Source organism: Spinacia oleracea, chromosome 5 (assembly GCF_020520425.1).
Source record: "Spinacia oleracea cultivar Varoflay chromosome 5, BTI_SOV_V1, whole genome shotgun sequence".
Classification (NCBI taxonomy): Eukaryota; Viridiplantae; Streptophyta; class Magnoliopsida; order Caryophyllales; family Amaranthaceae; genus Spinacia; species Spinacia oleracea.
The window spans coordinates 57,611,387-57,683,475 of NC_079491.1; the positions used below are offsets into that span (position 1 = coordinate 57,611,387).

General features: G+C 37.1%; 2 protein-coding genes across 2 annotated transcripts; one reads left to right on the forward strand and one right to left on the reverse strand.

Moving 5' to 3' along the window:
* Positions 1 to 21,927: 21,927 nt before the first annotated feature.
* LOC110778438 (urease accessory protein G) lies at positions 21,928 to 27,939 on the forward strand. Its single transcript, XM_021982993.2, has 7 exons — positions 21,928 to 22,094; positions 22,201 to 22,368; positions 24,480 to 24,540; positions 26,019 to 26,220; positions 27,143 to 27,264; positions 27,344 to 27,448; positions 27,577 to 27,939. Exons 1-7 carry the CDS (start codon positions 22,009 to 22,011, stop codon positions 27,658 to 27,660), a joined length of 828 nt encoding a protein of 275 aa, XP_021838685.1. The 5' UTR covers positions 21,928 to 22,008; the 3' UTR covers positions 27,661 to 27,939.
* A 14,054-nt stretch (positions 27,940 to 41,993) lies between these two features.
* LOC110778437 (malate dehydrogenase, chloroplastic) lies at positions 41,994 to 46,014 on the reverse strand. The gene is made up of 2 exons (XM_021982992.2): positions 45,860 to 46,014; positions 41,994 to 43,585 (listed from the first exon to the last, which is right to left on the reverse strand). The coding sequence occupies exon 2, from the start codon at positions 43,547 to 43,549 to the stop codon at positions 42,305 to 42,307; it is 1,245 nt and encodes a 414-aa protein (XP_021838684.1). The 5' UTR covers positions 43,550 to 43,585; positions 45,860 to 46,014; the 3' UTR covers positions 41,994 to 42,304.
* Positions 46,015 to 72,089: the final 26,075 nt, after the last annotated feature.

The window sequence follows — 72,089 nt, forward strand, 5'->3', positions numbered from 1 at the left end:
AGAGGCCGCTTCAGTTCAAGTGGAATTAATGATATTAATCCATAGCTTACTCTTGACTGAACCCGTAGGGTCACACAAATAGTACGTAAACGGATCAAGTATTTAATGGCATTAAATGCTCTATCTATGGATATTCGGAATCGACGGATCTTGGTTTTAGTGGGAGCTGAGATCGTCACAAGCAAGAAATGAATACTCCGGAAACGATGATATTGCCGGAAACGGAAATATGGATCGTATCGGAAATATAAATATTATCCAAGTCGTAGATGTTACCGGAAACGGAAACATGGTACGTATCGGAAAATATTATCGGAAATGGAAATATTGCCGGAATCCGAAATATTGCCGGAAACGGAAATATTGTCAGAATCGGAAATATTTTCGGAATCGGAAAATAATTCCGGAAACGGAAATATTAAATATTTGTTCGAAACGGAAATTAATTCCGGAATCGGAAATATTAAATATTGTTCGTATCGGAAATGAATTCCGAAAACCGTGAATTTTATCGGAAGCGTATCGTATGAATAAGCATCGGACGAGGCCTGCCGGACGAAGGCCCAACACGAAGCCAGGCCATCGCCCAGCAAGCAATGGCGCGCCACAACACAGCCCAAGGCTGCGGCAGGCCTACCGCAAGGCAGGCCCAGCGCGCAGCTTAGGCCATGGCAGCCTCGTGGGCTGCGGTAGCTCGCATGGGCTTCGTGGGCGTGTGGGCTGTGCGCGGGCATGGCCTGCATGCTTGCGGGTCATGCTCGTGTGTGTGTTTGTGTCCATGCATAATTCCTAAAACTATTAGGATTTGATGTATGATTAATTCCTATTCCTATTAGGATTATTTAATTAAATAGAGTCCTTGTAGGATTCTAAGTTTAATTAAATCGTATCCTACTAGGATTCCAATTCCCTTTCCAAACCTCTATAAATAAGGGCCTAGGGTCATAATTTATACGCACGATTGAAGTATTCAAAGGGTAAGTTTTTGAAAGAAAATTCAGCCACACTCTTGCACAATAATAACCAAAATTCCTAAGCACCTTAAGGGCGATTCTAGTTGGTCAATCTTGAGGCGGATCCGGACGTACTGTGGACTATCTACGGAGGGACGACACTTGGAGTCCTAAAGACATGTTCTTGTTCGGTTCGGGCGCAGCTAGGGAAGGCATGCTACAAAGTGTATGCATCTATACCATGCTAAATGATTATGTGTAAATAATATGCTTTCCTGGCTTTATGGTTTTTCCGCATGATTTATGTATTGTCATATGTATCATAACCTAACAGTGGTATCACGAGCCTCTTATTATTTTCATAATCTAAATTGCATAAACATGGTTAAATATTACAAATTTGCAAGAATTAAAAGGGGTGATTAATTTTCGTAATTGTTAATTAATTGCAAATTGCGTTTATTTAATTATACGTACGCAGTTTTTCGGCAGTTTCTTCGTTACTCATCCAAATCGAGTAATTTTTGTGTCAATTCCGCATGTAAAAGGCATTCTAAAATTTTGACAAAAAGAGTATTTTTCGGCCGAACCCAGAATTCTCAAATTCGAAGCCTAACTATGACTTTTCGGAGGTTTTAGTTTTTCGAACGCAAAATTTCGTAAATTTAAGATGTTAAATTAAATATTTGCGATTCTTGTTGATAAATCTTGAATTTTTGATCGACCTACTGTATATGTTTAACAAGTTTGAATGCCTAGCCTTGTTAATTATGCAATCTAATTTGTAATTATGATTAGTTTGTTGAAAATTGGAATAATTTAGAATTAATTTGATTTTCATAATTAGTTAATAATTTAATTAGATACCTATGATTAAAAACCACCATAAAAATTGTAAATTTGTGTTAAATTTTAAATTTTTATGACCTAGACTTGAATCCATGTTAATCGGAAATCAATTAATTAATAAATTTTCGATTTTTCGCCCTAAAATTATGAAATTAATATGATTTATTAATTTGTCATTAATTTTGAAAATAAAATTTTTAATTTTTATTCAATCGTTCATAAAACTTGCACACACAAAGCAATGGACGCTACGTGTTACCCTAAAGGGGTGTTGTATAGTGCGGGCGTGCGACGACGAGCAAGGGAGCTCGTCGCCCACGCGGTACGAATGTAGCGAGCAAGGCGATGGCGCACGAGCACAAGGCAGCAGCCCTACCTTGTGTCGAGCGTTGTGCGCGATGGGCGATGGGCGAAGCAATGGCAAGATGTGTGCGCGCGAGCGAGCGTGAGCTGGTCGCCCAGCGATCGCTGCTCTGCGCACCACAACGCGTGGCCTCGATCAAGCGAGCGATGCGAGGAACATCGTAGCTGCTACGATGCTTGGGCAGGCAGGCTGCGCGCAAGCGTGGCTTGCTTGTAACACCCCGACAATTCTCTCTTTTCTAAAATAACCTTTTAATATAAACGTAGAGAATTATCAAGGCATTATCGCCCGTGTGAAAACGTATCGGCTTATTCAGAATTTTGCAGCGGAAAACATAAAACTAACTTTAGGTTTATAAATAATCGATTACAGGTTTAGTCCCAAAAATCAACCAACGAAAATAAGGAAATATAAATAGTATGACAAGTTTAAAGTCCAATTAAACAAACCCAAGTCAACTTAGCAAATCAAAACTAAATACAAGCTCTCTATTCCCGATCCCAATGATGCAACATCTTCAAACCTGCAGATGGACAATGCTTATTGATCCTTAGAGACTGCTCACCAAAGATTGGGTCATCACAGGATCAATAAGGCATAGCCATGATCGACATGCACAAGCAAAAGCACGTAATCAGCAAAGCTGAGTACTACATACTAAATCAATAATAATCCTAACATGATTCTATTAAATGAACAACCCTAACATGATACTAATGAACACAAACAAGGGCAGACAAAACATGATAGTTTGACGACCATACTTGACCAGACTAGACTAGGCTAGACTTTTAGCAATAATATTATTTTAGTTGAAATAGACAATGGACCGAGTTGTCCATCCAGAAGTCTTCACTAAGGAAGACGAGGTACGGGCGCGACTCCGTAACCTCAGTGACCTGCGATATCGAGGAACGTTTTAATAAAAATAGAACACGGTGATCAATCCGGTTCCAGAAAAGGCCATGGGCTACCACCATGAACCCCAACTCCTGTTTGTCCGTCACTTTAGACGTGCACAGTCTAAAGCTATTGCTACTCAGTTTCACTTTACATGATTTACAAATTGAGACTCTTATGACTCAACAATCACATAAGGCATACAATCCACATTCGTTCACAACTGTTTTTATCTTGGAATTAAGTAAGTGATCATAAAGGCATTAATCAAGACTCATTCCAATTTACCCAACCTTTCCTTTAACCATGATTAACCCTGTATATGGGTATAAAGTTTCAACTTACTAAACAAGGTCCACCGCCCTCATAAAGTAGTGAAAAGCTAAAAAAAAGGGAACAATAATCAATCGATCCAAACCAACATATAGAATAATCTAGTGTTCCCAACCAACATGTTTGTATCAATCATCCATACTAACATGTTACAATTCTCATAATGCAATATACGTTCAATATGTCCGTCCAACAGTATTAAACATGCAATTTCAACATAACCAAGTTCGTCAATAATAGCGACATCACCAAGTTCAACAATAATATCAACATAACCAAGTTCATCAACAATTTCAACATGGTTTCAACAAATAGCACGCATTCCAAGCACACAGGTATGTACGTACCTTGTGTAAACAAACTGATAGGCCACTTTAACACTTTCAAAAGTCGCCTAAAGGGAATTCTCCGCCTAAACAACCAACAAGTAATCTCAATCAATTTCTAATCATTGGCAACCATAATAAAGCATTCTAAATGCATCCTAAACATATTTAGAACTTTCCCCAATATCAAAACTTAAACATTTGCTTTCCTAGCATCATAATTATTGAACTAGTGATTGAAATTCGTTGAAAACTTTTTGCAAACATCGTACTTTAAATTTTCAGCAATATAAATTCATTTAAAAGCTTCACCAAGGTCAATCTACGTTCCTAGTATCTCAAAATAACCAATTCAATAATTCATACTCAACCTATCATGATTAATAATCATAAAAACCTTGAATTTCATACTTTAAACAATCAAAAACCAATATTTCAATGTAATTAGATAATCTGAAAATTAATAACTTTATTATGAAATTCATATAATCTTAAATTTATAATTTAAATCACAAAACCCATAACTTTAATTCAAGAAAACATCATTCAAATTAATAAATCATGATTAAGCCCTAACTTAATTCTAATTAATCAAAACTGAAAATTAATTCGTTTTTAATCTCAACCCAAATCTGAAAAACATATTCAACAACAAAAATTATAAATTTAATTCAAGAACATTTTTAAATTAACAAACTATAATTAAAATAATTAGTTACTTAGGGTTTAAGAAATAACCGAGTAAAGAGGGAGGTAAGTGCTGGCCGACGGACAAGGGTGGCGGCAGCAGACAAGGAGGCACGGCCACGGAGACTGGGCACCGAAGGTGGTGGCACAGGTGGGTCGCAGCGGCGCTGGTTGCTTGCGAAAGACCCAACAGCAAGCAATAGGCGAAGAGAGGGGAGACGAACGAGAGGAGAAGGAAGGGCGAGGCTCGCCGGCGGTGGTGCGGCGACTTTGGTGGCTGCGAGTGACAGCACGGTGGCTGTGAGAAAGGAGGACACGAAATAAGGAGACAAAAAGAAAGAAAGAAAGAAAGAAAGAACAAGAGAAGGAGAAGGAGAGTACCGGACGTCGAAGGACGACGGTGGCGCGGCAGCAGTCACGGCGGTTGGTGCGGCGGCTGGAGAAGGAGGGATGAGAGGGTTTGTGAGTTTGTGTGTTTTGTGAGTTTCACGTGAAAGGAGAGAGCAAAAGTACGTGAGACTTCATGAGGGTTTGAGAGGAGAGAGAAAACAATAGTGAGTAAACTTTTGGGGTTAGTTGGGGCTTAGATATTTTATGGGCTAGGAATCTAATTGGGCTAGGATTAGTATTTAGTTTTAGAATTTGAATCCAAAATCGATTAGGATCGTTTTCTAAGTTCAATCGATTTTCGTAATTCGATTTCTTTTCAACGTAAAATTCTAAAATTATTCTTGATTGCACAATCGCTAAAATATTTAGAATATATTTAAATAAAATTAAATATACATTAAATATATAAATATAATAAAGTTCAAAATCGTTAAATATTTAGAACGTACTTAAAATAAAATAAATATACGTTAATTATATATTTATTACTTAAAATTTATAAATTCTATTTAAATATAAATAATATACGTTAAAATATATTAATAAAATTTATAAATTTACGGGGGATTACAATCTACCCCTCTTAAAAGAAGTTTCGTCCCGAAACTTGACACGGAAATTCACATATCTTTCCAAACTTTTCAACTTATTCTTATTGGGGAAGTACTTGTGCCACTCTTGTGCACTCTTTTGCCAACTCAAAACTGTTTGTGTTACTCATGAACACCTTTTCTTATGCGGAGAATCTATTTGCTTTGCATCAACTTGTAAAATTTGCTAAAATAAGCAATAAAATGCATAAAAATTCCATAAAATAGGTAAAAAGCGCGAATTTCTATCGAATTCTACCCCCCTTAAAGAAAACGAGTTACGCCCTCGTAACTCACCTCAGGGAATAGCTAACCAAAATTCTATTTCGACGAATTCTATCCTCAAAATTCCTATTTCACTAAAACTACTCACTTTAGACTTTTCACAACAGATGACGAAACAAAAGAACAAGTTACCACGAATTAAATAATGCTTAACTTGCGCGGAGTTAATAGAAAAAGTACCAGAATCTATATCGGCAGATCGTTCATCCTCATTCTGATTCATCATGTACAACTTTCCTGGAGCCTTATTCGGGTTGTTGTTATCATTTGCAGGCTTATTATAGTTCTCTTGATTGTTTTGTGCCCCTCCAGGCTTTGAATTTTGACCTCCAGACTGGTTAAACCTCACTTGGTTTCCACCTTTATTACTATTTTGTTCCTTTCTGTGCTTAGTGAAGCACTCATACTCCCTATGTCCCCTTTTCTGACAATAGTTGCAGGTCACTAATTCTCCGTTGCAGTTCTTACCAGGGTGATTGCTACTGCACATCTTGCAATGATGCACTCTCTTAGATTGGTTCGAGTTGTTGTGGTGCCCCTGATTGCTTCTTCCTTGAAAATTTCCATTTCCACTCTCATTCCTATTCACGTTTCTATTCTTCTTGAAATTTTCTCGGTTTTTCCCAGCATCAAACTCTTTTCTTTTCTCCCCAACAACATTTTTCTTGTCCCTTCTAGACTGTAAACCATGAATATGGGCGGTTCTCTCATACACATACTCTAAAGGTGTAAAGGTTTCTCCACCTAATCCCAACTGGATCTCATCGGTCAATCTTTGCTCAAACATCTGTGCCTTTATCTCCTCTGTGGCTACAACCTCAGGTGCAAACTTCGAGAGCGCTATAAATTTGCTATAATATTCAGCGATGGTCATACTCCCCATCCCAATGTTTATGAATTCCTGCGCTTTTCGTTTTGTTATAAAAGGAGGATAAAACTTTTCCCTCAATGCAACAACAAATGAGTCCCAATTAAATCCCTCGGCAGTACTTAGCCTAGTTTCATTCTCTCTCCACCACAGATCGGCTTCATCTTTTAGGTAAAGGACTGCTTGACCTACTCTCATACTCATAGGGCAACTCACAACCTCAAACTGTTTCTCAAACTCCCTAATCCAATTTTCTAAGAAGGTAAGGTATGATTGTCCCTTGAAGTATGGTGGTTTAACCCTAGCAAGTCTTTCAAACATTTCCCCTGCAGAATTGGGGCGCTCAGTTCTTTCCTGAGTCATCTTTTCCGCCAAGAGGCGAATAGCAACGGCTAGATCATTGTTGTTGGCCATTCTAGAACACGACCTGCAATTAGTATTCTCTACTTTAGGTTTGAAACATCACCTATACGTTATCCCATACAATTTAATACTTGAATTGACCATAAAGAACGCCTCAACCAACAATGTTCACATTAATACACATCATTTACGAAGGCACGAAGGTGCAACAATCGTCTACAAGATGCAATAATCATTGAAAAATAATCATCCTCAATAATTCACGAAAGACATTCACACACTGCACATAAGGCATAACTTTTTGAATCATATTGGTCATGAGGGTCTAGATTGGCCCTCACTTCCTTTATGTACTCAAATCATTTAATATTATTGTGGCAATTAAATTGATCCACAATTCACACTGAGTATGCAACCAATAGAGAAATTAATCCATTACGTGTTACCTAAAGGTTGGGGTATTATGGAATCCTCAGAATAGAATAAAGAACAATTCCTTGAAAACTTTAACTTTTATTGCTAACTCCATAAAAGTTTATTACATCCTTCAAAATAATAAAGAACATTTCAAACTTTAATAAATTTTAACCTTAAACTGTTGTAGCTTTGCTACTTATTCTTTAAAACATAAAAGAGCTAATTAACTATTTATGACTTCAAAATATTTGTGGCGTCTTGCCTATCCATTGCTCCTGAAAGCTTTCGGAGTGAACTTTAGATCTCAAGATCATCGAACTCTTCTTCAGGGTCTTCATCGGGGTCTTCCTCAGGGTTTGCATCTTCTCCCATGTCTTCATCTTGATTAGGCTCACTTGCCATCTCATGTTCACTTTCGAGCTCTTCATCTGAATCACTAGAAATCTCAATTGTTGGCTCATGGGCCGCTGGGTTAGGATTCTCTGCCTCAACATCTACATTCTCATTCTCCACAGCTACATCATTTTCCTCTAGGTCATTATTTATATTTACTCCCATAGGTTCTTCTGTAACTGCATCTCCAACATGACTCCCTACGATTTTACCGTCTCTAAACCCACTTTCTGCCGCCTCAATAATGGTGGTCAGAACTTCTGAATCATATTTTCATCTACCATCCCAAGTCCCATACTTAGCCAAGTTTGGAGTTCCATTATCAGAATGCATGTCTTTAAATTTTTCCTTGAGTTCTAGGTATGGAAATTTGTTAGGTAAACAATTAATGATAGTGGCTGCTATGATATCCTTTCTCATTAAGATAGGTTGCCCTTGAACTTTAGCATAATATTCACATCCAAACACAATTTTCTTCACGTAAATGTCAGGGGTTTCTATATCAAGTTTCTCGAAGGGTCCTATGTTGGTATACTTGGAAAGAAACATTTCATTCCTGAAATAAACAATTTCATGTCTCACTAACGATTTTCCAACCAAATCATAAACAAAGTTCAATAATGCAATAAGTTTGGTGGAATCAAACAATTCTTTATGCACATTTAAATGTAACATTAAACAATTAGCACACGCACGTACATAACAATCAATTTCTTATGCTAGCATTGATTAGCTACTAATGCACATATAATTCTATCTTATATGCCCTTCTTATACTACCCATCTCTCATAAACTAAAGCATTGAAATAATTTAAATGACAAAGTAAAAGAACGATAATATAAGAAAATTATAACATAAAATAGTAACATAAATATAAATATAAAATAAATTAAGTATAATAAATTAAGGAAATGTGAGCGAATAAATTCAAAAATAAAGTTTTTAATTCGAAAAAGATTTATATTTCCTAAATAACGAATTCTAACTCTTGAAACAACTTTAAAAAAAATTGAACTTCTAAAAATTGTACTCATTTTTTTTTTTGAATAATAAATAATAAGAAAAAGAATAAAAATTTTGAAAGTCACTTTAATTCGAATAAATAATTTGATTTCGAACTTAAATAAGAAATATTATATACTTTCAAACAAGATAAAAGGAAATCGGCCCCCAAAAAAAAAAGTACCAATTTTTGAACACTATAATACGTAGAAGCTCGATTTTTAATAAAGTTTATTTTAAATAACTAGATAGTTAGGCGCCTAAAATTTTATTAAAGTAAAACCTTAGCTCTGATACCACTTTGTAACACCCCGACAATTCTCTCTTTTCTAAAATAACCTTTTAATATAAACGTAGAGAATTATCAAGGCATTATCGCCCGTGTGAAAACGTATCGGCTTATTCAGAATTTTGCAGCGGAAAACATAAAACTAACTTTAGGTTTATAAATAATCGATTACAGGTTTAGTCCCAAAAATCAACCAACGAAAATAAGGAAATATAAATAGTATGACAAGTTTAAAGTCCAATTAAACAAACCCAAGTCAACTTAGCAAATCAAAACTAAATACAAGCTCTCTATTCCCGATCCCAATGATGCAACATCTTCAAACCTGCAGATGGACAATGCTTATTGATCCTTAGAGACTGCTCACCAAAGATTGGGTCATCACAGGATCAATAAGGCATAGCCATGATCGACATGCACAAGCAAAAGCACGTAATCAGCAAAGCTGAGTACTACATACTAAATCAATAATAATCCTAACATGATTCTATTAAATGAACAACCCTAACATGATACTAATGAACACAAACAAGGGCAGACAAAACATGATAGTTTGACGACCATACTTGACCAGACTAGACTAGGCTAGACTTTTAGCAATAATATTATTTTAGTTGAAATAGACAATGGACCGAGTTGTCCATCCAGAAGTCTTCACTAAGGAAGACGAGGTACGGGCGCGACTCCGTAACCTCAGTGACCTGCGATATCGAGGAACGTTTTAATAAAAATAGAACACGGTGATCAATCCGGTTCCAGAAAAGGCCATGGGCTACCACCATGAACCCCAACTCCTGTTTGTCCGTCACTTTAGACGTGCACAGTCTAAAGCTATTGCTACTCAGTTTCACTTTACATGATTTACAAATTGAGACTCTTATGACTCAACAATCACATAAGGCATACAATCCACATTCGTTCACAACTGTTTTTATCTTGGAATTAAGTAAGTGATCATAAAGGCATTAATCAAGACTCATTCCAATTTACCCAACCTTTCCTTTAACCATGATTAACCCTGTATATGGGTATAAAGTTTCAACTTACTAAACAAGGTCCACCGCCCTCATAAAGTAGTGAAAAGCTAAAAAAAAGGGAACAATAATCAATCGATCCAAACCAACATATAGAATAATCTAGTGTTCCCAACCAACATGTTTGTATCAATCATCCATACTAACATGTTACAATTCTCATAATGCAATATACGTTCAATATGTCCGTCCAACAGTATTAAACATGCAATTTCAACATAACCAAGTTCGTCAATAATAGCGACATCACCAAGTTCAACAATAATATCAACATAACCAAGTTCATCAACAATTTCAACATGGTTTCAACAAATAGCACGCATTCCAAGCACACAGGTATGTACGTACCTTGTGTAAACAAACTGATAGGCCACTTTAACACTTTCAAAAGTCGCCTAAAGGGAATTCTCCGCCTAAACAACCAACAAGTAATCTCAATCAATTTCTAATCATTGGCAACCATAATAGAGCATTCTAAATGCATCCTAAACATATTTAGAACTTTCCCCAATATCAAAACTTAAACATTTGCTTTCCTAGCATCATAATTATTGAACTAGTGATTGAAATTCGTTGAAAACTTTTTGCAAACATCGTACTTTAAATTTTGAGCAATATAAATTCATTTAAAAGCTTCACCAAGGTCAATCTACGTTCCTAGTATCTCAAAACAACCAATTCAATAATTCATACTCAACCTATCATGATTAATAATCATAAAAACCTTGAATTTCATACTTTAAACAATCAAAAACCAATATTTCAATGTAATTAGATAATCTGAAAATTAATAACTTTATTATGAAATTCATATAATCTTAAATTTATAATTTAAATCACAAAACCCATAACTTTAATTCAAGAAAACATCATTCAAATTAATAAATCATGATTAAGCCCTAACTTAATTCTAATTAATCAAAACTGAAAATTAATTCGTTTTTAATCTCAACCCAAATCTGAAAATCATATTCAACAACAAAAATTATAAATTTAATTCAAGAACATTTTTAAATTAACAAACTATAATTAAAATAATTAGTTACTTAGGGTTTAAGAAATAACCGAGTAAAGAGGGAGGTAAGTGCTGGCCGACGGACAAGGGTGGCGGCAGCAGACAAGGAGGCACGGCCACGGAGACTGGGCACCGAAGGTGGTGGCACAGGTGGGTCGCAGCGGCGCTGGTTGCTTGCGAAAGACCCAACAGCAAGCAATAGGCGAAGAGAGGGGAGACGAACGAGAGGATAAGGAAGGGCGAGGCTCGCCGGCGGTGGTGCGGCGACTTTGGTGGCTGCGAGTGACAGCACGGTGGCTGTGAGAAAGGAGGACACGAAATAAGGAGACAAAAGAAAGAAAGAAAGAAAGAAAGAAAGAAAGAAAGAAAGAAAGAAAGAAAGAACAAGAGAAGGAGAAGGAGAGTACCGGACGTCGAAGGACGACGGTGGCGCGGCAGCAGTCACGGCGGTTGGTGCGGCGGCTGGAGAAGGAGGGATGAGAGGGTTTGTGAGTTTGTGTGTTTTGTGAGTTTCACGTGAAAGGAGAGAGCAAAAGTACGTGAGACTTCATGAGGGTTTGAGAGGAGAGAGAAAACAATAGTGAGTAAACTTTTGGGGTTAGTTGGGGCTTAGATATTTTATGGGCTAGGAATCTAATTGGGCTAGGATTAGTATTTAGTTTTAGAATTTGAATCCAAAATCGATTAGGATCGTTTTCTAAGTTCAATCGATTTTCGTAATTCGATTTCTTTTCAACGTAAAATTCTAAAATTATTCTTGATTGCACAATCGCTAAAATATTTAGAATATATTTAAAAAAAATTAAATATACATTAAATATATAAATATAATAAATTTCAAAATCGTTAAATATTTAGAACGTACTTAAAATAAAATAAATATACGTTAATTATATATTTATTACTTAAAATTTATAAATTCTATTTAAATATAAATAATATACGTTAAAATATATTAATAAAATTTATAAATTTACGGGGGATTACATTGCCTTGCTGCCTTGCGCGTGGCTGCTGCGACGTTGTGCCATGGACATCGATGGGTCGTGCACTCGACGGGGCTTGGGCGCAAGCCCAAGTGCTCGTCATGTCACGATTGTCGAGTTTTAAAATTTTAATTTGAAATTTTCAGTTTACGTAATTTTAATTAATTTTAAAATTAATAATTTAAATTGTTTTCTTGGATTTTAATTTCGAATATTATAATTATAATAAATTTCATTTATTCTAATTATTTTACTAAAATTGAAATCATGAATTAATTTAAATACGACTGAAAAATAAATTAAATAAGCGGATTCAATTATAAATTTATATGAGCTTTAAATTTTAATTAAATTTGTATGTTTCCGGTTAGACTAGAAATACATTTTTATGTTTAAAATTAGTAAAGCATATGAATTTATTGGCTTAAGTGGGAGCCCTTTTAGTCATAAACTCTTGATTAGGTCTACAAATCCTTAGGGTTAAAACAACTTGATTAGAATTAATAAGGACTGAATAATTTGTAGATTATTGGTGCCCTTGATTAATTGCTGCTAATGTTTATGTGATGCATAATGTGTTTTACTAACCAGCTATGTGGGCCATTCATGATAATGAGTGGGTGAATGGTATATATTGTATATGTACTGTTTTGCAGGTTATGAAGTGACTAGTATGGCCCAAATAGGATAGAAAATATGGTCTGCGTACCATTAATTTGAATGTAATTGGTCTAAAGTACCAATATTGTTTTTCAATTCAAATATGGTCTGCGTACCATCAAATAGTTGTAATTAGTTTAATTATAGCTTATCCTATTTGAAGAAAATGGTGCCTCCCCACGGAGATTTTCAAGACGGACTTTGAAGTTGAAGCTTCAAGATGAAGTCGGGCCATACTAGATCACATTTATCTTATGCATGCTTTAAGTTATTTATTGCTTTAAATATATCTTAATTATGCATGAGATTGCGGCTTGATTATATTGCATGATTAAGGATTTTAGTTCACTTAAAATCTAACCAACATAGTAAGAGCCTTAAGTTCCAAACTTAAAAATTGAGTTAAAAGGTGCCATGCCAAAATATACACTTGCTTGGATATCCTTTACATCAATCTAGTAATAGTTTTCGCTCAGCGAGGTGTTACTTATTGGTCCTAAAGGGGCAAGGTACACAAATAATTGTGAGTACATGTTAGTTTTGGTGAAACTCAACGATATAAGTAAGGAGTCCTTTTATGTCGTGGCAAAATCGATAGGTTTACCTAATAAGTTCTTAGACGTGCCTATCAACCAAGAATAGTTTCTAGACTATTAGCAAAAGGTTTTTGCTTACCTAAGATGTTTTAGGATTAAGTCGACAAACTGTGCTCAATTCTTCAATGATTTTAGGATCTTGGAATCATTTTATTCACACCTGCCGGAACACATAACTTGAATAAAATGCTTAATAAACATTGAATTATGCATGTATGCTAGAATTTAAGTTTATTAATAGAAACTGTGAATGGTTATTTATTCGTTTATTTTTTTCAATTGTAGTTTTAATTATGGCAAACAACAATTCATTCAACATTCGATCAGTTCTCGAAAAGGAGAAGTTGAGCGGGAAAAACTTCCTTGACTGGCAAAGGAACTTGCAAATAGTTCTTATGCAGGAAGAAAAGGAGTATGTCCTGGAAGAGGCGATGCCCGAAGCCGTAGGCGACGGGGTCACTCAGGCAGCCCTCAATCGTTGGATTGATGCCAACAAGGATGTGAAATGTCTAATGCTCGCCACCATGAGTGCAGATCTGCAGAAAACGTTCATCAACTCAGATGCTTTCACGGTCATCAGTGAGTTAAAGAACATGTTCCAAGATCTGGCTCGAGTCGAAAGATTCAAGACTCATAGGCAAATTCTTGAGACCAAGCTTAAGAAAGGCGAGCCTGTAAGTCCACATGTTCTCAAAATGATTGGACTCATTGAGAATATGAGTCGGCTGGATCAGCAATTCTCTCAGGAAATGGTTGTAGACACCATCCTCCATTCTCTTCATAACGGGTATGATCAGTTTAAACTGAACTACAGTATGAATAGTCTGGACAAAACGCTCACTGAGCTTCACGGTATGCTGAAAACCGCTGAAAAGACGCTCAAAAGTGATAAGCAAGATGTGCTTATGGTGCGTGGGGGCAAGTTCAAGAAATCTGGAAAGAAGAGGAATGCTAAGAAAGGTGGCAACAAGGCCAGCCCAACTAAGCAAACTGGCGCCAAGTCTGAAAAGAGGAAGGTCAGTCAACCCACTTCTGAATCCGAATGCTTCTACTGCAAGAAGAAGGGGAATTGGAAGAGAGATTGCTTGAAGCTAAAGGAAGATCAGAAGAACGGAACAGTCGTTCCATCTTCAGGTATTTTCGTTATAGACTGTATACTTGCTAATTCAACTTCTTGGGTATTAGATACAGGTGGTGGCTCACACTTATGTTCCAATCCACAGGGACTAAGAAGAAGTAGAAAGTTAAGCAAGGGTGAAGTCGACCTACGAGTGGGAAATGGAGCACGGATTGCTGCATTAGCTGTAGGAACTTATTACTTGTCGTTGCCCTCCGGGCTAGTTTTGGAACTGGAAGAATGTTTCCATGTTCCAAGTCTTACTAAAAACATCATTTCAGTTTCTTGCTTAGATGCTAAGGGATTTTCCTTTTTAATAAAAGACAATAGTTGTTCGTTTTATTTTAAAGAGATATTTTATGGATCTGCTTGATTAGTCAATGGACTTTATTTATTAGATCACGACAAACAAGTTTATAACATAAATACCAAAAAGGCCAAAAAGGATGATTCGGATCTCACCTATCTGTGGCATTGTCGATTAGGCCATATAAACTTGAAACGCTTAGAAAGACTTCAAAAGGAAGGAATTCTAGAACCATTTGACTTAGAGGATTATGGTAAATGCGAATCATGTTTACTTGGCAAAATGACAAAGCAACCTTTCTCTAAAGTTGGAGAAAGAGCAACTTAACTATTGGATTTAATCCATACAGATGTATGTGGACCAATGAGTACAAATGCAAGAGGTGGTTTCAGCTACTTTATCACTTTCACTGATGACTTCAGTAGATATGGTTATGTCTACCTAATGAAGCATAAGTCTGAATCCTTTGACAAATTCAAGGAATTTCAGAGTGAAGTAGAGAATCAATTAGGCAAGAAGATTAAGGCACTGCGGTCTGATAGAGGCGGTGAATATCTGAGCTATGAATTTGATGACCATCTGAAAGAATGTGGAATTCTGTCAGAATTGACTCCTCCTGGAACACCACAATGGAATGGTGTGTCGGAACGGAGGAACAGAACCTTGCTAGACATGGTCAGGTCAATGATGGGTCAGGCCGAACTTCCAATAGAATTTTGGGGACATGCACTAAATACAGCTGCACTCACTATAAATAGAGCTCCGTCTAAAGCTGTCGGAAAGACTCCATATGAGTTATGGTTTGGAAAGCCTCCAAATGTGTCTTTTCTTAAGATTTGGGGATGTGAAGTATACGTCAAACGATTAATTTCATACAAACTTCATCCGAAATCTGACAAATGTATCCTTGTGGGCTATCCAAAAACAAAGGGGTATTACTTCTACAATACATCTGAGAACAAGGTGTTTGTTGCTCGAGATGGTGTCTTTTTGGAGAAGAATCACATTTCCAAAATGACAAGTGGGAGAAAAATAGACCTCGAAGAAATTCGAGTCGAACAACAAACTCTAGAGAATGCTCAAGATGACATTCAGGATGAAACTCAGAAATCTTTAGAAGAATCTGGTGAGAATCATGGTCAATCTAGAAATGTTACCCCGCGTAGATCGCAAAGATATAGATCTCAGCCGGAAAGGTACTTAGGTATTTTGACGAACGAAAGCTATGACGTTCTATTACTTGAAAGTGATGAACCTGCGACTTACAAACAAGCTATGACGAGCCCTAGCTCCAAGCAATGGCAAGAAGCCATGCAATCTGAATTAGACTCCATGTCAGAAAACCAAGTATGGGATTTGGTCGATTTGTCAGATGGCTACCAAGCCATTGGAAGCAAATGGGTTTTCAAACTGAAAAAGGACAAGGATGGGAAACTTGAAGTTTTCAAAGCTAGATTGGTTGCAAAAGGTTACAGGCAAGTCCACGGTGTGGATTACGATGAAACCTTTTCACCAGTTGCAATGCTAAAGTCTACTCGGATAATGTTAGCAATCGCTGCATATTACGATTACGAAATATGGCAGATGGATGTCAAAACCGCTTTCTTAAACGGCGTTTTAACAGAAACTGTGTTTATGACACAACCTGAAGGTTTTGAGGATCCAAAGAATGCTAAAAAGGTATGCAAGCTAAAGAAATCAATCTACGGATTGAAGTAGGCATCCAGGAGCTGGAATATACGTTTTGATGAAGCAGTCAGTGACTTTGGTTTCATCAAGAACGCAGACGAATCTTGTGTATACAAGAAGGTCAGTGGGAGCAAAATTGCTTTTCTAGTATTATATGTCGACGAAATATTACTTATCGGAAATGACATTCCTATGTTGAACTCTGTCAAGATTTGCCTTGGGAAATGTTTTTCGATGAAAGGATCTAGGAGAAGCACAGTACATATTGGGCATCAAGATTTACAGAGATAGATCTAAAAAGATGATTGGACTTAGTCAGAGAACTTATATCAATAAGGAGCTTGATAGGTTCAAGATGGCAGACTCCAAGCGAGGCTACCTACCCATGTCTCATGGAATGACTCTAAGCAAGACTCAGTGCCCAAAAACATTTGATGAGCGTAGACGAATGAATGGGATTCCATATGCATCATTGATTGGTTCAATAATGTATGCTATGATATGTACACGCCCGGATTTTGCGTACGCACTCAGTGCTACGAGCAGATACCAGTCAGACCCAGGAGAGGCGCATTTGACTGCTGCCAAGAATATTTTGAAGTACCTGAAAAGGCACAAAGATGACTTCCTGGTCTATGGTGGAGATGATGAATTAATTGTTAAAGGCTATACGGACGCAAGTTTCCAAACCGACAAAGATGATTTCAGATCACAGTCTGGGTTTGTCTTCTGCCTCAACGGAGGTGCAGTAAGCTGGTAAAGTGCTAAGGAAAGCACCATTGCAGATTCTACAACTGAAGCGGAGTACATTGCTGCACATGAAGCAGCAAAGGAAGCTATATGGCTAAGGAAGTTCATAGGTGAACTAGGTGTAGTCCCCTCCATTAAAGGACCAATAGCCCTGTATTGTGATAATAACGGAGCTATTGCACAGGCAAAGGAGCCTAGACACCACCAGAGAGTCAAGCATGTACTTCGTAGATTTCACCTTCTACGAGAGTTCGTTGAAAGAAGAGAAGTCGAGATAAGCAAGATTGGAACTGATGACAACATATCAGATCCATTGACTAAACCTCTGCCGCAGGCGAAGCACAACTCGCACACTGCAGCTATGGGAATCAAGCATATTGGAGAATGGCTTTGATATCCTTGTTTAATGTTTTAAAGTTTTAGAGTTTAAATCTTTGTAAAACATTATTGGTTAATCATTCACAATAAATGAATAGAATTCATTTTTCCATTTAATTTGTGGTTTATTAAATGATGAGTCCCTTCAATTTGACGATATATTCAAGATAGACTGTCAGGACCAGTCCTGTGACTAAGAAATGTCTATCAAGTGAACTTGAATGTCAAAAGTTGAAAATGGTCCCTGGTCGGAGTTTTCTATAAAATTGGACGCATAGAAAACGTTATACGACTAGAATGCAAGATGACTAGTAGTTCTGTTTCTTGAACTATGTGGACATGGCAATGTCATAATAATTTGCATAGATACTTACTTTGGGAAGACTAGTATCGGACAGACCTATGAAACTTTACTGTAAGAGATGAAAATCTGTCATAAGTAAATTTCATAAAATTATTAGACACTAAATCCTCAATACCTGAGTGATTTGAGATTACTTGTTTGAGAACTGGTTGCTTTGACATTGACCAACCGTCGCACCGTAAAAGGAGGCTATAAAGGCAACGCTCAGGTAATCACCTATCAAACGAAGTCTAATCTCAAGATCGCAAGATTGGGATTGTCCTCCCATAAATCGGGATGAGATGCTTAAAAGTTGTACAAAGGCCACTCGGAGAGCTAGAAACTGTGAAATGCATGGCCGTGCTCGGATGAATCATAGGCTATGATTATCTGTTTATTTGATCAGTTGAACTCTGAAACCGAGAAACACCTCTGGACATAATAAGGATGACAACTTTTACCTTATGTTCAAGAGCAAGCATCGAGCGACGAAGGAATTAGGAAATGCACACTTGTCCCTAGGGACAAGTGGGAGACTGAAGGAAATAATGCCCTTGGTCCAAGTATGCATTCAATGTTAAGTCTAATAAATGCGGTTCAGTATTAATTAAAAAGTTAATAATTCAGTGAGACCAAGTGAGCTGAATGCCTAGCTAGAGGCCGCTTCAGTTCAAGTGGAATTAATGATATTAATCCACAACTTACTCTTGACTGAACCCGTAGGGTCACAAAAATAGTACGTAAACGGATCAAGTATTTAATGGCATTAAATGCTCTATCTATGGATATTCGGAATCGACGGATCTTGGTTTCAGTGGGAGCTGAGATCGTCACAAGCAAGAAATGAATACTCCGGAAACGATGATATTGCCGGAAACGGAAATATGGATCGTATCGGAAATATAAATATTATCCAAGTCGTAGATGTTACCGGAAACGGAAACATGGTACGTATCGGAAAATATTATTGGAAATGGAAATATTGTCTGAATCGGAAATATTGCCGGAAACGGAAATATTGTCAGAATCGGAAATATTATCGGAATCGGAAAATAATTCCGGAAACGGAAATATTAAATATTTGTTCGAAACGGAAATTAATTCTGGAATCGGAAATATTAAATATTGTTCGTATCGGAAATGAATTCCGAAAACCGGGAATTTTATCGGAAGCGTACCGTACGAATAAGCATCGGACGAGGCCTGCCGGACGAAGGCCCAGCACGAAGCCAGGCCATCGCCCAGCAAGCAATGGCGCGCCACAACACAGCCCAAGGCTGCGGCAGGCCTACCGCAAGGCAGGCCCAGCGCGCAGCTTAGGCCATGGCAGCCTCGTGGGCTGCGGTAGCTCGCATGGGCTTCTTGGGCGTGTGGGCTGTGCGCGGGCATGGCCTGCATGCTTGCGGGTCATGCTCGTGTGTGTGTTTGTGTCCATGCATAATTCCTAAAACTATTAGGATTTGATGTATGATTAAATTCCTATTCCTATTAGGATTATTTAATTAAATAGAGTCCTTGTAGGATTCTAAGTTTAATTAAATCGTATCCTACTAGGATTCCAATTCCCTTTCCAAACCTCTATAAATAAGGGTCTAGGGTCATAATTTATACGCACGATTGAAGTATTCAAAGGGTAAGTTTTTGAAAGAAAATTCAGCCACACTCTTGCACAATAATAACCGAAATTCCTAAGCACCTTAAGGGCGATTCTAGTTGGTCAATCTTGAGGCGGATCCGGACGTACTGTGGACTATCTACGGAGGGACGACACTTGGAGTCCTAAAGACTTGTTCTTGTTCGGTTCGGGCGCAGCTAGGGAAGGCACGCTACAAAGTGTATGCATCTATACTATGCTAAATGATTATGTGTAAATAATATGCTTTCCTGGCTTTATGGTTTTTCCGCATGATTTATGTATTGTCATATGTATCGTAACCTAACCGAATTGACACAAAAATCACTCAATTTGGATGAGTAACGAAGAAACTGCCGAAAAACTGCGCATAATTTAGGTGCATACACTTTGTAGCGTGCCCTCCCTAGCTGCGCCCGAACCGAACAAGAACAAGTCTTTAGGACTCCAAGTGTCGTCCATCCGTAGATAGTCCACAGCACGTCCGGATCCGCCTTAAGCTTGACCAACTAGAATCGCCCTTAAGGTTCTAAGAATTTCGGCTAAATAGGTTGCAAGTGTTTGGCTTATTTTTGCTTCAAAATCTTACCTATGAATACTTCAATTTGTGTATGTAAATATGTGACCCTAGGCACCTATTTATAGAGTTATGGAAAAGGAATTATAATCCTATTAGAATACAAATTTATTTAATTATAATCCTACTAGGACTCTAATTAAATAAACTTTATCTATTAGGATTAGATTTAATCATATGACGAATCCCGGTAGCCTTAGGACTTCGAGTAACACACACGAGAGGCGCACAAGTACCGCACGCAGGCCTTACGGCCCAGGCACAGCGCAAGGCCCACTCGTCGCAGCCCCTTGCTCCGTATGCACACCCAAAGCTTCGGCTGGGCCTGACTTTTGCGCTGGGCCTGGTCGAGGCTTGGCGTGTGTTTGTTGCGCTTTGGCTTGCTGCGCGATGGCCCGGCTTCGTGCTGGGCCTTCGTCTGGCAGGCCTCGTCCGATGCTAATTCGTACGATACGCTTTCGATTAAATTCTCGATTCCGAAATTTATTTCAGATACGAACAATATTTAATATTTCCGATTCCGGAATTAATTTTCGTTTCGAACAAATATTTAATATTTTCGTTTCCGAAATTATTTTCCGATTTCGATAATATTTCCGATTCTGACAATATTTCCGTTTCCGGCAATATTTCCGATTCCGGCAATATTTCCATTTCCAATAATATTTTCCGATACGTACCATGTTTCCGTTTCCGGCAACATCTACGACTTGGATAATATTTATATTTCCGATACGATCCATATTTCCGTTTCCGGCAATATCATCGTTTCCGGAGCATTCACTTGCTTGCCTTTGACGATCTCAGCTCCCACTGAAACCAAGATCCGTCGATTCCGAAAATCCATAGATGGAGTATTTAACGCCATTAAATACTTGATCCGTTTACGTACTATTTGTGTGACCCTACGGGTTCAGTCAAGAGTAAGCTGTGGATTAATATCATTAATTCCACTTGAACTGAAGCGGCCTATAGCTAGGCATTCAGCTCACTTGATCTCACTGAATTTATTAACTTGTCAATTAATACTGAACCGCATTTATTAGACTTATCATTAAATGCATACTTGGACCAAGGACATTATTTTCTTCAACTTGAGCTTTTTTCCTCTAGTGAATACTCGCACCATTTTTCTTTTCGGGTCGTCCCTTAATACTTGCACCGCTTCTATAAATGAAAATCTTTACTAATATTATATTATTTCTCACACTTACCTACTAACCCACCTACACCCCTACTCACTACGAAAAATCATTTAAAAATTCACACCCCTCACTCACCACTCTCCACCCCTTACACATTTCCCACTAACTATATTAAACAAATACCCCACTATCAACTAACACCCATTAGAGCAAGATCAAGGGGGTCTTGTCTTTAGATTTTCTTCATTTGCCAATTTCAGCATTTCATTAATATTAAATAATTAAATAATTGTTAAGACTCCTTAAGATTCAATCAAATTTAGTTCTTCACCCATTAAATCATTTAAGACTTGTAAATTTATGTAAAATATCATTTTATTATTTAATTTAACTCGCAATCCAAGTCTTAAGTTGAGTCTTAATTTTTCAAGACTCACTTTAAGACTTTGATAACACTTGTCTACTTCAGTGCTACAATTTTTATTGTCTGATTTTAAGACTGATGAATTATATGTCATGTCAGCACAGCTCATATCGTAAGACTTGGGCTGATCATGCTCTTAAATTAATAAGTCAATTTAAATGTTTTAAACTCCGCACCGGTCAAACCGGTGCGAGTATTAAGTGACGGAGGGAGTACATAGTCAAGTAAAGTAAAGACGATATTAGTCCAAGGCCGAAGAAAAGACCAAGTTACAGTCTCATTTGTCCTACAATACCCGTGTTGCTCTGCAAAATATCCATCGCAGTCTCTCTCGTCATTCACAATGGATTCCCAAAATCTGCCTCCTCACACCGATGACCACCACCACCACCGCCACCACGATCACCACCATCACCACCATCAGCATGAGTAATTTGTGAATCTCATTTATTTAAAGTGTTTGCATCTTTTCAATTTTAATTAACACAAAATGATTGGGTTTATTTGTAATATAAATACTTCGTATATAATACAGGGGCAAAGAAGATGGAAAAGTGTATCATAGCCATGATGGATTAGCACCACATACCCATGAACCCATTTATTCACCTGGCTATTTCAGCAGAAGGGCTCTTCCTTTAACCACCAGAGATTTTAACGAAAGAGCTTTTACTGTTGGTATTGGAGGTCCTGTTGGTACTGGGTATCTTCTCTTTCTTTTTCAATCTTTTCTATTCCATTTAACACTTGATTTATCATACTCCCTACATAGTATTAGTATATACTATTGCTGTGGCATGTTATTAACATTGTCCCTCCACCCACAGCACGATATGGTAGTGCGCAGTGGTGGTATGGTGCCGTGGTGGGGTTGGTGTTGGGACTCTTCTGACTTCTGAGGTTTATTTATTGCTATGTTGCTTATGCATGCTCTCCTTTCGGAACTGATTGTCATGTTGTTCTAAATTTTTGTGATTAAGGATTCAATTGCAATTAAATACCTCGTATTATAGTTGACTCCTTCTCATTCTCAACCCTCCACTACTTCGTTTACTAGGGGTATTTGGAAACCTTGCCATAGTCCATTTTTAGTCTAGGAAATGTCACAATGCTTTCTGCACAATCCAAATACTACGACTGAGGTTAATAGGTTAACTTTTAGCTACATAACATTGGGAAAAAGTTATAACCGAATTCCAGGTTGATATGGGACAACTTTAAAGTTTAAACTTTTAGAGCCTTGTACTATGTATTAGTATAAGTTTTTTAAAGTTTTTCTTTCAAAATGCTCTAAATGAACAATTCTTGTTCATTGCCTTTCCATGCTTCAGTGTACTGTTGCACTTGGATTCTTTCCTTTGTGTGAATTTACCTAAGACAAATACTATCAAATCAGGTCGACCCATAGTCCGAAGGCTATGCTTTAGTGCACTATTATACTTGGATTCTTTCTTGTTTTTCTCTGCGTACTTTCCTTTTTCTAAATTTACCTAGGACAAACACTATCAACCAGGGCGACCCATAGTCCGAGGGCTAGGCTCATGTGGTCATGCCAATCCTCACTAAACGCGACCCAGGCTGTGGGGGGCTTTTTTCAAAATTGTCCGATCCAATGATACTAAGTGCATGTTTGGTATGAATCTAGGAAAGGAAATGGATTGGAAACATTTAAGAAGGAGAAATGGTATTATTTGTTGTTTGGTATACCTAAGGAAATCAATCCCTTGTATCAAATTAGGGATGAGGAGGGTAACACTTTGTTACCACAAGGTTAGGAGAGGTAACAAATTGGTGGTAATGGTTACCCTTTGGAAATGGAGTGTGTTACCTATCTCTCATACCAAACAATAGGTAATGGAATTAGTTAACAGATTCCATTTCCAACACTTGAAAAGTGTTATATCAAACATGACTTTTACCCTTATAATTTTTATTCCTACAAATCTCATAGAGACTTTTACCTTATAAGTTATAATCTTTATTCCTACAAATCGCATAGAGATGCCATTTCCATTAGACACTTGATGGGAAGGTAATGGTCTTTTTTTCACAGACTACTAAGACATTTGATATAAGCAGAATAAGCCATGGAAGCTCACTCATTCTCTCCCCTCCCCTCTTTTTCCCTCTCCTCCCTTTCCCTCCACAAATGGTAACTGCAACACCCCAACCCTTAATTAGAGTGGAGCCAATGTCAAGAAATGAGCATCTTTGACCAACAGCTGGCCCCAGACCACCACAACTTCTTCCGGCGCATTTTGTCCTCACTCATGCACACCCTGGAAAACTTCCTAGGAGGTCACCCGTCCTAAGACTACTCCCAGTCAAGCACGCTTAACTGTGGAGATTCTTAGCATATGGACTCCCTAAAAGAAAAGTGCACCTTGGTGGTATAACCGTATAAGTAGTACATTAAATGATTTTTAAAGCAAAGCAGTGGATTACACTAACCAAACTAAGTGTAAAGGAGGTTTTCTGTTTTCCTCCTAGAAAAAATCATTTTGATTTAACTGCACTGTACGCCAACCTCTAATAGACAGTCATATGTGGATTGAAGCAAGAACCTTGAGAAAGAAGGGATTTTATTTTATTATAAAATTCAAAAAAGGAAGAAAGTTGTCTTTTGTCGAACAGCGAAAAAGTGCTTGTTTCTGGATACACGAGTGTGGATTATTCTCCGCTTTTGAACTGAAATGACCAACAGTTTGAGTCTAAATAAGATTATTGTCTGAACTATTGCAAGAACTTGGGAGGTGAGAAGAATGTAATTTTGATACTAAGCTGCTGATGGTGATCTTGGTTTATGGTATGCAGGAAAACGGCTCTGATGCTGGCTTTGTGCAAATTATTGAGGGATAAATATAGTCTTGCTGCTGTAAGCACAACTGCAACCCTTTATGTTCTAATAAAAAAAGGCATGAACGTTTTGCTTATAGTTTAGGGCTGGATATGTATTTTTGAAATATTATCATTTAATGAGAGTCTTGATCATTGTTCTTTTGGTTTTTCAGTAGCTCTTTGTCAATATAATCATCTAGCATTTAGAATTTCATGTCACAGGGAAAGTCAAGGTGATTATTCCTTGTGTACTTTAAAGGTCAAATATACATTTTACTGGATGCGGCTATAATGTTATAGTCGAAAAAGCAAGCTTCACTTTAGAAAGGTTGAGAGCGTGATTATAGCCTTTTGATCTCTGGCCTACTGTTAACTACTTAACTGACAAATTAAATGTTCAGAGATTCAGAATTGTGGGTGCTATAAATACAGAAGCAACCAAGGGTCAGCTTAATGCTTCTAGCTGTATAGGATATTACAGAGCGTACTTGTTCCTTTCCTGTTTATTGTGATTGAAGTATATGAATTTTAGTTGTAATTGAAGTAGCTAGCTTTTGTCTCTGTGTGTGTGTCTGTCTGTCCTTCTAAGGTTATGTTTAGCCTTTGCCTTTTTATGCTCTTGTTCGGCTCAAGTGCTACTCTATTTTAGGAGCAATTTGCTAATGGCAGCTGTCTCATGAACACTGTTATTTTTCAGAAAACTGATCATTGCAACTGGCTGTCGTTGGCCTTTCAGTTTTAAGAGCCCCTGGCAGTGTTCAGCATGCAGTTGGTGAAAAGGAAACTTCAAGTTCCTATTTGTTTGTACTTACATAAACAGTTTTCCCATATAAATTTGATAAATTACAGTCTTTGACTTAAAATGATATTTAGTTCCAAATTTCTAGTTAGAAAACACGAGGGAAAAAAAAAATGGAAGTGGAATTTTTTTATCCCAATAAACTGTTTTTAAGGCAGAAACTATTATAATGTGCACAACCGATTGTTACTTTTAGTTTCTATATTATAAAATTTTCTTATTGGTTAAAAATAACAAAATCATTCCTTAAAAATAAATTTAGAAACACCAAAAACTTAAGGTAGCTGTAATACTACATAAATAAATAATTTTACAATTAGTAGGTTTCCTGTTCATCTGAGATTTTCTTCTTACAAGTGAACAGCTGCCCAATGGAACTAACTCGGTAGATTTTTTTTTCACTTTGCGGGAGCCTCTTTGAGGCAATGGGGTAATGATAATGATGACAGCTATAGGAACATCTCTCCACAAGCAAGGCTGTGATTTGAGTCTTGTCACCAATATGCCCAACCGGTTTAAGACTTTAAGAAATATATTATATATGTTAGGGCTAGAAGGGATCAGACAACATTGCTTAATTTGGGTTGAGAACTTGGTTGAGATGACCGTTGCACTCGTGCTTGTGCTTAAGATTTTTTGTTTTCTTTTTTGACAAATGCATATTGATTAAGTTTTCTATATAGCGTGTTGAAGGAATAACATTTGTGTTAATGTAGGTGACTAATGACATCTTTACAAAGGAAGATGGAGAATTCTTAATAAAGCACGGTGCACTTCCAGAGGAAAGGATACGTGCTGTGGAAACAGGAGGCTGTCCACATGCTGCTATTCGTGAAGATATCAGCATAAATCTTGGTCCTCTTGAGGAGCTTTCAAATTTACACAAAGCGGATATACTTCTTTGTGAATCTGGGGGAGGTAATAATTTTTTTTTTTATCTTGTACAAATTCTATGTCACGTAGAAAATCATCTATCATCTGACTAATAATAATCATATACATATATCACACCTTATATTGGTAAATGATGTGTACTGAGATCATTAGTTATTAGACATTACAAGTTCATCAGTTGAATAATAGAAGCATCAAAAGCATTATCCAGCATGAAATAGATTATGAATATTGCAAATCATGTGGGCCTGTATAACTGCTTAAATCTCTTACTAATTATATGCGAGCTTCCCCTTGAAATAAAAAGGAATTAGCTAGCAAGCGGCCAAACAATTTTGGCTTCTTTAATTTTTGAGATGCTTGTTCAATTTCAGCATGAAAATACTGCTGCTGCTGCGGCTGCGGCTGCGGCTGCAATTTGTTAAAAATATACTAGCTAGCCTTGGCTGATAATTCTGTACTGCACTTGATACGTCTGAAGAATTCTATGGTTTCATGAACATGCCTAGTTTTGTGGCTCCTTTTTAAATATTGAAGTTGAAGGTGAACTTTTGGACTCGTAATGAATATCCTAAAGCCCCCTCCATCTCATAATAATATTTTCAACAGCGTGGTCAAAATCCTAGGTGAAAGATAATCCTTGGACGGAGGTAGTATAGTCTTTCTTTCACACATTCAATAATCATTGCTCATTACACTACAGAAGGGACTATCGGGGTCACGTTATGAAGTAAAAAACGGAACGGGAAATATATTGAGGAATGAGGACATATAATGTGATTGGATGAGAGGATTTGAAGTGAAAGGAAGAGGACAGAGAGTGATAGTTTATCCATCATATATTTGGAAAGATATGGAGGGAAAATACAAGCCATCTGTTTCTTCAAACACCGTTAAGGCGGTCTGAGAATTTGGAAAATTGCTAATATGAATGTGTTTATTGCAGATAATTTAGCAGCAAATTTTAGCAGGGAACTGGCAGACTACATTATTTACATAATAGATGTATCTGCTGGAGATAAGATACCGCGGAAGGGAGGGCCAGGCATCACACAGGCGGACCTTCTTGTATGTAGAGTTTATTTATTTGTCCAAATGATGATATTTTCTGGAGCTTGATCGATCATCATGTTTATTCTAAGTGCAGGTTATAAACAAGACCGACCTTGCTGCTGCAGTTGGAGCTGATTTGGCCGTCATGGAGAGAGATGCCCTTCGCATGCGGGATGGAGGACCATTCGTCTTCGCCCAGGTTTGTCAACATATCTTTTCTTTTTCATTTCTCCCTCCCAACCATGACCTTTATCACCAAATAATATGTTTTCATTCATGAGGACTAAGGAGAGCATCTTGTGTTATGTTGTTGTTTGACCTGGACAGGTGAAGCACGGGTTAGGTGTAGAAGAAATTGTCAACCACATATTGCTGTCCTGGGAACTGGCCACCGGACATAAGAGACACTAATCTGTCTCTCATTGTTCAATTTCTTCTCTCTTCACTATAATTGAGCATCTATACTAGTATCCTTCTGTCACACCCCTACTTCTGTGCGTTGTTTTCTACTACTACTGTCCAGATATAGTTCTCAATTGTTACCTTAATGTAACAACTAATTTCGGACACACACAGTAATATTTCCTTAGTATTTTGGCAAACAAGAGTATAATGCCGTATGATTCTTGTTCAATTCATGCACATTGGAATTATCATACTTCTAATAAACAATCCCAATTTGATTTTGAATCTCTCTCTTTTTTTACTATATCAAGTATCTAACAAATTAGAAAGAGAGTCCAAATGTTTTTTAAAAATATTGGTTGTGTTTGGTTGTTAGAAGATTGGCAAAAAGTTAGAGGATTTGACCAATTTAGAGGGTAGAGGATAGGGATGGCAATGGGTAGGGTCTGGGTAGGGTCTAGTAATACCCGGACCCGGACCCTAACTTTTTGACATATACCCATACCCTACCCTTACCCTATAGGGTCTAAAATTATAAGACCCTTACCCGGACCCTATGGGTCGGACAGGGTATGGGTAGGGTCTAGGGTCTTATGCGGGTCCGCGTTAAACTATAACTTTTATTTTCTTTTTTGTATGCAATTATATGTAATATGCAAAAATAATACAAGAACAACGATTAGTAAGGCATTGAAAACAAATAAATAGCTAGTCTTCAAAAATTACCCTTGTCTTTCCTTAAACACATGCAATACATTTTAAAGTACGAAGCTCATAAGTTACAAAATCCCACATTCTTAACTACACAACATTAATGTTAATAAATAGACATCCATTCAGTACTTTAGAGTAGTTATCGTCCATATCATCATCTACTTCATCATCAAGATCCTACAAAAAAAGTGAAGTACATAAAAATAACAAAATTTAAGCGGGTCTAAATATAGGGTATGGGTAGGGTATGGGTCTTAAGGGTCCGCGGGTAGGGTATGGGTAGGGTACGGGTCTGAAAAAATAAGACCCTTACCCTACCCTAAAAAAAACAGCATATGCCCATACCCTACCCTTACCCTATAGGGTCTAAAAAATAAAGACCCATATCCTAATTTTAGGTTAGGGTCCGACAGGGTCCGGATAGGGTCCTGGACTCGCTGCCATCCCTAGTAGAGGATTGAGATGGATCCTCTAATACCAAAAAAGTTGCTACACGCAGCTTTTCCAATTTGAGGATTGCATTGGATAAGTTCAAAGGGCAATTTAGTCTTCAATTTCGCAAAAAGTAAGCATTTACAATTGGACTCCTGATTTGCAGTAATTCCAATGAAAGTAAGAACCCTTACAACAACATAGAAGATGAAATTATACAATGATATAATCATTGAAAATGTCAAAATTATTTGAGTAAATAAAAAATTATACACAATATTATAATATAGTATTTATTGTCAATAAAATACAGAGTACAAAATTAAAAAATTAAAAGAAAACATTTCAATTCTTAGCAGATAGACTAATTTTAGAAAGAAATTCATGCAAAACTAAGGAATGGTGTTCATCGGTCCAAACCCGGATCGGATCGGACCGACCATGACCGGACCGAAGACCGAAATTATGATAATTCAAGACCCGAAGATCAGACCGATTATGGTTGGACCGAATCCGGACCGGACCGATTATGGTTGGACCGAATCCGGACCGGACCGATTTGGACCGGTTATAGACCTATTTTTATGTATTATTTATTTAATATAAAAATTATGATAAAAAAGAAAAAATATATATAAAAAACTATTTGTTTGAGGCCTTTCTTGGAAGCTAAAATAAAATATATCACAATATAATAATATTTACAACATATTAAAGGAGAGAATTAAATTTTTAAATAGGTTATATTATATTTTGTTAAGGAAAAATCGGGTCTGTCCAAAGTCCGGTTTTGGACCGGACCGAAGACCGAAAATTGATATTTCTCGACCCGAAGACCGGACCGATTGCCTTCGGTCCGATCCGGTCTGGTCTGGGTCGGTCCGGTCTGATCCATTTGTTAGGTTATGATACATATGACATTACATAGATCATGCGGAAACAACCATTAACCCAGGACAACATATTATTTACACATAATCATATAGCATAATTTAGATGCATACTCTTTGTTGCGTGCCCTCCCTAGCTGCGCCCGAACCGAAGAAGAACAAGTCTTTAGGACTCCAAGTGTCGTCCCTCCGTAGATAGTCCACAGCACGTCCGGATTCGCCTTAAGATTGACCAACTAGAATCGCCCTTAAGGTACTAGAAAATTTCGGCACTTTTATGAGCAAGATGTGTGTTTTAATTTTCTCTCAAAAAACTCACTTTTGAATACTTTGAAACTTGTTATAAATTGTGAGCCCTAGCCTCATATTTATAGGGGTATGGAAAGGGAATCGAAATCCTATTCAGATACAAATTAATTAAACCTAGAATCCTACAAGAACTCTAATTTAATTAATTTATCAAATAGAATTAGGAATTTAATCATTAACCGAACTCTGCATGTTTTAGGAAACGTGCACGAACACAAACACTTGCACACACACGCACGGCTGCCACGATGGGCCCCATGCGTGCGCGCGAGCAGCAGCCCACGCAGCGCCCGCGCGCGCTGCGCGCTGCGCGTGCTGTGCGCGCTGTGCGCGCTGCGCAGCCTGCTGGGCCTGGCCTTGCGCTGGGCCTGGCGTGGCTGTTTGTGCGGCGCGCTTGGCTTGCTGGGCGATGGCCTGGCTTCGTGCTGGGCCTCGTCCGGCAGGCCTCGTCCGATGCTTATTCGTACGATGCGCTTCCGATTAAATTTTCCGATTCCGGAATTCATTTCCGATACGAACAATATTTAATATTTCCGATTCCGGAATTAATTTCCGTTTCGAACAAATATTTAATATTTCCGTTTCCGGAATTATTTTCCGATTCCGGCAATATTTCCGATTCTGACAATATTTCCGTTTCCGGCAATATTTCCGATTCTGGCAATATTTCCATTTCCGATAATATTTTCCGATACGTACCATGTTTCCGTTTCCGGCAACATCTACGACTTGGATAATATTTATATTTCCGATACGATCCATATTTCCGTTTCCGGCAATATCATCGTTTCCGGAGTATTCATTTCTTGCCTGTGACGATCTTAGCTCCCACTGAAACCAAGATCCGTCGGTTCCGAATATTCATAGATGGAGTATTTAATGCCATTAAATACTTGATCCGTTTACGTACTATTTGTGTGACCCTACGGGTTCAGTCAAGAGTAAGCTGTGGATTAATATCATTAATTCCACTTGAACTGAAGCGGCCTCTAGCTAGGCATTCAGCTCACTTGATCTCACTGAATTATTAACTTGTTAATTAATACTGAACCGCATTTATTAGACTTAACATAGAATGCATACTTGGACCAAGGGCATTATTTCCTTCACCATTTTTTTGGTCCGGACCAATTTCTGCACACCCCCGCCAAGGGTACGAAATCAACTGGAAGTTGGTTTGCACGTGAGATCAAGCAAATATGAGTTTTACCTCTTGCAAAACGTAAAAATGAGTACTAACTCTTAAATGGACCTATTGTGGACCATGTTATAAAAAAAAAGTTACAAACTTGATTCTAATTTATTTTGACGTGTTTATTAAAAATTTTATGAAAGAATATCAAATTGGTGTCGTTAGTATATGTTGTGCTTAAATAACGTGATTTTAAGTCACTATTCTCCTTTAAAAACATAGGGTTACTACCTTTGATTAAAAAAATGGTTACTATATCTAAGAAAATTAGTGATTAATTTATTATAATCATTATGTGAACAATAAAGGTTACTATGTATGTTATCCAAAAATGAGATATTTGGCAAAGTATAAAGCCAAAATTTCATTAATATACAATTGTGAATTATGATTGAGCGACCTTAGATATAGGACTATAGGAGTACTTGTGCAGTTGTGTGAGTCGGGAAGATGGGGATGAATAAGAGGATGGGAAGCTAATACCAACAACTAGTCAAAAGTGCTAAAATAATCCGGTACAACCAACATCTAACAACTAATTTTATTTTTTGTTTGGTCAAGTTAAAATACTATGATCTAAAATATTATGTCAAGAGGTGTTCCTCGGTTTCAGAGTTCAACTGATCAAATAAACAGATAATCATAGCCTATGATTCATCCGAGCACGGCCATGCATTTCACAGTTTCTAGCTCTCCGACTGGCCTTGTACAACTTTTAAGCATCTCATCCCGATTTATGGGAGGACAATCCCAATCTTGCGATCTTGAGATTAAACTTCGTTTGATAGGTGATTACCTGAGCGTTGCCTTTATAGCCTCCTTTTACGGTGCGACGGTTGGTCAACGTCAAAGCAACCAGTTCTCAAACAAGTAATCTCAAATCACTCAGGTATTGAGGATTTAGTGTCTAATAATTTAATGAAATTTACTTATGACAGACTTTCATCTCTTACAGTAAAGTTTCATAGGTCTTGTCCGATACTAGTCTTCCCAAAGTAAGTATCTATGCAAATGATTATGACATTGCCATGTCCACATAGTTCAAGAAACAGAACTACTAGTCATCTTGCATTCTAGTCGTCTAACGTTTTCTATGCGTCCAATTTTATAGAAAACTCCGACTAGGGACCATTTTCAACTTTTGACATTCAAGTTCACTTGATAGACATTTCTTAGTCACAGGACTGGTCCTGACAGTCTATCTTGAATATATTGTCAAATTGAAGGGACTCATCATTTAATACTAAACCAAGATTAAATGGAATATGAAAATTCATTTCATATATGATAAATGTTCAACCCCAATGTTTTACAACCATGGGCCTCAAACCCATCTTCTAAAACAGTTCATGGAATTTCAAAGCTATGCTTGATTTCCAGTGCTACAATGTAAGTGTTGCTTCTCACTTGTTGCATAGGTTTAGTTGTCATGATTTGCCAATCTTAATATCCTTTTCATCGAATGCTCTTCGAGATATGATGATAAGATCTTTTCGAGTTTGTTTATTATGTGATCTAGTCTTTCTTACTTCGATGGTGGTTTTACTCATTTTGCAATGAAGAACCATCAAGTTAGCAGACGTTTTTCTTGCTTCAAGAGTGGTTCTACGCATTTTTCAATGAAGAACCATCAAGCCAGCAGATAGGTGATCTACCCAAGTTCAGTGAAGAACTTTAAACAACCCTGTTTTATTGCTTCTTAGGCAATAATCACTTTTACTTCAACTGTATAGGTTGCTAGTGATGCTTTGTTTGGATTTACCTATCCAGGTAGTTCATAGATATGTGGAAGATTCTCCAACTATATCTTAGAACATAGAAATTATTATTTTAATTTCCCACGCAACAACTCATGGTCTCCAACCCATGTTGCCATTTTCAAAACACGATGCTCTATAGCTCGTCCTTATCAATGGGTAACTCCAAAGGGTCTTGCTTGATCCTTTGCCAGTGTTTATGCGTGTAGCATCAATATTTAGCATATCTTTATTTCCTTGAATCAAGAACTATTCCTATGTACCTTTTCAAGTACCATAAGTATTCTTGATCTCAATCTAGTTGATCTTTACTTAGATCAATAGAGATTGGTATATGTTTGTCATGCCTAAAGTCATACGATACGTTTTTGGCGATCCTCATATTATATCATACATGATAAATTCTTTTGCAGAATATTTCCCAATTGAATTCTATTCATGTAACTTTAGCTTATCTAGTTTCAGTAGATACTAAATTCAGCTAAATTCTTAGACATATAATATAGGTTAAGAATCTCATTTAGACTCTTTGATGTTTAACTTAGTAAATGCTTATACATAGTTAAAACATCCTTTACTTAGATTTATTCACATGGGTCGAACATCTCCAATGGAGACTTTCGTGTTTGATTTAGTAAATGCCATTACTTAATCCAAAACAATATCATAAGATCTTTGTAAATAGATCTTAATACCCAGTATGTACTAAGTTTCGCCATGGTCCATCATTGATGAATAATTTCAAATCTAAGTCATTAGCATTTGAATGTTATTTCACAATAGAGAGATATGTGTGTAATACACATAGGACCAATTAAGTTTTATGTACTCCCACTAAACTTCTTATATATCTATAAGAATCATGTACATTTTATGAAACTAAAATACTTATTAGCTTCACTAAAATACATTTCTAATTCCCAATTGCTTGCTTAAATCTGTACTTAGATTTCATAAGCTAGCTTTCTTTTTCAAGCATTTATTTGGGTCCACAAACATTTGATTGAGGAATACGTTTTGTCATCCAATTGCTATATGTACCAATATGCAATCATTGCTTGAATTATAGACTTGAGCATTACGATTATGCATGAGGTTTCAACACAATTCACACCATGAATTTGCTTGTAACCTTTAGCAACTAATCTAGCTTTGTGTGTGAACACAATTCCATGTTTGATGGTTTTTATCCTTAAAACAAACTTGCAACCAATAGGTGTGAACCTATTCTTGCAAATCAACAAAATTTCAATTTTGTCATCAAAACATTGAGTATGTTTTATGGCCTCTAACCATTTAAAACATTTGAGTCTATATATGGCCTCTAACCATTTTAGGGAATCTAGGTTTCGTCATAGCTTTCTTACAAGTCACAAACTCATTAATCTACAGGATAATAGTTTGACTGCAAGTTGTAGGTTTCTTCACTATTTAATAGAAGAATCTCATAGTTTCATTGACCTGATCTCTATGTTTCTTCACTATCTAATAGAAGAATCTCATAGTTTCAGTGACTTGAATTCTATGCCTACTTGGGTATAGAACATCAAACAAATAGAATATCAATAGCCACTTGAAAGTCCTTTGAATATTCTGTTCTCTTTGAAGCATTTGTAAAGTCTTCTAAGAGATGTCTATTCTTTAAAACCACTTCTAAAGTCCTTAAAGAATAAGTTCGGATTTTCTGAAGCACTTCGAAAAGCCTCCGGAATGTCCGTTTATGTTTGTTGTTCGCCTCGAAAACTTTCGAGGTCTATTTTCTCCCACTTGTCATTTTGGAAACGAATCTCCAAAAGGACATCATTTCGAGCAAACAAACATTATGTTCTCAAAAATTCGTGGTAGAAACAATACCCTTGTGTCTCATTTGAATAAATCACAATGAAACATATATCTATACTTGGGCCTTAGTTTGTCGAATGACAAACACTAAGCTCCCACTGAGTTTTGCAACTCTCTAGATATATTTTATGAAAAGTTATTCTGAATTTACTTTTCAATAGCTTTGACGAATTTTGGTTTAGTTTGGTGGTAGTTGAGCATTTTGTTTTAGAAATTATAGGAAAAGTCTTTATGATTCATCATTAATCGAATCAAGTACTAATTGACTTCGATTATTCCAACTAAGATATGCCATATCTTATGGACCTAGATTGTGAAATTACACCACACAATCATTGATGATCATATTTGGTCTCAAGTAATCATCAACATGATCTAACCTAGATCTTTATGATTTCTTGCCAAGTGGATTTTATACTTCTGAATCTTTGAACTAGCCAAACAGATTCAACTTATATCACATTTGAGTAAATAAACCTATATTCACTCAAATCCATGTGAAATAATAAAGTCATAAAACCTTTCTTTAGCTTTGAACTCTATCGTCTAGGCGTTCTAACAATAGTTCATATTCTTTGTTACTTTCAACAAGTAAGACTAGCTTGTCTTAAGTTGATCTAGAAATCAACCAACTTTCAAAAGTCCATTTAAAATAGAGCTTGTGAATGTTAACTTGTTGATATGGTCTAAGCAACAATGCCAAAGATTAGTGGAACTCAAATCAAGGGTTTGATTTGAACCTAGTAAAGTTCTTTAAAGAGTTGTTTGTTTTAATCAAGCATATTGACTCAACCTGTAATTGACCATTTCATTCAAATAAACAAACAAACTGTTTTTGTTTTTTCTTGAATGTGAGTCTTTCTGTGTATAAGCAGAAAATTTAGGTATGCTGATTATGGAACAAAATAGCCATTAAGTTCCAGCCTTTGAAAGGACTTAAAACAAACTTAGATGACCCTACAATTAATGTAGCATTGCCATGCTTCATTTCCCACTTGTAGGTCATTAGTGTATCCTAGCTTCCATTGTTTGAGTTATTACCGAAGTAAGAATCTCAAGCGGTATATGATACCAAGGAAGTTTGATTGCTAGGTCACTTCTCTTTAAACATAAACTTATAGGTAGAAACGGAATCGTAAATTCCTTTCATTTGTTCCTCGTTTTCCTATTTCTTGTACCCTTTCTTATAGTCTTAAGAATTGAATTCTTTAGTGTATACTTTGTTAGACATGTCCAATGTCACCCCAACAAGGTTCTTAACATTTAATTTATGTTGAATATTAAGTTTCAACTAGATGATCTTACCAGAAGCTTCTAAAGTTCTCTAAGCATCGATCTATTCGAATGTCTAGGGACTAGACTCATTCGAGAATTAAATGGACAAAGATATTAGGTTGTTAACCATTGGTAAAGCTGAGCGTTTAAGCTCAATGCTTTATGATCTCAAAACTACAGTGTATTTTGAATTCACAAGCACCAATTGGTTTGCCATTCGATTTTGATATTCGAAAACAACCATAAAAGTCGATATAAGAAACGTACATTTTAAATTGCTCACTTTCTCTCTTTTTCCGTGAATCGTTCTTGGATTCACTACCAATCGAGGAAATTTACTGTTACCTTTCTAAAAGGATTTATTGCAGTGCAAGATATTTAATTAAAACATACATTGAAGCATGCAAAGTCTAAACATTTATCATGATTAATAACTTGAAATTAAAGCAACCATGCAATTCAAACAAGTTATTAGCATTTTATTCGTTTTTATTGTTCCGGTAGGTTTGAATAAAATGATTCCAAGATCCTAAAATCATTGAAGAACTAAGCACAGTTTGTCGACTTAATCCTAGAACATCTTAGGTAAGCAAAAGCCTTTTGCTAATAGTCTAGAAACTATTCTTGGTTGATAGGTACGTCTAAGAACTTATTAGGTAAACCTATCGAATTTGCCACGACATAAAAGGACTCCTTACTTATATCGTTGAGTTTCACCAAAACTAACATGTACTCACAATTATTTGTGTACCTTGCCCCTTTAGGACCAATAAGTAACACCTCGCTGAGCGAAAACTATTACTAGATTGATGTAAAGGATATCCAAGCAAGTGTATATTTTGGCATGGCACCTTTTAACTCAATTTTTAAGTTTGGAACTTAAGGCTCTTACTATGTTGGTTAGATTTTAAGTGAACTAAAATCCTTAATCATGCAACATAATCAAGCTTTTGATCTCATGCATTTTAAGACATATTTAAAAGCAATAAATAACTTAAAACATGCATAAGATATTTGTGATCTAGTATGGCCCGACTTCATCTTGAAGCTTTGACTTCAAAGTCCGTCTTGAAAATCTCCGTGGGAGGCACCATTTTCTTCAAATAGGATAAGCTATAACTAATTACAACTATTTGATGGTTCGCAGACCATATTTGAATTGAAAAATAACTTTGGTACTTTAGACCAATTACATTCAAATTAATGGTACGCAGACCATATTTTCTATCCTATTTGGGCCATACTAGTCACTTCATAACCTGCAAAACAGTACATATACAATATATACCATTCACCCATTCATTATCATGAATGGCCCACATAGCTGGTTAGTAAAACACATTATGCATCACGTAAACATTTGCAGCAATTAATCAAGGGCACCAATAATCTACCAATTATTCAGTCCTTATTAATTCTAATCAAGTTGTTTTAACCTTAAGGATTTGTAGACCTAATCAAGAGTTTATGACTAAAAAGCGCTCCCACTTAAACCAATAAATTTATATGCTTTACTAATTTTAAACATAAAAATGTATTTCTAGTCCAACCGGAAACATACAAATTTAATTAAAATTTAAAGCTCATATCAATTTATAATTGAATCCAAAAGTTTAATTTAATTTCAGTCGTATTTAAATTAATTCATGATTTTAATTTTAGTAAAATAATTAGAATAAATAAAATTTATTATAATTACAATATTCAAAATTAAAATCCAAGAAAATAATTTAAATTATTAATTTTAAAATTAATTAAAATTACGTGAACTGGAATTTTCAAATTAAACATTCAAAACGATCTTTAATCGTAACGCAAACACCCTACGCGTTGCACGCCCATGGGCCGCACGCACACAGCCATTGCTGGCCATGTGCGCGCAGCCCATGCGCTCGTCGCATAGCTGCTGCATCCCCATCGCAAGCCTCCGCACGCATTGGTGCTCGCTGCGCGCGCCAGCGCTCATCGCACGCGAGCTATCGCTCGCAGTGCGCGCGCGACATCGCTCGCTGGGCGCGCGACATCGCTCGCTGGGCGCGCGAGCCATCGCTCGCTGGGCGCGCGACATCGCTCGCTGGGCGGGCGACATCGCTCGCTATGCGCGCGAGCAATGCTGGCTGTGCGCGCGAGTCCTCGCTCGTTGTGCGCGCGAGCAATGCTGGGCGCAGCGCTCGTGGCACGCGAGCTTGCGCTCGCTGCGCGCGAGGCTGCGCGCTCTTGTGCGAGGCAGCGCGCGTTGTGGCGCAGCTCGCTTGCTGCCCACACGCGACTGCCTTGGCTCGCCCTTCGCCCATGCCCATTCGTCCATTGCTCGTGGCACACGACACAAGGCAGGGCTGCTGCCTTGTGCTCGTGCACTACGCCCTTGCTCATTGCATTCGTGCCGCACGGGCGACGAGCTCCCTTGCTCGTCGTCGCATGCCCGCATTATACAACACCCCTTAAGGGTAACACGAAGCGTCCATTGCTTCGTGCGTGCAAGTTTTATGAACGAATCGCATAAAAATTTAAAATTTATATTTAAAATTAATGACAAATTAATAAATAATATTAATTTCATAATTTTAGGGCGAAAAATCGAAAATTTATTATCCAATTGATTTCCGATTGTTATGGATTCAAGTCTAGGTCATAAAAATTTAAAATTTATCATAAATTTACAATTTTTATGGTGGTTTTTAATCATAGGTTTCTAATTAAATTACAATTAATTATGAAAATCAAATTAATTCTAAATTATTCTAATTTTCAACAAATTAATCATAATTACAAATTAGATTGCATAATTAACAAGACTAGGCATTCAAACTTGTTAAACATATGCAGTAGGTCAATCAAAAATTCAAGATTTATCAACAAGAATCGCAAATATTTAATTTAACATCTTAAATTTACGAAATTTTGCATTCGAAAAACTAAAACCTTCGAAAAGTCATAGTTAGGCTTCGAATTTGAGAATTCTGGGTTCGGCAGAAAAATATTATTTTTGTTAAAATTTTAGAATGCCTTTTACATGCGGAATTGACACAAAAATCACTCAATTCGGATGAGTAACGAAGAAACTGCCGAAAAACTGCGTACGTATAATTAAATAAACGCAATTTGCAATTAATTATTAATTAACAATTACGAAAATTAATCACCCCTTTTAATTCTTGCAAATTTGTAATATTTAACCATGTTCATGCAATTTAGATTATGAAAATAATAAGGGGCTCGTGATACCACTGTTAGGTTATGATACATATGACATTACATAGATCATGCGGAAACAACCATTAACCCAGGACAACATATTATTTACACATAATCATATAGCATAATTTAGATGCATACTCTTTGTTGCGTGCCCTCCCTAGCTGCGCCCGAACCGAACAAGAACAAGTCTTTAGGACTCCAAGTGTCGTCCCTCCGTAGATAGTCCACAGCACGTCCGGATCCGCCTTAAGATTGACCAACTAGAATCGCCCTTAAGGTACTAGAAAATTTCGGCACTTTTATGAGCAAGATGTGTGTTTTAATTTTCTCTCAAAAAACTCACTTTTGAATACTTTGAAACTTGTTATAAATTGTGAGCCCTAGCCTCATATTTATAGGGGTATGGAAAGGGAATCGAAATCCTATTCAGATACAAATTAATTAAACCTAGAATCCTACAAGAACTCTAATTTAATTAATTTATCAAATAGAATTAGGAATTTAATCATTAACCGAACTCTGCATGTTTTAGGAAACGTGCACGAACACAAACACTTGCACACACACGCACGGCTGCCACGATGGGCCCCATGCGTGCGCGCGAGCAGCAGCCCACGCAGCGCCCGCGCGCGCTGCGCGTGCTGTGCGCGCTGTGCGCGCTGCGCAGCCTGCTGGGCCTGGCCTTGCGCTGGGCCTGGCGTGGCTGTTTGTGCGGCGCGCTTGGCTTGCTGGGCGATGGCCTGGCTTCGTGCTGGGCCTCGTCCGGCAGGCCTCGTCCGATGCTTATTCGTACGATGCGCTTCCGATTAAATTTTCCGATTCCGGAATTCATTTCCGATACGAACAATATTTAATATTTCCGATTCCGGAATTAATTTCCGTTTCGAACAAATATTTAATATTTCCGTTTCCGGAATTATTTTCCGATTCCGGCAATATTTCCGATTCTGACAATATTTCCGTTTCCGGCTATATTTCCGATTCTGGCAATATTTCCATTTCCGATAATATTTTCCGATACGTACCATGTTTCCGTTTCCGGCAACATCTACGACTTGGATAATATTTATATTTCCGATACGATCCATATTTCCGTTTCCGGCAATATCATCGTTTCCGGAGTATTCATTTCTTGCCTGTGACGATCTTAGCTCCCACTGAAACCAAGATCCGTCGGTTCCGAATATTCATAGATGGAGTATTTAATGCCATTAAATACTTGATCCGTTTACGTACTATTTGTGTGACCCTACGGGTTCAGTCAAGAGTAAGCTGTGGATTAATATCATTAATTCCACTTGAACTGAAGCGGCCTCTAGCTAGGCATTCAGCTCACTTGATCTCACTGAATTATTAACTTGTTAATTAATACTGAACCGCATTTATTAGACTTAACATAGAATGCATACTTGGACCAAGGGCATTATTTCCTTCACCATTTTTTTGGTCCGGACCAATTTCTGCACACCCCCGCCAAGGGTACGAAATCAACTGGAAGTTGGTTTGCACGTGAGATCAAGCAAATATGAGTTTTACCTCTTGCAAAACGTAAAAATGAGTACTAACTCTTAAATGGACCTATTGTGGACCATGTTATAAAAAAAAAGTTACAAACTTGATTCTAATTTATTTTGACGTGTTTATTAAAAATTTTATGAAAGAATATCAAATTGGTGTCGTTAGTATATGTTGTGCTTAAATAACGTGATTTTAAGTCACTATTCTCCTTTAAAAACATAGGGTTACTACCTTTGATTAAAAAAATGGTTACTATATCTAAGAAAATTAGTGATTAATTTATTATAATCATTATGTGAACAATAAAGGTTACTATGTATGTTATCCAAAAATGAGATATTTGGCAAAGTATAAAGCCAAAATTTCATTAATATACAATTGTGAATTATGATTGAGCGACCTTAGATATAGGACTATAGGAGTACTTGTGCAGTTGTGTGAGTCGGGAAGATGGGGATGAATTAGAGGATGGGAAGCTAATACCAACAACTAGTCAAAAGTGCTAAAATAATCCGGTACAACCAACATCTAACAACTAATTTTATTTTTTGTTTGGTCAAGTTAAAATACTATGATCTAAAATTTGTAAAAAGTAGGATTTGTTATGAAATTTACAGAAAATAGGCGTGATTGATGTAATAAAGTGAAGCACAAGGTTAAGGTGAAGGTAATAATAGATCGTGACTAAAAACAATTAGCAGTATAGTGAGACACGCAGAGGTCCTTAGTAGAAGTTGAGAAGAAGCCTTTTGTGTTCTTTAGTGAGAACTGAGAAGTTGAGTGCCACCATGCCCAAATAGGCAAATAGTCGTACTTATAACAAGTAATTTTATGCTATCGGAGTATAATTCTAGCTTTAGAGCACCTTTTCTTCAAATTTTATGAGGCTAAGGAGAATGTTGTTGCAAATTCATTGTGTAGGCGAAGTTATTTGCTCATGGTTTAGGAGCATTATCAAGAGGATGAAGACTTTTGACTTTACTTGGTCACCCACATCCACACCCACTATTTTGTTTCAAGTCCATGTATGATAGATTTATTTTCAAGAGAAACAAGTTTAGCATTCCGAAATCAGTTTGAGTTGTTGCTAGTTCGTAAAGGCAGACATTTTTGTGTAAAGGATTAGTCCCTTGGGGCAGCACCAAACAAGTGTGATGTGTGATGTGTGATGTGTGATATCTGAAATCTGATATCTGAATTGGGGTGGGAGGATATCCAAATGTAATTCAAATTTAAATGAAGCTTCACGATTCACAACAAAACATATCCTCCAACTAACTCATCCCAACAAAAACATCCTCCAACTAACAAAGTATTCAGTGACACTACTCAAGATAATTCCAGGATCACACACAACAACGAATTTTCCCCACAACACAAATCACAGGACATTCGAGCCTCCGCACAATTTATTCAAAATGGGAATCAAACTCTTATCAATCTACAAAATTGAGAGCGACAACCAAGTCTAACATCATATCACTCACTCTAAGCATTTCCATTTCCATACCTAGAAAGGAAGATCAAGCATTAACTGCTTGTTTGTTAGCAAAAGCAATACCCTTCTCAATGCTAGCTTTTAGCTCAGACTTTAGAGCTTCAAGACCCTTCGACTCATAGTCAGTCAGTCCTTGCATGTCAGAATTCACAAAAGCTTCTATTCCCTTCTTCCCCAGCTTTATTCTTGATGCAAAGAATGGAACTTCAGTTAACTCTGATTGCACAAACGAGCACTCATACACGTCTGAGTCTCCGTCAAGAGCACGTAGAGAAGACTCCACAAATCTAGCAGCAGCATACGCCATAGACAGTGTCGCTGAACCAGCCCCTGCTTTAGCTTCCACAACCTCTGTTCCAGCATTCTGGATTCTTACTGTTAGTTCTTCGATTTCTTCATTGCTGAAACTCACAGAGGGTTTTGTCCTAGACAACAGAGGCAAAATGGTTATACCAGCATGTCCACCAATCACTGGCACATCTACATCAATGAGTTTTAAATTCTTCTTTTGTGCAACAAATGTGTTAGCCCTCACAACATCTAGAGTAGTGACACCAAAAAGCTTCTTAGGATTATAAACACCCCTTTGTTTCAGCACCTCTGCAGCAATTGGCACAGTTGAATTCACAGGGTTGCTGATTATGTGAATAAAGGCATCAGGGCAGTTGTCAGCAACAGCTTCTACTAAAGTCTTCACTATGCCAGCATTGATATTGAAGAGGTCATCTCGAGTCATTCCTGGTTTCCTTGGAACACCAGCAGGGATGACAACTACGTCCACACCTTTCAAGGCATCTGCCAACTGCTCCGGCCCAGTAAAAGCTAAAACCTCTGAGGGTGTATTGCAGTGGCTCAAGTCAGCAGCAACTCCCTTGACATTTGCAATATCATAAAGATGGAGATCTGAGACTAGCGGGGACATTTTGACCAAGAGTGACAATGGCTGACCAATCCCTCCAGCTGCTCCAAGAACCGCCACTTTAAATGATGCTTGAACCTTAGGTTGTAAACAGGCAACAGACTGGATGTTTTGTTTCACAGCTTTTGTTTCAAAAGAATTACGCAGGGCAACAACGCCATCCTTTCCGAAAAACGATGACTCTGATTCACAGATAACAGATGCTGCTGCTTTAAGACCACTGAAGTTCCTAAAATCATGGGTAGATTTCATCTGAACACCAGACGGCTTCATTTTTGGGACCATTCCTACCTTCACATTGCAGGATGCAATTGATGTAGAAGAGATGTTTGTAGCTGCTGTTGCGGCCATCTTGTGCTATTGAGAGAAAAAGAGTATCACAGCAACCTACAAGCAAGCAACAACAATGGATTAGCAATTAAAACATACAAAAAACCAGTTTCCGGTGAACATAACACATCTCAAGAAAGAGGAGATTGCATTGGCAAACAACAATACCAATGCCAAGTAACTTGCAGAACTACCAATAACCATCAATAATTAAACTTCAATCAACATATTCCACATCTAATTTCAATCTGCATATGAAATTTAAGTACATTCTCTTAAGAGAATAAAGTACGGATCATGGGAGTTCATCTACTATTTAGCATCCAGGTCCGACTTAACACATCTAGAAATATCGCAAGAAATATTGCAACTTTAAGAAGAAAAAAAATGATAGAATTTCAACGAAGGTACAAAATTCAAACCTTAATTACCAATATTCATCAATCATAGATTCAAAGGTACTACAAATCTCAATGAATAAAACATCTGTTAAGGGCACCTAACTACGATAGTACCAGGTACACATTTCTTGCCACGTCAGCAAGGGAGGTAGAATGATAAATAATACTGAAAAGTAACAAAACTGTCGAAGTTAACGGGGCACCAAATAGTGTAGGTTAGAAGGTCGACTGCGTGTACAATTACCAGTACGACTGAGCAGAACTAGCTCATTTTCAGACCCTTGATCAGAAGAGCAAACGAATAGAGGATCACCCCAGCACCTTACAGCGTTTAGGCTAAAATCACTTATTTTTGCTTTCGTCAAAGGTAGAGACGAGGGCTAAAAGCTGGATATGACATATGGAATAGATAATCAATCAACTCAACACGAGTCTTGAATGAATAGGTTAGAGGCAATGCAAAAACATAAAACAACGTGGAGGTAATGAATAGAAATTCAAGCGAGGCGTGGCCAAGTGGTAACTTGGTAAGGCATCGGGTTTAGCTCCCATTATTTGGAGGTTCAAATCCTTCCATCTCAGAACTTATGTAATTTACGATAACCATTTTTCTGTTTCTAAAGTTTTGATATTTTGGTATGATGTACTTTTTACGCTAATGATCCAAAACGAGTCTTAATTCTTAATAACTCAAGCTGATGTACTGTTATACACTTTCATGTTCATATTTATTATACCAGACAGTCAGAGTCAGTATTACCTCCAAACAAAGTTCTGTGTTCGAGATTTATCTACTAACTTACATTTGCAAACCCAAAATGCAGAAATTGCTAAATTCCTCGAATGCCTGCCTCTAATCCACACACCTTGCACATTTAGGAAACTCAAACAATACCACATTCCCATTCCCCAGAACCATAACCCGTCATAACGTCAAATCAATATTTAGCATCAACACAATCTCGGCCCAAAAGCCAGGTTTCCACTCTCCAGCGATGTTCCTTGATCAAAACAATCAATAAATCCAGAATAGAATAACAAAAGCATCAATAACAAACATGATGCAAAAATTAAACTTGGGCATAACAATGTTGGTAAAGCTCAGAATTTATAACTTCAATTCCGCAACCTCCCACACAATAAATGAAGATTTAAGTATAATAATAAAAAAAAACTTCAAGAATTACAATTTCAATTGAAACATACAGGAGGAAATACTTTTTTAGGTCAATTGAAAAATCTAAAAGCGAGTACCTTTGACCTGAAAGCAAAACCCTCGCTCCAAAATCAATGGAAGATTTGATTGTCAAATCAAATCTTGGGGAAGAACACAGTAAATCAAACTCATGAATTCATCACAACATAACATACCCGAAAATCAGCTAAAAGATAATAATCAATCATGGTCGGTAAAAAATGGGGGAAAATCCCCAAAATATAAATCCACTACTGTTTCACTTGTATTCAAATCAAACCCAGAAAGATAACATATCCACAACCTAAATCATCAAAACAAAAGCTAAATTAGCTACCATTTTACTTGGTTACAAATCAAATCCATCGATTATGACATTTCCAACAATCCAAAATCATCCAAAAATAATGGGAAATAATACAAAAACAAAAGCTTTCACTTGTATACAAATCAAACCCAGAAATTATAAAATGCCGACAAACTCTTAAATAAATGCATCACCAAAATTAACTGATAAAAAAATGCGTTAACGATTAAGGAAAACCCGCTAATGTGATTCCACTTCGATTAACAATTAAACATCAAAAGCCATAATCAGATCATTAAATCGTACAAATGTAATAAAAGGATCAAATTTGAAGCAAAATAAATCAGGAAGACAATAAATCAAGAAAGCGTAAGAACAAAATCACAGCATTTTGATGAATACAAAGATGAGAAGGTACAGAAAGCTACCTGAGGTGTCGAGAAAAATGAAATGCAGTGACAATGTGGTAGAGAGGAGAGAGACAGAGAGAGAGGGTATAAATAGGGAGAGAGGTTGAGCGTGCACAATTTCGTCACTGAAGAGAATGGTGCATTTTCGTCGAATCTACCGAAAAGGATACAAGGGTACCGTACAGGGCCTTATTTAAATTATACTATACTTTTTCCATATTTGGTTAGGAGTCATACTTAATATTTTTTGCTGTATTTTATTAGGATTTTCGTCCAATATATCGGAAAAGGATCTAAGGGTATTTTATAGGACCTTATTTAACTTTACTGCCTTCATTTTTTTTGAGTCACATTTATTATTTTCTACCACACCTTCCTAATTATTTAATATATCTAATTTCTTAGGGACCACCACTATAATGAATTCCTTCTCTACTTTGATTTAAATACTTTTCCCACATCTTTTATAGGAGGTTTGTGAGGGATTTCTCGAAGATAGCAAGACCAATGACCAATCTGATGAAAAAGGAGTCAAAATTTGAGTGGAGTGAAAAATGTGAGGAAGCTTTCCAGACTTTTAAAAGAGAGTTTGAAATCCGCACCTGTTTTGACACTGCCTGATGGGAATGAGGGGGTTTGAGGTGTATAGTGATGCTTCGAAAAATGGTTTGGGATGTGTGTTGCAGCAGAATGGGAAGGTGATTGCATATGCGTCGCGTCAATTGAAACCTTATGAGGCTAATTACCCTACCCATGACCTGGAATTAGCTGCTTTTGTGTTCTCTTTGAAGATTTGGGGACATTACCTTTATGGGGCAACATGTAAGATCTTTACCGACCATAAAAGTCTGAACTACATTTTCACCCAAAAAGACCTCAATATGAGACAGAGAAGATGGTTAGAGTTGATTAAGGATTATGATTTAAACATCCAATACCATGAAGGGAAAGCAAATGTGGTTGTTGATGCATTGAGTAGGAAATCAAGTCATAGCATGAATGTCTTGGTACTCCCTGAGGAGTTGTGTCGAGATATGCAAAGACTTAGCTTGAAAATAGTAAATCATGGGGAGATCAAGGCAAAATTGAGTGCGTTATCATTGGGGTTGTGCATATTGGACGAGAACAAGGAGAGTCAAGTTGGGGATGAGCACCTAAACAAGATTAAGGAAAAGATGGGGCAAGAGAAGGAAGTCGATTTCAAGATTCATGATGATGGTAGTCTAAGGTTCAAAGGGAGGTGGTGTGTACCACAAAAATGTGAGGAGCTTAAGAGACGTTTGATGGATGAGGGGCATAACACTCCGTATTCTGTGCACGCTGGGGGTGACAAGATATACAAAGACCTTAAGCATATATATTGGTGGCCAAATATGAAGCGTGAAGTTTCCGAGTTCGTGTCTAAATGCATAACCTGACAGAAAGTCAAGATAGATCACAAGAGACCCATGGGAAAAGTCCAACCCTTAGAAGTTCCTGGATGGAAGTGGGATTCCATCTCAATGGATTTCGTACTGCTTGCCTAGATCAAGGAACAGAAATGATACTATTTGGGTTATTGTGGACCGTCTGACGAAGTCGGCCGTGTTTATTCCGATTAAAGAGAGATGGAAGAATAAGCAGCTTGCGAAGACATATATTAAGCATGTAGTAAGGTTGCACAGGTCCCAACCGATATTATTTCATACCGTGATTCGAGATTCCTCTCGAAATTTTGGCAAAAGGTCCAGTTGAATCTTGGGACAACATTGAAAATCAGTACTGCCTTCCACCCTACGACCAATGGACAAACTGAGAGGACTAACCAAACAATGAAAGATATGTTGAGATCCTATGCTACTGACTTTAAGGGTAGTTGGGAAGACAATCTAGATTTGATTGAATTTTCTTACAACAATAGCTATCATGCGAGCATTAAGATGACACCTTTTGAAGCATTATATGGAAGGAAGTGCAGAAGTCCCATTGCTGAAATGATTTTAGTGAGAAAATAGTATTGGGAACAAAATTCATTGAGGAGACTTTCAAGAATGGGAAGATGATTCATGCTAGAATTCAGGCTGCCCAAGATAGGCTAAAGAGCTATGCAGATTTGAAAAGAAGGGATGATTAGTTCAAATTAGGCGATGTAGTGTTCTTAAAAGTATCACCAACTAAAGGTGTAATGAGATTTGGGGAAAAGGGCAAGCTAAGTGGCAAATATGTAGGCCCATATGAGATTCTACATAGAATAGGGAAAGTAGCCTATAAGTTGGCTTTGCCAATGGAGTTCGAAAAGATGTATGATGTGTTTCACATTTCCCAACTCAAACGTTATATCCCTGATGAGCGTCATGTCTTGGAGCCTGAGAGAATCCAAATTGATAGTAGCCTCACATATGAGGAAAGGCCTGTGAAAATCCCCGATAAGAAAGTGCGCAGTACACACAATAAAGACGTCAACATCGTAAAAGTGCTTTGAACCATGAGTCCGAAGAGGCAACGTGGGAAGCCGAAGCTGAAATGAAGACGAAATATCCAGAGTTATTCCCTGAGGTGAGTTACGAGGGCATAACTCATTTTCTTTAAGGGGGATAGAATGCGATAGAATTTCGCGCTTTTACCTATATTTATGGTATTTTTATGCATTTTATACTTTTTTTGGCAAATTATACATGTTGATGCATAGTAAATAGATTCTCCGCATAAGAAAATGTGTTCATAAGTAACACAAGCAACTTTAAGTTGGCAAAAGAGTGCACATGAGTGGGAAAAGTACTTCTCCAGTAAAAATGAGCTAAACAGTTTTGAAAAATATGTGAGTTCTCGTGTCAAGTTTCGGGACGAAACTTCTTTTAAGAGGGGTAGATTGTAATCCCCCGTAAATTTATAAAGTTTATTAATATATTTTAACGTATAGTTAATTATATTTAAATGAAATTTATGAATTTTATTAATATATATATACACATATATATATATATAATATATATATATATATATATATATATTTAATGTATATTTATTTTTATTTGAATATATTCTAAGCATTTTAATTATTTATGCAAATCAAATAATTATTAGAATCACGCTTTGAAAAGGATTTTAAAAAAAATAGAAATACTTTTGGATTTAGAAACACCCTCAAATTGGAAAATGAATTCTAATCATAGCCCAATAATATTCCCTAAGCCCATAAAATACATAATCCCCAATAAACCCCCTAAACCCCAAAACTTACCCACACAATTATTTATCTCTCTTCCCTCACTCAAACTCACGTACTCTCCTATCTCTTGCTTCCTCTCTTTCACATACAACTCCCTCTTCCTCTTTTCTTTCTTCTCTCGCACGCCACCAACAACAACCACCGTCAGCCCCGCTGCCACCGTCGACCAGCCTCCGCGATCGCCCCCCTTGCTGCCGCGCCACTTTACCACCATCGCCGGTCGTCCTTCTTCGCCCACTTTGGTTATTTCTTAACCCTTAAACTAACTAATGTTTTGATTATGCTTTAACAATTTAATTCATGTTTTCTTGAGTTAAATTTATAGTTTTTATGATTCAATTATAGATTTCAGATTATATGTTTTGCATAATAAAGTTATTAATTTTTAGCTTCTATGATGTTGTTCAAAAAGGGTTTTAAATTATTAAAGCATGATTTTTTAGAGTTTTAATAGTTATAAAATTATAGTAGGATGATTATAAATTATGAAAGCTATTATTTTTATGATTCTAAGCATGTAGATTATGTTTTGAAGAAGTTTTAAATTATTTTATATTGCTGAAAATTTTAAAGGGGATTTTTTTATGGAATTTATGATGATTTATGACCATTAGGGTATAAAGTATTATGCTAGGAAGTCTTGTAATTAAGTTTTAATATTGGGAAAGATTTTAAACATGTTTAGGAAGGGTTTAAAGTACTCTAATATTGCTGTAAATTCATGAAGGATTGATATGAATTTATATTGGTTGTTTTTAGGTGGAAAATTCTCTGTAGGCGACTTTTGGGATTGTTAAAGTGACCTCTCAAGTTGTTTATACAAGGTACGTACATACCTATGTGTTAATGGATGTGGTACGATGAATGGAAACCATGTTGGATTTATGTATGACTTGGTTATGTTAGAATTTGCATGTTTGACGCCGTTGAATAAACATGTTGAGCATGGGAATTATATTATGAGATTTATATTATGTTGGCAAGATTGATTAATGCAAGCATGTTGGTTGAGAACTTTATATTATTTATATATTGGCATGGATCATGATTGATTATTGTTCCCTTTTTAGTATATCACTACTTTAAGAGGATCGTGGACCTTGTTTAGTAAGTCGATGTTTTACACCTATGAAAGGCAATTGATCATAGGTAAAGGAAGGATTGAATTAATTAGAATTAATTCTATATTGAAAGTTGTGTGATCATTTATTTAATTCCAAGATAAAAAGAAGTTGTGATTATTTGTTGATTATAATATTTATGTTATTGGTGAGTCATAACTATAATAATTGGTAAATCATGTAAAGTGAAACTGGATAGCAATAGCTTTATATTGTGCACGTCTGAAGTGACGGACAATTAGGAGTTGGAGTTCATGGTGGTAGCCCATGGATTTTTCTGGAACCGGATTGATCACCGTGCTCTATTTTAATTAAAAGATTTCTCGATATCGTAGGTCATAGGAATATGGAGTCGCGCCCGTATTAGGTCTTCCAAAAGGAAGGTTATTTCAGTTAGACAACTCTGTCCATTGACTAATCCATCTAAATGAATCTTTATTCAATGTTAGTCTAGTAAAAGTTATATGTGAGTCTTTATGTTGTTACTTATTACTCCCTCCGTCCCAAATTAGTTGTTACACTTTCCTTTTTCGTTCGTCCCAGATTAGATGTTACACTTCTAAATTAGGAATGACCCCACAATTATTATATTGTCTCTCTTTTCCCACTATTTTTTTGTCCCCACACCTTCTCTCATTCAATTAAAAAAATACCCCACTAACTCCTATCACATCTACTTTTTCAATAAAATAACAATTGATAACCAAACAACCACTTATCACCTAAAACTTTGTGTAAAGGTAAGTGTAGTAACTAATCTGGGAAGGAGGGAGTATTGCTTATTATTTATTAGTATCATGTTAGTATTATTCATTTATTATATCATGTTAGGATTGTTTATTATTTAGTATGTATTACTCAGCTTTGCTGATTATGTGCTTTTGTTTATGTATGTTGATCATGGCTATGCCTTATTGATCATATGATGACCCATTTTGGTGAGCCGTCTCTAGGGATCAATAAGCATTTTCCATTTACATGTTTGAAGATGATGCATCATTGGGTTCAGGAGTGGAGAACTTGTGTAGTTTATTTACCAAATATTAAGTTGACTTTGGTTTTGATTTATTTAAGTTGATATTGGTTTGTTTTAAGTTGACCTTAGTTTGTTAAGTTGACTTTGAGTTTTATTGGTTGGTTTTGGAGTTGATATGATTGACTATTATATCTATAAAGTTATTATTATGTTTTCCGCTGCAAAATTCTGAATAAGCCGAGACGTTTTCACAGGAGCGATAATGCCTTGACAATTCTCTATATTTTATATCAAAAGGCTACTTTAGAAAAGAGAGAATTGTTGGGGTGTTACATCACCTTTTCATGTAACATGTCTCATGTTCAAACCTTATGCAAGAATTTTTTTTATAGGGTATGACGGTAATTGAGCTGCAAAGGAGGGAGCACAAGAAGTTGCGTGCAATTTAAGCAAAAAAATAACGTGGGGAAAAGGGAAGAAGAAGGGCCTGACCTTCTGTTTTCGTTTTTTGAATTTTAATTGTTTTGTTTTGTTTTAACCCTTTTTCTTTTCCATCTAATTTTCATCCTTTTATTTGTTTTTAAATTTAGTGTAACACCCCGACAATTCTCCTTTTTCTAAAATAACCCTTTTTATAAATATAACTATAGAGAATTATCAAAGTATTATCGCCCGTGTGAAAACGTAACGGCTTATTCAGAATTTTGCAGCGGAAAACATAAAACTAACTTTAGGTTATAAATTAAAAATTACAGAATTAATCCCAAAAACCAATCAACGAAAATAAGGGAAATGCAAATAGTACGACAAGTTTAAAGTCCAATTTAACAAACCCAAGTCACTTAGCAAAACAAAATAAATACAAGCTCTCTAATCCCGATCCCAATGATGCATCATCTTCAAACCTGTAGATGGACAACGCTTATTGATCCTTAGAGACTGCTCACCAAAATGGGTCATCACAGGATCAATAAGGCATACCCATGGTCAGCACACACAAACAAAGCACGTAATCAACAAAGATGAGTACTACATACTAAAACAATAATAATCCTAACATGATTCTATTAAATGAACAACCCTAACATGCACTAGTGGAAAAAACCCCTATTGTAGCCCCCTTGTTGAGGGGGGCATACATAAGCGCGCCTCAATAACCACTTAGTCAACGCGGGTCAAACATTTTACTAACAGGTTGAGGGGGGCTTTTCTGGTGTTCGCTTCTATAGAGGTTGTTGAAGGGGGATTTTAATTGCCCCCCTCAATAGACAATAGCTAAAGGGGCGGGCTTTTGTTTGTTCGCTTCAACAGGGCTTCACAACATTTAATTCAATTAAAACTTCTCACCGCCAAACCTTCTCACCCTAAACCTTCTATTCCAACGCAACACATTGAAGGCGATCGAGTTCGCAGCTCTCCTCACCGCGCGGCTCCACCACCACCATCACCACCACCACCTTCCTCACCGCGCGGCTCCACCACCACCATCTGAAGGCGAGTTGCCCCCGACCGTCGTCTTTCCTACCTCCGCGCGACTCTGTTTCACACAATCTGTCAAGGCTTGTTTCTCTTCGATTCAGTTTCTAAGACCATGAATTCCAGTATTTACTGCTTGAGTGCGACCTACAAATTGGGGTTTTGGCCGAGTCTAATGGAAAGAAGTTGAAGATGAAATGATGATGAGTACATAAATCTTAGGTCTATGTTGTTTTTTCAATCTTCTTTTTGTAGATTTGGGTTGTTTCACTTTCATTCATTCAGGTTAGATACACAGCATATAGTTCCCTTAATTGCAAAGTTCAGCTAATTATACCAGAGAACAGGGAATATGACCTGTTTCATTAAATGTACAAATCCCTTAATGTTTGAGTTGATTCATGTACATTATATGTTTCCCTTGATTTCTGTTTTGTTTATAAGGATAAGCTACCAACGTAGAAAAGAATGATTGATCAAATCAATGAGATTCGAGTACCCTGTTGTTACCTTTCATGTTGTTATCAAACCGATTATGACGTGATTCCACGACTGTTATAGTGACTATACACAGAGCTGATTAACCTACCAAAGCAAACCATGTTGCCCTGAAAGCAAATCTAGATTAACAGACCAACTTGAAGATTATTGAGCACGCCCAAGGTTAAATAAATCTGTCTCAAATCCGATGAGTATAATGTCTCTTATCCTGATGATTGTTTTGAGAGGTACAACCGTACAAGAACTGATGAATTGGACAATATTTTTTGCACCTCAAAGTTAGACATCTGACGGTATTAATAGTATTTTTAATTATCCCCTTTCAATGTTTCAGAATAGGATTTTAAAGTTAACCACTAATTAATACAAAGTTTGACAGTTTCCCTTCAATTAGTTGAGAGCATAATGAGTTGATTAGCAGAGAATTTAGGCTAATGTTCTAATATTGGATGAATTTACAAAATAGGGTTTGATATTTGTGGTTTTTCTAGTTCAATTGTTAGTTTATAATTGATTTTTTTTTGTTTTTGTTCTGGCCGGGGCTGGGGATGGGGTGGATGCGGTCTTTTTTTATTACTGCTTTTTTGTATGACGAGATGATGGTACTCAATATGATAATAATGCTAAAATTGGGAAAAAATCTATCTTTATGTATTATATTACCGTAAATAAACAAAGTTTATGAGTTAAAAATGAAAAAAAAGATGGATTATTCTGCTCAATATGGGTGAAATCCATCTTTATGCATAACATCTGGAACAATCCAGTAAAAGAAATAATCACATATATGTTTGAATATAGAAATTAAAGTCAAATCCTGTATTAAGTTTGTCTTAGGTTAATTATTTCGTAACTAATTTAAAACCTAAACATGAGCATCGCTGGGATCTATTGATTGAGTTCCGGAGGATGGTTTTTACAGATATTTTATCTTTGGATAAGATTGCATCATTAGAGAACAAAGATCTTATGCCAAGCTAGTTTATACTTAAATCGATTTTAGTTTATTCCTATGAAATCTTATGTGAAGCTAATAAATGTTAATGTTGACACATATTCCTGTTTTGTTTGTTTTTAAAATTGAGATGAGGTCTTACCATTTTTCTGATGTATTGTTCTTGTGTCAAAATTAAGAATTTGTGGCTTAATTTATCTAATTTTTTGTAAAACCTTGTGTTATTAGAAATGAGTCTTCGTTGGATGTACGGTGACCATACTACGGTGGAATACTTGAGTGGGGTTGAGGAGTTCCTTAGATGTGCTTTAGCACACCAACGGAGTACGAAAGCCGCAAAGATCTATTGTCCTTGCCGTGATTGTAACAATGTAAGGCGGTTAGCTGATATTGATGAAATTGAGGATCACTTATTTCGTAGTGGGTTTAAGCAAGATTACCATGTCTGGTTTTGGCATGGTGAGAAAATACTTGATCGTCCAAGTTCTAGTGTGAATGAATTTGATGTTCTGGCAGAGAGTGATGAGAGTGATGAGAGTGATTCTGATATTTCTGAGAATAATGAGATGGATGATGATGAGCAAGAAGATAATGAAATAAATGAAATGATGGATGCGGTGAAAGATCACTTGAATGAACGACCTCACATACTCGAGCAGGTATTAAAGGCTGCTGAGACGCCTTTGTACCCTGGGTGTACAAAATTCAAATTGTTAGAATGTGTGGCATCACTTTCCAACTTGAAAGCGGAGAGTGGTTGGACCGAAGAAAGTTTCATGAAATTATTGAAACGACTAGGTCTTTGGTTTCCAGATGGCAATGACATTCCCACCTCTGCCTATTATGCCAACAAATTGACGAATCCCTTAGGCTTAGAGGCCGTCAAGATAGATGCTTGCCCAAATGATTGTATTCTTTACAGAAAAGAGTATGAAAATTTGGATAAGTGTCCAACGTGTTCTATGTCGCGTTACAAGCGTAAAGGGGCCAATTCAGCTAAGAAGGGACCGCCCGCCAAGGTATTGTGGTATCTTCCGATCATACCTAGGTTTGAGCGCTTGTTCTCCGTAAAGAAGAATACTAAGTATCTGAGGTGGCATGCGGAAGAGAGGAAGAAAGATGAATTCCTTAGACATCCGACTGATTCTCCTCAATGGAGAACTATGGATAAGAAGTATCCTGAATTTGGCAAGGAGGTTAGAAATCTGAGACTTGCTCTATGTACAGATGGGATGAATCCATACGGCTCTCTAAGTAGTCAGCATAGCACTTGGCCGGTTCTTCTTGCAATTTACAATCTTCCTCCATGGTTGTGTATGAAACGCAAGTATATCATGTTGTCACTCCTCATCTCAGGGCCTAAGCAGCCAGGACATGACATATATGTGTATCTCGCTCCACTCATAGATGATTTGAAATTGTTGTGGAATGAAGGTGTTCCAATGTTCGATGCTTACACCAACTCAAACTTTACATTGCGGGCAATGGTTTTCTGTACCATAAATGATTTTCTGGCCTATGGAAACTTGTCTGGGTACAAAACCAAAGGACAACAAGCATGCCCTATATGTGAAGAGGACATGAAGCCCACACGGTTGGATCATTTCAGGAAAAATATCTACCCAGATTTCAGGAAGCACCTTAGTCGATATCATCCTTATCGTAAGAAGAAGAAGGAATTCAATGGGTTCACCGAGGAAGGAGTAGCTCGTACACCTTTGACAGGATCACAAGTTTATGAACGTATCAAAAATGTTGAAACCAAATACGGTAAGTGCTTCAAGTCCAAGTCTATAAAGGGTGTTTTATGGAAGAAAGTGTCTCCATTATGGGATCTTCCCTACTGGAAAGATTTGTCGATTAGGCATTGTTTCGATGTAATGCACATTGAGAAAAATGTGTGCGATGCTATCATCGGGACTTTGCTAAACATACCAGGAAAGACCAAGGACAATGAGAATGTGCGGAAAGATATGAAAAAGAAGAATATTCGACCAGATTTGTGGCCTGTTAAAAAAAAGGATGGTACAAAGACCTTTCTGCCTCCAGCGTGTTACACAATGTCGAGAAAGGAGAAGAAGAAGTTTTGTGAGTGCTTACATGGCATTAAGGTTCCCTCGGGATATTCGTTGAATGTTAAGCGCCTAGTGTCTCTCTCGGACCTTAGGTTGATTGGTATGAAGTCTCATGATTGTCATGCACTGATTAATGTATTTTTGCCGATTGCACTTCGTGGGATATTGCTGAAACACGTGAGACATGTTATAACAAAACTTTGTTTGTTTTTCAATTCCATATGTGCTAAGGTGATTGATCCGGAGACTTTGGATGCTTTGCACAATGATGTTGTTGAAACTCTATGTCGATTTGAAATGTATTTTTCGCCTTCTTTCTTTGATATAATGGTGCATTTGATTGTCCATTTAGTTCGCGAAGTCAAGTTATGTGGTCCGGTATTCTTAAGATGGATATATCCTTTTGAGAGATTTTTTAAGACTTTAAAGGACAAAGCAAGGAATCCGGCTAATCCAGAGGGTAGTATCATTCGGGGAGTCCTTAAAGAAGAGATTTCTGGATATCTAGCTGAGTTTTTGTCAAGCCTTGAACCAATAGGACTTCCAAAATCTCGACATATTGGTAGGCTCGCAGGGGAGGGAGTAATTGGTAAAAATGTGATATCTCCTCCATCGAAGAGGAAGAAGAAGGCACATCTTTGTGTGTTGCAGCATCTTACAGAGGTTCATCCTTATTTAGAAAAACATCTGCTTGAATTGCAACATTGTAATCCTAAGTTGAAGGAAAGAGCGTTGATGCGGGAACATAATCGCACATTTGTTGAATGGTTTAAGAAGGAAGTTGGCAAGAAACAAGACCATGATGTTTCTGATACGATCAAGTGGTTATCTCGAGGTCCTCGACTATGTGTTCGATCTTTTGAAGGATATGATGTCAATGGGTTCACATTCTACACTAGAAGGCAAGATGAAAAGAGTGTAGTGAAAAATAGTGGAGTAAAGGTTGTTGCATCATCTAGGGTCTATGCAAGCGCTAAGGATAAAAGGCCGGTTGATTCAACACAATCATATTATGGTGTTATCGAAGAAATATGGGAGCTTGATTATACCTATTTTGTGATCCTTGTTTTTCGGTGTCAGTGGGCTAACAACCACAATGGTGTGAAGCAAGATGAAATTTTCCCGGGTTTAACCTTGGTGAACTTTGATCGACTAAGTGACAGTGACGAGCCATTCATTCTAGCATCACTAGCTAAGCAAGTTTTTTATGTGGTTGACAATATTGATCCTAGATGGCGTGTTGTTGCCCAAGGAAAAAGACATATTTTGGGTATTGATGATGTTGTAGATGAAGATGCGTATGATGAGTATGATGACACACCTCCGTTACCAATGGTTGTTCAACCATTGCCAGAAGAGGAGGATGGAAATAATACTAATCATATGCGTACAGATCATAGGGAAGGAATATGGGTTACAAATCGTAATTGAAACATACATGTGTAAGTTCGGGCTTCACTTCTGATGCATTGTTGAAGTTTTCGACTTTGTTCTTTCTATTCATAGCTGACAGCCTGTGCGCCTTGGAATTTGATTTGAACTCTAGTTGTTCTTTGATTTCATATTGTTTTGGTAAATTGGTCTTTTTTTGGCAAATAAAAACTGTTATTAGGATAAACATTACAAACAAACAACATTGTCATTGGATAAAAAAATCTAGTATGCTATTTATTTTGCCCTCACATATGGATACATGGTAGGTGTCAGTTATATGTCAGATTATGATTTCACTCCCAACTGACAATAAATTCTGTCATATGATGCAGATCCTGCAGAACTTTCCACTAATGTTTTAGGGAATTAGTTGGGACAAGTTTTCTTCTTCACATTCAAGCTGTGCTTTCTTCGCAAACCTGGAGGACTATACAGTGTAAATAAATCTGTTACCCCACCTTTTACACAAGGTAATCCTTCTTTTACTTTTACCTATTATAGTGTGATCACTTTTACTGAATCATGGGTGCAGTGACATTTGATGTGTTTTGCAAAAGTACAAAGATGATTTGGTCTATGTTAATGTTTATCCTAATCATTTTATTTTGGATATGGATTTGTTGTTACTTCTGTGAAAGCATTTTTTTTTATTATATGATTTAATTGCTGTTAGTATTGAGGTTGCGCAACCCCCACCTCAAAGATAAATGGAAACAACATTACTCCGTATTATGTTTTTTAGCAATAATTTTTCATATACATTCTGAAAACTTTGATTTGAAACCATTTACTCTATATAAATATATCGTCTTTTCCTGAATTCCAAGGTAAAGAATTTGATAGTGTTTAATATAGCCTGCAGTTTTGCTTTGCTTTGAGAAATCTTCTTGATTGAAGCAAAGTGTTTTCACGAATACAGAGTATTTCTTAAGCTGATAGCCGTATCGCCTTCATAGTGGCTTGATCAAGCTTCAGAGTAACTCTTAGTCCTTTATCTTCTTTTCTTTTGAGTAAGGATGGGTTTAAATATTTAAATACCATGATAAACACAGAGTAGCAACGGTAATGAATTAACTCGTATGTGATTTATAAACAAAGTATCATGCCACTGTCTATGATCATGATCATGGTAGTATTAGTTAGTTACTTAGTTGGTGTTATTCATTGAACTTTTAAGCTCAAACAAGCTGTAATCTGTTAGTTTGTATAACTATTATTTCAGTACTAACAATGCTTTCTGTTAGATAATTTAGTGGCAGATGGTAACAAAGTGTTAGTGGCAGATGGTTCAGTACTAACATACGCCATACCATCTGCCACTATCACTATTTTCTCTTGGATTAGTTGAAGTTGTTATTACATGACTAATATGCATAGTTTTAACTTTCTAAAACTCATTCGAATCTATTTATGTACATTTAAGGCTCATTAGATCGTTATAGGTCATGTTTAGAGCTAAAATGACATTTCCGCTCCCAACTTTGAACTAAAGAACCTAAGGACTCATTTGATTCTTATTACATGACTAATATGCATAGTTTTAACTTTCTAAAACTCATTCGAATCTATTTATGCACATTTAAGGCTCATTGGGTCGTTATAGGTCATATTTAGAGCTAAAATGACATTTCCGCTCCCAACTTTGAACTAAAGAACCTAAGGACTCATTTGATTCTTATTACATGACTAATATGCATAGTTTTAACTTTCTAAAACTCATTCGAATCTATTTATGCACATTTAAGGCTCATTAGATCGTTATAGGTCATGTTTAGAGCTAAAATGACATTTGCTCTCAACTTTGAACTAAAGAACCTAAGGACTCATTTGATTCTTATTACATGACTAATATGCATATTGTTAACTTTCTAAAACTCATTCTAATCTACGTATGCACATTTAAGGCTCATTGGGTCGTTATAGGTCATATTTAGAGCTAAAATGACATTTCCGCTCCCAACTTTGAACTAAAGAACCTAAGGATTCATTTGATTCTTATTACATGACTAATATGCATTATTTTAACTTTCTAAACTCATTCGAATCTATTTATGCACATTTAAGGCTCATTAGGTCGTTATAGGTCATGTTTAGAACTAAAGAACCTAAGGACTCATTTGATTCTTATTACATGATTAATATGCATTAGATCTGTCTAAATTAGAGTTGCTTCACCAACTAATCTTGGTTTGACAGGCATCAGCTTTCCCGGACACTTGAATGCTCACAGAGCAATTAGAAGTACACGTTTATTTGCATGGTTTTCAACAACGTACTTAATTATCTCTATAGTCTGCAACTATATCTTTTAATTTTATGCTTCAGTTGAATGTAAAGACAATATCGTGAGTGTAAACTTTGGTACTCATATATATTTTCCTTCCATGCAACTTGCAGGCTAGGGATCGAGTCGATTGGAAGAAAGTCAACACGACCTTAATTAAGGTTTGTAATGCATGATCTAAAGGGACCTAAGTGGCTGGATTAGAGAAATTTGTTAGATTAGTTCTCTAGCCTTTTGTCTTTAGTTGTTAATATTAGTTGTAATTTGTTAGACTAGCTAGGTGTTTAAAAATTGTAAACGTACGTACTATATATACGCTTTGCTCTGTTGGGTTAATATAAATGAAGTTAATGTAATGATTTATTTATCAAAGATAAGCAGATTCATACCTTTGCTATTTTGGTGTTGATTGGGTACAGGTTTCAATACTCAATGGAGTATATATCTAGATGTGGTTATTGCCACCTATTTTATATTTTAAAAGAATTTGGAAAAAAAAAATAATGTTGTTGAAGGGGGCTTTTAATGTACGCCTCAACAACATATGAATTTATGGCGCCAATGTACAGGTATTGGCGCAAAAATACAGGTCTGTTGAGGGGGGCATTTAAGAAGTGAGCCTCAACAGAGGTGGCTGTTGAGGCGGGCTTCTGTAAAGCCCCCCACAACAAGTCCTTATTTTTCTCTTTTCTATAGAGGTTGTTGAGGCGGGCTTTTGAAAGCCCCCCACAACAGATGACCGGTTGAGGCGAACAAAGCCCGCCTCAACAGATCACTGAGCTGTTGAAGCTACGTCTGTCGCAGCGGGCCTTGTTCGCCTCAATAAACCCAAAATGCCCCCCTCAACAGGTATATTTTCCACTAGTGATGATACTAATAAAACATAAGTAAGGATAACCAAAACATATTGACTTGAAGACTATATTTGACTAAACTAGACTTTTGTATCATTAACATTATTTTAATTGAAATAGTCAATGGACTGAGTTGTCTACTAGAAGCCTTCACTAAAGAAGACAAGGTACGGGCGCGACTCCGTAACCCCAATGACCTGCGATATCGAGGAACTTTTGAATAAATAGAACTGGTGATCAGTCTGGCCCCAGAAAAAGCCATAAGCGACCCATGACCCCAACTCCTGATTGTCCGTCACTTCAAACGTGCACAGTCTAAAGCTATTGCTACTCAGTTTCACTTTACATGATTTACAGCTTAAAATTCTGTTATGACCCAACAATCACATAAGTCATACAATCAACAATTATTCACAACTATTTTTATCTTGGAATTAAGTAAGTGATCACAAAGGTATCAATCGAGACTAATTCAACCTTTCCTTTAATAATGATCAACCCCTCTATATGGGTATAAGGTTTCAACTTACTAAACGAGATCCTCGGCCCTCATAAAGTAGTGAAAAGCTAAAAGGGAACGACGATCAATCGATCTAAACCAATATATAAAATAATCTAGTGTTCCCAACCAACATGTTTGCATCAATCATCCATACTAACATGTTATAATTCTCATAACGAAATATATGTTCAACATGTTCATCCAACAATATTAAACATGTAGATTTCAATATAACCAAGTTCATCAACAAATTCATCATGGTTTCAATAATGACACACATCTCCAAGCACACAGGTATGTACGTACCTTGTGTAAACAAACTGATAGGCCACTTTAACACTTTCAAAAGTCGCCTAAAGAGAATTCTCCGCCTAAAACAACCAACAAATATTCCCAATCAATTTCTAATCATTCGCAACCATAATAAATCATTCTAAATACATCTAAACATATTTAGAACCTTCCCCAATATCAAAACTTGAATATTTGATTTCCTAGCATCATAATTATTGATTTAGCGATTGAAAATCGTTGAAAACTCTTCGCAAAAGCAATATAACTTGTTTAAAAACTTCACCAAGACCAATTTACGTTCTTAGAACATCGAAACAATAAATTTAATAATCCACAATCGTCCTACCATGATTTACAACCATTAAAACCTTGAAATTCATACTTTAAATAATCAAAAATTAATATTTCAATGCATTTATATAATCTGAAAATTAAATATATTATTTAAACATAATATATAAATATGAAAATTCTAATTAAATTATAAAAATCATAATTCAATTTAATTAAAATATAACTTAAATTAATAACATTTAAATTAGAATAATTAATTCAATTGCTTAGAGTTCAAGAAATAACCAAGAAAGAGGAGGGTTTTGGGCGGCCGGCGGACACAGTCACGGCGGCAGGTGGTCGCAAGGGAGGCGACGGCTGAGCAAGGTGGTTGCGCGGCTCGGGTAGTGGAGCAACGACATCATTCAACAAGGGTCGAAAAAATCAAGAACGAAGTGCAAGAAAATTAGAAACGAAAAAGGAATGAGAGAGGACTACCGTGCTCGGCGGTGGTCGCGGTTTGTGCGGCGGCTGCGCTGCCGGTTGGGCTGACGGCGAGGGAGGCTCAGGAATTCAGGTTGCTGCGTGAAAACCGAGCAAGGGGGAGGAGGATTAATCAGTAAGGAACGGCGAAACAAAAGGGGAACGAAAGAGAAAGAGAGGACGACGGAGAAGGAGAAGAAGAAGCTTAATTACTGGCGGCGACGAACAGTGGTGGTCCGGTGGCTGGCAGAAGCAACAAACGTGAAGGAAGGAAGGAAGGAAGGAAGGAGAACGACAGTGAGAGAGAAGTGAGGGAGGAGGGTTTTGGCTTCTTCACATGAAATAGAAGGAGAGAGGAGTTTGGTTTTTTTTTGTTTTACGTGAAGTAGAGTTATGTGGTTATGGGTTTACTATATTGGGCCTCACCCAATTGGGCTAGGATTAGGATTTTAGTTTTAGGCTTTGAATTCAAAATCGTTTAGGATCGTTTTCTAAATTCAATCGGTTTTCGTAATACGATTTATTTTCAACGTAAAATTCTAAAATTATTTTTGATTTCATAATTCGTTAAAACATTCAAAATATAATAAAATAAATATACGTTAATTATATATATTTTTTTTAAAATCCGTAAATTCTTATTTAAATATAATTAACTATACGTTAAAATATATATATAATGTTTCTAAATTTACTAGATACCATTATTGCTAGATACCTGGAGGTGGATGTAGCTACTTGTGAATTCAACGTTCATACATGTGGTGTTCATGTTTTTTCCTCTAATTTCATTCCTCTTGTGCTCATTCCATTATTCGTTGTTGTTTGACCCCATTCCCTAACCTAGTTTTTCTTTGGTAGTTAATTTAGTTGATTTAGTTTTAGTTGCTTAGTTGACTTTCCAACTCGTTCTGACCTAGCTTGTTGTTCGATTAGCATAATCTAGTGTTGTAATACCTCATATTTTTCGGAATTTATAAATATATTTTAATGTATTTATAAAGGATTTTATGAATTTCATTACATTTAATGTGATTTAAATGTATTTTATTTTAAATATTTTAATTATTGATTATTTACGAAAACCGGATTTTTTATTAAATAAATTAAATAAATTTATTTATTCGGGAATTGTTGGGTCGTATTTCAAAACTATCTTAATTATATTCCGAGCCCAATCCAATTCCGTTGGTAAACCCAACTAGGCTTGCTAGTAATTAATTCAAATTAAACTCAATTGCAAGCCCAACTCAAATCCCTAAAACCTAAGCCCATGAGGATTAGAAACCTATAAATATAACCCTCCCTTCTCTTGATCCCCTCACAAAAAATCTCTCCCTCTACTCTCTTTTCTCTCTCCTTCGTCCGTGTGCCTTCACCCGTAAGCAAGCACGAGCACTCGTGCCTCGTGCCTTGCCTCGCCAGCCGCACACTCATGCCTTACTTCGTGCCTTCGTGCACGCTCGTCCCTCTCCTCTCGTGCGTAGCTCGCACACCTCGCCTCACCCTCTCTCTTCTTCTCTCGCTCTCGCTCCTCGTCGTACAAGCACAACGCTCTGCTGTTGTTGTGCTGCATTGTTGTTGCGTCGAGCGAGCCAGCGCCCAACCGAGGCCTCGCCCCTCATCGTTGCTCCTCGCGAGGCTTGCCCCGCGCCCCTGCTGCTACTCATTGTTGTTGTCCGCACGCAACACTCCATCGTGTGTGTTGTGTGTTGTTGTGTTCCGTATACTCCGTATGTTTTGGCCCTTTTCGCCCAATTACATCAAATTCGTGATTGTACCGTGCTATAGGCCGGTTTGGTATAATTCTCTTCTTCCTTACCTATTCTATTTCAATTCTCGTAATTAAAATTATATTATTATTATTGATTTTGATTATTTAAATTGTTGGGAACAGTTATGAACAATGTATTGTTATGTTTTACGTGTTTAAATTCATGAATATGATTTTAATTAAAAGAGTTATTATTTTCATATTTGGTTATTTATTAAAGCTTGGATTTTAAATGTCTAACGTGATTTTATGGTTAATTAAGATTAGGGTTTTAATCTTAATATAATGGATGATTGATTTACATAATTAAAGCTATTTTCAATTATGGAAATCAAACTAAATTTTCAGATTTAATTCAAGGCTTTAAAGTGTTGATTTTAATGATTTTTAAGGCGAAAAAAATAATATTTTCGTACTAGGACTTTAATCCTTCAAGTGAGACTATTATTTTAATTATGAGCAACTAAATCCTAAACGAATCAAATGTTTTAGAACTCTTAAAAGTTGTTGGAAATTTAGTAAGCATGGATAATAACTAAGTTTTATTATTTTAATTATAGGAGGTGATTTCTAGCCTTGATTGTGATTCGCAAAGTGGCCCCCGTACTTAGATACTCGAGGTACGTACATACCTAGGGTGACCACCGTTTACATGAGGATTATGTGACGATTATTATTTGTGAATCATTTGATTTGAAGTATTATTGGATTAATGTTTGATGTGGTGAACACGCATGATATGGTTTATTGTTGAATTATGAAGCTTATGTGAACAGTCATGTTGTGACCTTTTATAATCATTGAATTATGTTAAGCATGTTGTTCAAAGTGTATATGCATGTATGAGTGTTTCACATGCAAGGATTTTGTTTATGCTATTGTACGAAATGTCTAGCATACTTTAAGCCAAGTGCTTGTGCCGCAGTGCACTATTTATTCTACCACCGAGTAGAATATGTTTGGGAATTCTATGTGAATTGAACTGAGGACTATTCGTGCCTTGTGCACACCCCGCTTGTTAACTGACAATGTCGGGTTATCTAAATAGTATATTGAGAAGGAACAATGAGAGTAATATCACTTGAGTCCTATGTTTGATCACATGTCCTAAAGGATTAAAATGAAGTGTCATTGTTTGGTTGCTTGTATTTTATGACTTGTTATGTTGTGTCTCGAGTTCACCTTGTGCATAAAATATTAATTAACGTAAAGTGCAACCCGAATGAACTTCAAAACTCTTGGAACGTATATACCTTGTGTATGAACAATGGAGGGAGTCTTGCCAGAAAACTTGTACTCCTTGAATGATACAAGACGTTGTTTCATTCTTTCTTTTATGCTTTTATGCACTGGAATTCCGTCGGTATGGCCCGAATGTCGGTAGTTGCCCGACCTTTATTGAATTTGGTGTGTGGTTGGCTTCCAACACCTTTTTCTTTCATTTTTTGGATATTTTCTTTTACCCGTTCGAGGCTAATTCTTATTAATCTGTGAGTCAAGAGTCGTGCAAGCGTCGAGTCTTGTCTCCATGATTTCTTGTTATTAAATGGCTTTTGCATGTGGATTATTATATTTTTGAGTGAAGCATGTTAGACTAGGATTTCATTCTAGCTTGTTCATACTCAGCTTTCGCTGACTTCGTGCTTCATGTTTCGTTCGGTCGTGGCCTTTGCCTTAATGACCCTATGATGATCCATCGTTGCATTTGCGTTGTCGGGGAGTAGATTTTAATAAACAAGCTTGTAGAGATAACTTGCGGGAGAAGTTATCATGAGGTTGTGTTTGAGAGATTGCTTTCTCTTCCGTTTTTGTAAACACTACATTTATTTTCTAGTCATGACTACCGTATTTATTTAAACTTTAGTTAATGGATTTCTAAACTATTTAATGTTTGTTTTTGGGCCTTAAAGGTTCTAGGTTGTTAAACAACCATTAAGTGTTTATTTTGTTTGGAAGTTAGTTAAATTCTGCTGCATAATTATGGTAAGTAGCCTTAGTCGTTATCACGGTGGCGGTAATATCTTGGTAATTCCTTTGTTTTAAGTTGGAAAATGTTTTATAAAAAGCAAGGAATTATTTGGGTGTTACAAGTGCACCTTAGTCCTTGTGGATTTCGATCCTTACTTATCGCTATACTTGTGTCTAGTGATTAGTTTAGGTTTTTGTTTGATTAGGAGAGACTAGTAACGACCTAGTTTTTCCCCGATCAACCACTCCTCTCCTTGTGGAGGGGACATGGGAGGGGGGGGGGGGGGAATAAGACCGCCTCAAAGGTGTTGCAAAGTATGCTTTGGTGGCCCACTCTCTTCCGTGATGCTTGGGCTTTTGTCAAGTCTTGTGCTCGTTGTCAAAGGACGAGTATATTTCTAAGAGGCATGGGATGCCTCAAACTCCTATCTTGGATAGACCTGATCAAATGGCGGGCCGGGCCGCATCATATTATTTTCACCCATTGCATCGGGCCGGACCGGGCCGGACCAGTCAGTGGGCCAATGTTGCTTGCCCAAACCCGCTTTTAGCGGGCCCATTCGGGCTTCACGGGCCAATCGGGCCTGCTGGTTCTTAAAATGAATTTTGACACTTTTTTTGTTCTTAAATATCTCTATACTATTTACACTATAAAATATAGTCCATCAGTAGCTTTTTTCAAGTGATTCAAATTCCTCACAAAAATGAAAAACCATGACATTACTTCAAAGTTCAAACAAGAAATTTAAAATATATGACATAACTTCTCCCAATTAATCCAACCAAAAGGAAGGAACACAAAATACAAAACCAAGTAAAAAAAATAAAAGTCTTCTGCTGGTTCAACCTGTAAAATGATAACAAAATATTAAAATGAGAATAATAATAAAAAATTAATCATTTGATGTGTGGAAATTTGAGAGCAGAGACAACCGCAATATTAACAAAAGCATAAAACTAATCAGTAGATTACAAAATAACCTAATGAAACTATGAAACTAATAAAGTCAAATTGAAAAAAAATAGTTAAATAAATGATTAAAAGCATTATCCCCCATCTTAATTGAACTCCAACATCATGGACTTACTGCTACCAACCGCATCATTATTAAATTTCACAAGGTTCTTAGTTTTGGCTGCAATTTCATCAACGGATCGCATTTTTTTTAAAACAGTAATTTCTCGCAATTCAGTGTCAAATTATAAAAAAAAATTAAAAATCTGAATTCCACAAGTATAAGAGTATAACCAGTAAACCAACCAACATTTATAATTCAACTAGAAAAATTAATTACTTAAGAAGGAGAGAAGTACGAAAATATTGTCGGGAGAGATGATGAAGAGCTGCTGTAATATTGTGTGGTCTCCAATGGAAGGAATTGAAGATTTGAAGGATTAGAGGAGATAAGAGAAAGAATAGGGAAAACGGCGAGAGTCCTGACTTTTGATATTGAGTGAAATAGGGTTTCTATTTTTCTAACTTTGTTTCACAGGTACCTGTTTCGCATATGGTAGCTAACCCAATTTTCTTAATTTCGGGCCGGGTCGGGCGTGTACCTCTATCCCATACCCTGCCCGAAATAAATCGGGTTCGTTTTCCCCTGCCCAAACCCGGATTCCAGGCCTATTTTACCCTGCCCAGACCCGCTGTTTTTCGGGCCGGGCCAGGCCGGGCCAGCGGGTCGGGTTTCTTTTGATCAGGTCGAATCTTGGGGTTGGAGATGTTTGATGTATAGGGGATTGATTTCATGGGACCCTTTCCCTCTTCTTATGGAAATCTCTATATTCTTGTGGAGGTTGACTACGTTTTGAAATGGGCGGAAGCCGTTGCCTCACCTACCAATGATCACAAGGTAGTTCTTAATATTTTCAAGAAGATTATTTTTCCGCATTTTGGGGCTCCTAGTGCCTTGGTAAGTGATGGAGGATCCCACTTTTCTCATGGGAAACTCAAATCTCTCTTGCGGAAGTATGATGTGCATCATAAGGTTCTTTTATCCTACCACCCTCAAACGAGTGGCTAAATGGAGGTCACTAATCGTGAGCTAAAGTTCATCCTTGAGAAAATGGTTGCAAAGAACCGGAAAGATTGGGCAATCAAGCTTGATGATGCCTTGTGGGTATATAGGATGGCTTTCAAGACTCCTATTGGGGTAACCCCTTACAAGCTTATATATGGGAAGAATAGCCACTTTCCGGTTGAGCTTGAACATAAGGCCACGTGGGCCATCAAGACTTTGAACTTTGAGGTCATTAGTGCGGGTGAGTAATGCCTACTTGATCTTCATGAGCTTGAGAAGCTCCGCATGAATGCCTATGAATCCGCTAGCATTTACAAGGTACGTTTTAAAAAGTATCATGATGTCCGGCTTGAGAAACGAGACTTCAAGGAAGAGGACAAGGTGCTCCTCTACAATTCTAGACTCAAGTTATTTCCCGGCAACCTCAAGCCAAGGTGGAGTGGCCCGTTTGTGGTCTTGAACGTTTTTCCTCATGGTGCCGTTGAGATTTGGAGTGAGGACTCCAGAAATTTCAAGGTCAACGGGCACAAGCTTAAACAATATTTTGATGGTTACTCTCACGGCACTTTTGCCGTCATGGATTTATTGGGACCCCCATGATTTTGGGGGGCACCGTCAAGCTAAAGACGTTAAAGAAGCGCTTCCGGGAGGCAACCCGAGTTTGGTGATCTTTCTCTCCTCCCCCCCCCCCACCCCCGGGAGTTGGGGGAGTCGTCAAGCTAGTGACGTTAAAGAAGCGCTTTCAGAGAGGCAACCCGAGGTTTCTAACTCTTTCTTCCTTTTATATTATTACTTTCTTGTGCTACTAATTTTTTGTGTTAATGTGGAATTCGCAAGGGAAACCGAAATTCTGGAATGGTACGCCCGCACCAATTATTGTGCCGCACCACTTGCTTTTGTTGCTCTACAAAGATTACAAGGCATTAGGTGCTAAATGGGAAATCCAGAGTTGTGCACCCTCACCGACATTGGTGCGCTCGCATAGTCATGTAAAATAGCTATTTTTTTCCCATTTAATAGCAGCTACAAATTAGGAGTTTGGCACTTGTGGCCCCGCACCACACCCTTGGTGCGCCCGCACAAGCACGGAAATGGACTGTAAAAACATTTTAATCTCATGAGAAATAGTCTTTCTGCTATTGTGCGCCCACACCAAAAATTGGTGCGCTCGCACTAAAACAATGCCAGGTGTGCGCCCGCACCAGTGGTGGTGTGCCCGCATAGAACAAATTTCCGGATTCTTTTGTTGGGTTCCCCCGATTTCTTTTTCATTGTTTCATTACTCCTTCTCTCTCCACGAGCCATCACCCCCAAACTCTGTTAACATTTTCGCACCTTCGTTCTCTCAAATCCTCATTTTTCCACCATTCTTCTTCAAATCACACACCAAATTCATCTCTTCTCCATCTCCAACACACAAATTCATCCTTTATTTCCACAAAAACTACTTCCCCACACAAATTTTCAGATTTCTAAAAAGTTAGGGTTTGAAACCCATTTTCACAAATTCATCATATTTTGGAGGGTTTTTGGAGAATTTGAGAGCTTGAAGGTGTTTTTGGGGACGTTTAATCATCACTTCCAACTCTTGGGTGATATTTCTCATCTCCTTTACTTAACTTTTGTTCCTAGTTCTTGAATTTCAATTTTTGTATTTGGTGATTGCAATTTTGGGTGGTTTATCGGTTGTTGTGATTTGTTGTGGTATTGTTGGTGTTTTGGGATTTGGTTGTTGTTCTTATTTTTGTTGATTGGTGATTGAATATTTTGATGGAGGTATTGTGGAGTAATTTTGGATTGTTGCACTACCTCAAAAAACCCAAAAGAAACCACCTAAAAACCGCATAAGAGACCTCACGAGAGGTGGTCTTAGAATCACAGGTCTCTTAGGTTAAGAAACCACTTTTTTGGGGTGGTTTCTTTGTATAAAATAAGAAACCACCTGTGAGGGGGTCGAAAAAGCGCGAGGCTAATGCGTGACCTCGTCCCTCGTGGGTGTGACGATTCTTTTATTCAATCAAGTGTAATTGGATTTCCTGTGAGTATACACCCAATTGACTAGTAATATAGGAGTCGCCATTCAGTTTTTAACGACAATGAGAAAAAATGACAAAACCCGGTTATCGTGACATAAAGGGAGTGCAATTATGTTTGACCACGACGGCCGTAGGTTCCCTTGTGATCTCTGGTGTGGGGATCTCTCAACATACACCCGCAAGGTAGAGATTGAGGGTTCGGGGGACTGTAACTACCGAGAGGAGTACTTCGCTCGTCGATAACTCCAGAGGCAGGATATCCTTACTAGCTCAGCATAAATAATTGAAGGGACATGCGTTAACTATTAAACTAATCTGAATTGATTTTAGCAATATGCAACATATAATACTAATTCGATCGTGATTATCTGATTTAAATAGCATTAAGGGACCTAGCATGATAATCCGATTTCCCAAAAATATTATATTTGTTAGGCGTGATAGAACAATCAGATTAGGTTAGTTTAACAGTTCATAAAAAGGGCGAGGAAAGCAGTTAAATCATCGAAAAGGGACACATTACGACGCACCCTTGAGAGGTGCGTCACGGTTCTCAGAAAACTAACCACTTTGACTTTGCTATTTCTCCTTTTTATTTAACGAATCTCAATTATGGGGCAGGATACGTTCTGTTCGATTTATGGATCGATTGCGACAGAACGCGTGAACAATTTCGCAGCGAGAGGCTTAGGCTAAGGGTTGGAGTCAATACTCAGAATATAATTATGTGTTGTGTGTGTTCTTTTCACGTCGAATTTAGGGGTCTATTTATAGGGAAGAGTTCGTGGAAAGATAGAATTGCAGAGTTCTAATCCACAAAGAATTAGGAAAAAACACGTACCCAGGTATTTTCAGCGCCCAGGCCTGGGCGCCGAAGATTTCGGCGCCTAGAGCCAGGCGTTGAAAATAGGGTCTGGGCTGTTTTCTTTAGTCAGATTCGGATTCCTGAAATCCGTAGAGTTTGAGATTTAATCGAGTCTTTTAGCGCGTATCAATTTTATGACGGAATGCGTCTTGGCCCGTTACGAACTCTAGGCTCGTTAGGATTTTAATTAATACGTAACTCTTATTTCCGAATCATATTAGGAATAGGATTCTCGCAGTTTTATATCTCATTTAGGATTTATGTTGGAATGCAACACCTAATTCTGACAGGTTTCTATCCTTTATGATTTGCCACTTTTAGAAGCTACCTTTTACAGCAGTTACTATTTTTAGCAGGTTTCCATAAATAGCAGGTTTCGGGTGAAATGAAAAGGGGAATTGAGATTCGTTTATTTTTATAGGAGATGCGTTGTCAAGTGGAGATTTATGCTTTCATCATCGAACCTTTCCCTTTCGGGAATGGGGACAAAAGTAGGTGTCTACAGTTAGCCCCCACTTTGACTGAGTCTTGGAGTAAGACGATGGTCAAAGTATTAGACGGAGTGCGTCACACAAGCCATGGTATACGTGACCTGTTTTGCGAGGGTCTCACGAGCCCCCGAGTGATAACATTTGACTTAAGGGTCATCACTTGAAGTGTCGACATATCCCTCACGTGTCATTGGAATTTGTCAACTGATAGTATAGAAACTTCCTCACTTTGTCATTGGAAGGATCTAAAGGTGCGCAGAAACTCCCCCACTTTGTCATTGGGAGTAGCTACAGAGTTTTTCGAAATCAAAGCTGTAAAGTGTAATTGGGCTTGGCCAAGCCCAATCACGAGGTAAAATGTTTTTAAAAATTCTCATTTTCAAGGCTAGTTAAACGAGAAAACCCCCTTGTTTTTATAGGACGTAAAACGAAGGAAAGTCCAGCACCCTGGTTTTTATAGGACGTAAAACGAAGGAAAATCCAGCACCCTTGTTTTTATAGGACGTAAAACGAAGGAAAATCCAGCAAAAGTTATCGCTGCAGCGACTAAGGACCTGCGCGGTTTAATGGCGCAGACCCCGCCGGCTAAAGATGGCGAGCCTGTCCGCTAAGGGTGGACACCCCGTCCGATAGAAGTGGACGAATCTGTTTTTGAAA

Coding starts and splice junctions, on each gene's coding strand:
- LOC110778437 (XM_021982992.2), bottom strand. CDS start 43,549: ATGGCCGCAACAGCAGCTACAAACATCTCTTCTACATCAATTGCATCC.
- LOC110778438 (XM_021982993.2), top strand. CDS start 22,009: ATGGATTCCCAAAATCTGCCTCCTCACACCGATGACCACCACCACCAC. Junction 22,095..22,200: donor CATCACCACCATCAGCATGA/GTAATTTGTGAA, acceptor TATATAATACAG/GGGCAAAGAAGATGGAAAAG. Junction 24,541..26,018: donor ATAAATATAGTCTTGCTGCT/GTAAGCACAACT, acceptor GTGTTAATGTAG/GTGACTAATGACATCTTTAC.